The following is a 66,803-nucleotide window of genomic DNA, read 5'->3' as shown; positions in this document are numbered from 1 at the left end:
AACAAAGTTCTTGCAGGGGCAGGCACATAGCCCAGGACCGCGGTATCTGGTCCTGGCTACTGCCTTCCCAACGGAGTTGGCTGCCCCTGGGTTGTCATGGTGATGAGCCCGCAGGTGCTGCGCGGAAGAACTCTACTCTTGGCTATGGACAGGTAGAAGCATATTCTCTCCCGAAGTTGACATGGGACTAGCTGAAAAACACTTGAGATGAATGGGAAGGGGAGGGTTCCTTCATTCTGTACAGAAAAGGATTGAATTTCCAGTACTTGACCTGGACTCTCAGAAGAAGAAATGTTACCTCTTGATAGCGATAATTAGGAATAAAAAAATTCTTGGGTTATTTTGTGGACAATCCATTTTTTCATCATGGCTAAGTGAGCAAGCAAATCCTACCTCTGCCACATGTTAGTCATGTGATCTTGGGCGAATATTCGAGAGCAAGTCTTTAAAGTTTGAAAGTGCCCTCTGCATTTTTAAAGGAGTTTTTTCATCCGTGAATTTCCTATAGCAATAAAATTATGGGTCCAATCTATACCCCTATTTATCTCCTCTATCACTGTAGCTTTCACATTTCACCAGTTCTTCCACCCTGTTCTTTATCTCTATTCCTTATTATTATTATTATTTTTTGCTGAGGCAATTGGGGTTAAGTGACTTCACTACTAGAAAGTATTAAGCATCTGAGGTCAAATTTAAACTCAGGTTCTCCTGATTCTAGGGTCAGTGCTCACCCACTCTGCTATCTAGCTGCCACATCTCTTCCTTACTGAAGGAAAACATGGTAATGTAAGAGGACACTAAATTGGGAGTCTAGGATCCTGTGTTTGGATCCCAGCTTTGTCACTTGTGTGAAGCTGGCACTTAACTAATCTCTTTGGGTCTCAAATTCTTTTTAAAATGCATTTATTTATTTAAAACTTAAATACAAAATAGAAAAAGAAAGAAAAACATCATCATGTGCATAGCAGAACATAAGCGAGGATTCAAAATATGTAGCACTAAATTTCCATTTTAAAAAAAATGATAACTTTTTATTGACAGAACCCATGCTTGGGTAATTTTTTTTACAACATTATCCCTCGCACTCACTTCTGTTCCAACTTTTCCCCTCCCTCCTTCCCTCTACCCCTCTCCCCTATATGGCAAGCAGTCCTATACATGTTAAATACATCATAGTATATCCTAGATACAATATATGTGTGCAGAACCGAACAGTTCTCTTGTTGCACAGGAAGAATTAGATTCAGAAGGTAAAAATAACCCAGGAAGAAAAACAAAAATGCAAACAGTTTACATTCATTTCCCAGTGTTCTTTCTTTGGGTGTAGCCGCTTCTGTCCATCCTCGGTCAATTGAAACTGAGTTAGATCTTCTCTTTGTTGAAGAAATCCATTTCCATCAGATCCTCACACAGCATCGTTGTTGAAGTATATAATGATCTGATTCTGCTCATTTCACTTAACATCAGTTCATGTAAGTCTCTCCACCAAATTTCCATTTCAAGAAAGCGTATATAATAATAGAAGACATAGTATTCAGAAGTGTCCATCATCTTTTCTTTGTTTTCTTGTAGGTTTTTAAAAAAATATTTCATTTTTCCAAATTCATGCAAAAATAGTTTTCAACAGTCATCTTAGCAAAACCTTGTGTTGCAAAGTTTTCTCCCTCCCTTCATTACCTCCTCCCTCTCCATGACAGCAAGCAATTCAATGTAGATTAAACATGTATAGTTCTTCTAAACATATTTCCATATTCATCAGGTTGTGCAAAAAAAATCAGATCAAATGAGAAAAAAAATGACGAGAAAGAAAAAAGTAAACAAACAACAAAAAGGTAAAAATACAATGCTTTGATCCACATTCAGTCTCTATAGTTCTCTTTCTCTGGATGTGGATGGCATTTTCTATCCCAATTCTATTGAAATTGCCTTGAATCACCTCGTTGTTGAAAAGAGCTAAATCCATCACAGTTGACCATCCCATAATTCGGTTGCCGTGTACAATGTTTTCTTGGTTCTACTTGCTTCACTTAGCAAAGACTGCAAGTCTTTCCAGGCTTTTCTGAAATTACCCTGCTCATCATTTCTTATAGAACAATAATATTCCATTACATTCATATACCATAACTTAATTTCCCAACTGATGAGCATCCACTCAAATTCCAGTACTTGCCGCTACAAAAAAGGGCTGCTACATTTTAGCACAAGTTGGTTCTTTTCCCTCTTTTATGATCTCTTTAGGATACACTGTGTTTCAAATTCTACATCTAAATAATTATGGGGTTGGACTGGGTGAACTTTAAGTTTCAATGCCAGTTCTGTATCTCTTGACCAATTAATTTCTTTCTCTTCCATCATTTCATTGATATTATCCCCCTTTTTCCTCCTTGTGTTTTCATATCTCCATTTTTCTTTATATTTTTCTTTTCTTTTCCTGTTCTTCTTTAATCCTGCAGTCTATACTTCATTCTGTCTTCTTGGTCTGAATTTTTGACATTTTTCTGTATTTCCTGCTCCTCCACTGCCACATTCTCCTTATATGTTTTTTACCTCTTAAATAATTTCTCCCTCCCCCATTTTCTTTTCTTTCCTGTTCTCCCTTGTGTCATCAGCACCTGTGGCTCCCTTAATTGCTGCCCATCCTTTTGGCAGACATCCTTTTGCAGGAGGAGCCAGCACACCCAATACATTTCACCCAGTGAACTGGGCACACCTGTCTCCATTAAGAATCTTCTTTGCATTTCTGTAGGATTAAGTCACAGCTTTAGGTATGTCAAGGATGGCTAGCCCCAGAAGGGAGTATCAGAAGCCATCTTTAGGACACCTCACCTACTTGTCAGGGAAACTGGAAACCTTGCTTTGACTCCAAAGGGCTGATTCCTCAATAATTTTTTGACTTTAGCCAAGTCACCCAAATTTTATTGTTACTAATCAGACTTGAATACACTAATTTGTATATTTCTCAGTGAAGAAATTCCACTTTATCAATGCAGACTAGCATTAGTAGATGTCTACACTTTATGATTTTAACAGAGTTGTCTGGTATACTGAAAAGTTAAGTAACTTTTGAGATTTTCACAGCTAGTAGTGCCAGATGCAAAATTTGTGTCCATATTCCTTACTCCAATTAAGATCTTGAACCACAATGCCATGCTGTCTTTTATTTATTTATAGTATAACAATAATATCCTTTTTGTTGTGTTGTCTTAATCATGACCCACTCTTCATGTTCCCATTTGGAGTTTTCTTGGCAAAGGTACTGGAATGGTTTGCCATTTCCTTCTCCAGCTCATTTTACAAATGAGGAATTGAGGCAAACAGGATTAAGTGACTTATTCATGGTCACACAGTAAGTGTCTGAGGCCAGATTTGATCTCACAAAGATTAGTCCTCTTGATTCCAAGCCCAATGCTCTAGCCAATGCCCCACTTAGGATCCCAATAATTCTATATTTTATGTAATGCTTTTCAAAGTTCTCAAACATTTGTCATTTCTTGTAAGTCTTAAAATTACTGGTAGTCCTTCCTGCTTCCAGGCTATCCCATCTTTAATGGATCTTCCATACTATATCACTCTTTTACTCAAAAATCTTCACCCATTACCCACCAAATAAATTTTAAATACCCTTCATAATCTGACTCCAGCCTGCCTGACCAATCTTAACCCACACTATCCGTCTAGAAGACATTCTTCAGTCCTGCACACTCAGACTATTCTATCTTCTGTTTTCATTTTGCTGGCTTCCAGGTTCATGCCTTTGCATTCTATCCCACAAAGCTTTGACTCGTCTCTTCATCACAACTCACTGAAATTGCCTTCTTCCTTAAAGGACAAATCAGGAGTACTAAAGCCATCAACTCTCACCATTTCTCCTTCCCCTCAAGTAAATGTGATCATTCTCTCCTCAGATTTCAAACATTGTGCATTTTTATAACTATGTCAAGAATTAAAAAAAAAAAAACATGAACAAGTGGATTAGGACTTGCTTTATCAGAATTTAAAATGTACTAAACATAATTAGAACTGTATGATTATAAGAAATACTAGAAAAAGAGGAAATAACTCAATAAAATGAAAATTTGAAGTCAGCATTTCACAAACTCATGTCAAAAAAACTGTGGATAATGGGATTACTATTTTAAAAATATGAAATGGTAAAATTATCTGAATGGCCCAAAAATGTGTTTAGAACTTTATAAATTATGACAAATTTTACTTTCAACTCATGACTAAATTATTTTTTAAAAAGTAACTAAATTAATTTTAAAAATCAGAAGAAAATTAAAAGAAAAAAGAATACTCTGGGTTTGATTTTTTTTCAGTTATGAGAAGACAAGTTTTTAATAGATCATGACACCATATCTCCCATCTTTATACCTTTGTTATTTCATATAACTGAAACAAACTCTCTCCTTCCTGTTGTCTTCCTTCAAGAGGAAGTTCAAGCATCATTTTCTGCATTTCCTGGTTTCTCTACTACTCATGCCTTTCCTCACAAATGCTTATATTTAATTACTTTGAATATTTATATGTATGTATTTTATATTTACATTGTGTATGTATGTATACTGTAATTAATATGTGTATTCATTGTATCCCCCAATAGAATGTAAGCTCTTTATGAGAGGGGTTTGTCTCATTCATTGTACTTGTATCTCTAGCCTTTAGCATAGTGTCTTGCACATAGTATTTAATAAGTATTTATGAATTGAGCAATTGAGGGGATTTATTGGAGACAAAATCAATGGGTTTGATCATATATGATAAAAAGACTTTGACAACAAAATGTGATATTTCTAAAATAAAAAAGAAACCAACTGGGAAAGAATATTTGTAGTAAATACATCAGAAAAAGGTCAGCTATCCAGAATTTATAAGGAATGGACATATAGCTATACAAGAAATGCATACTTCACAGTGACACTATAATCAAAGTATGCAAACAATTTTTAGAAGGAAGAAATATGAGTATTTGATAATTATATGAAAAGAAGCTAAAATTCCTTTATGATCAGAGAAATATAATCATGAAATATTTGATGTCACTTTACCCTTACTAAATTGTCAAAATTAACAAAGAAATTATAATATTGGCAGACTTTTGGGGACATAGGTACTTTGCTTTATTGTTCAAAAGGGACTAAAGAAAAAAAAAGGGACTAAAGATAGATTCAAAACTTTTTAGAAAACAATTGAGCAATATGCAATCAGTTACAAAAATTAAATATATTTTAACCCAAAAATTCCATTGCTAAGATTGTATATTAATGATATCATGAAAGGTGAGGACAAGAAAGTGTTAGTACAAAAATATTCATAGCTGCTTTATTTACAATAAGAAAAAATTTTAACTTCTATGTTAAATAACTGAAAGTGACTGAATCTGGTATCTGAAGATGGCTTTTGTAATAACATCTATTGGAGATATGGAGAGAGAGAAAGTATATGAAAAATAGTTCAGTATCTTGTCTGAATCAGAAAAAGATACTCACAATAGAGAAATGGTTTCATCCAGTTTTGTTTTGGGGTCTGTTTTTTTGGCATTGATCTAAGTGACCATAGTGATGTTAAAAACCCATCAAGTTGGGGCAGCTAGGTGTCGCAGTGGATAGAGCACCAGCCCTAAAGTCAGGAGGACCTGAATTAAAATCTAGTTTCAGACTTGACACTTCTTAGCTGTGTGACCTTGGGCAAGTCACTTAATCCCAATTGCCTCAGTTTTTAAAAAATCAAGTTAGCTTTCTTCAAGGTCCTTAGGAATCACTTTTTAAAAAATTCCAGGACATGTTTTCACCATCATTTGTTATTTGATTCAATTCTCCTGTCATACTTATAGAATGCAGTGATCACTTCTTTCTTTGTATTCTGTGTGAAATCCTCTGGTACATGGCTAACAAGGATCTTCTGCTCCCTCAGAGACATTGAGATAGTTTAGGGGATAGAGTGCTAAACTCACACATTTACTAGCTGTGTAATCTTGGGCAAGTGACTTAAGCCTCTGTCTGACTCAGTTTCCTCAAATATAATTTGTTGGAATCCTTACAAAGTGTTAAATCATTAGAATTGATAGAGACGATAGTTATCTAATTTAGCAGGGTTCAGTATGATTGATCTGATCCTACAAGGAGATGTTTTGGGCCAGAACTTAAAACAAGGTATTAAGTGGAATTGAGGAGATAATGTTTAAATCTGGTTTAGAATTGATTTAATCCTACAACAAATAATGGTTTCCCAGTGATATAATGATTGGTGTGTACTCAGTGTACAGCATATAAGCAAGAAACTCTCAGGGCCAGAGATAGGAACACAAAAGCTCACACAGACACAGAAGCCCAGACAGAGACACAGAAGCTCACTCTCAGAGTCAGAGACAGATTCATTCCATATTCTACCTTTGTGCTGGCTGGAGACATTCGGAGGGAGGTAGGGGCTGAAGCTCAAGACTTTGAAGGACACAATAAAGGACTGGATTTTAACTCTTGGTTGCATTTGAAGTGATTATTACTTGGAACTGAAACTAAGGCTGCCTCCAGAAATCTCCCCAAGAAACCTGCTCACAGAGAACCATCATATATTATATTATACAAAAGAGAACACCACAGTAATTTTTATAATAGCTTTTTATTTTTCAAAATACATGCAAAGATAGTTTTCAACATTCACCTTGCAAAACCTTGTCTTCCACATTTTTCTTCCTCCCTCCTTATCTTCCCCTCCCCTAAACAGCAAATAATCCAATATAGATTAAACATGTGCAATTCTTCTAAACGTATTTCCACATTTATCAAGCTGCACAAGAAAAATCAGATCAAAAAGGGAAAAAAACAAACAAGCAAACAATAATAGAAAAGATGAACATATTATGTTATGATCCACATTCAGTCCCCATAGTCCTTTCTCTGGATGCAGATGTCTCTTTCCATCATAAGTTTTGCAAATGTAAATTGAAGATAATAATAGCTCCTATTTCCCAGTATCATTTTAAGAATCAAGTGAGGTAATAATAATATTTGGAAAGTACCTGGTACTTGAGAAATGCTTTTTTCCTTCCTCCCATTCAACCCAAATATACCTATCTAGAATCCCCCAAGCCAACTCTTCTCAATCAAATGCCTAGTATTAGTCAAAGTTTCTCCCTATGCTAATTCTATCCAACCCAGAAGGCATAAGAAATCAATAGCCCCTCTGGTTTCATCTGACCCTGGCTGTACTTCAGAAGTTTCAGTTTTGAGGCAGCACATCCTACATGAGTTTTGGACATGTGAAGTCCAATAAATTTTCATAAGTTCAGCAGGGGATTCATCAGATGGACTGGAAGTTAGCCTTATTTTCTCCTGACATAACAAAAATACCAGTAGAACCCTGGACTGTCATTCTATAGCTTAAACACATTACAAGTCCTTTTATTCTTATCATACAATTCCTCAATAACATCATTACTCCTATTTTCAAGAGTTCCTCATTGATTTCATATTGCAACCTATATCTTTCACCCATTAAAAAGACCTCTCCATTGTCCTTTGTGTGACATTTCTACCCAATCTAAAATCACATCAAGGACAATGATGTTAGGAGCTAAGTATGATGTTTGATGGAGAAAACAATGTTATAAATAATTTTGACATATCTATTCCATTTTCTTTTGTTGTCCTATTTTCATCTTTAAATGACTCTAAAATGACTTTGCTTTGCTGAGTGCCTTATCAACATTTCTTTAATTTTATTATTATTATTATTATTTTTTTTTTGCTTTTCTTCTACTAAATTGTTTTTCACTTCTGTGTATTTACACTCCCAACCTATTGTTCTCTCTTTTGTTTCTTTGGTGAGACTTGCCATTGCAGATTTATTATTTTTTCTACACAGGACATAAATTCTACTTTAATTCTCATTTCTTTTTTAAACCACTCAGGAAGAATATGTTCAAATTCCTCAGGATTTTCTGATTCATCAAATGTTAGATCAGTTTCCTTGTTTATTCACAGATATCTCAACTTATTTGCCAGATCTGGAGGCCATATTTTCTTCTGTTGTTATTGTTTTTCCTGTTGACTTATCAGCTTATGTATTTAAGTTTTCTCCTCCTCCTCCTCCTCCTCCTCCTCCTCCTCCTCCTCTTCCTCCTCCTCCTCCTCCTCTTCCTCCTCCTCCTCCTCCTCCTTCTTCTCTTCCTCCTCTTCCTCCTCCTCTTCCTCCTTCTCTTTCTCCTCTTCTTTCTCCTTCTCTTTCTCCTCCTCTTTCTCCTTTTCCTTCTTCTTCTTCTTCTTCTTCTTCTTCTTCTTCTTCTTCTTCTTCTTCTTCTTCTTCTTCTTCTTCTTCTCCTCTTCCTCTTCCTCCTCCTTCTTTTTCTTCTTCTTCTTCTCCTCCTTTTCCTCCTCCTCCGCCTTCTTCTTTTTCTTTTCTTCTCCTCCTCCTCCTCCTTCTCCTTCTTTTCCTTCTTCTTCTCTTCCTTTTCCTCCTCCTCCTTCTTCTTCTTCTTCTTCTTCTTCTTCTTCTTCTTCTTCTTCTTCTTCTATTTCTTCTTCTTCTTTTTTTCTTCTCCTCCTTTTCCTTCTTCTTCTTCTTCTCCTTCTCCTCCCTCTCCTTTTCTCCTCCTCTTTCTTCTTCTCCTCCTCATCTCCTCTAAGGAGATTTTCTTTATTACTCACTTCTTGACTTCTCTGCTCTGAATGTGGATTCCTTGGAGGCTGGATTTCAAAATATATTTGCCTTCTCCTATATTTGGCAATTAATGGTTCACTAGCTTAGGTCTCTGCCTCAACTGACTTTTGGCTTAGTAGAGTTCTACATAGTTTCCCTGTCCTAGTAAATTGTTCTGTTCCATCTTCATTGGCACTGATAGTCCAGAGTCTGTATTCCTCTGCATCAGCTGTTAGAATTTTGTAGCACTGGTGTTTTCTGGGTTGCGGCCTAGCAAGTTTTTGCTCCTGAAGGGCTATGTTCAAACTATCTGTCAGAGTCTGAACAATCTGCAGAGCTGGAACCATAGTTCCCACAGCTCTGAAAAAGGGAAAGGGAGAATGAAGTATAGGAATATGTTTTGATATAAGCCTATGTGGGATACTTAGGTCTGCTAGCACAACCTTGCTACCAGTAGCATGAGAATTGGAAGAGGGGTAATGAAAAAGCTCAGGGTCAGTGAACATCAATTCCTGGGATTAGGGTTTTTTAAAATCCTTTTTTTTTTTTTTTTTTGGATTCTAGGTGTTTTGAACCATGGAGATAGCTGAAGTTGCTTAATCTTTGGCACATTATTTTTGTTCTGAAGAAATCTGAGAGGTCATGGAGATAAAAAAAAATATCTAGACCATGATCTTGTCACTCACATGACCAAGGCAAAGCTTTCTTTAAGGTGGTTTTATTTCTACTGTTTCTGCTTTAATGGATGACAGTACTCATAAAGAGAACTAGGAAATGGGCAAGAGAGCCAAAGGAGAAAGCATTGGGCTCCCTTAGGTCTGACCAAGATGCCAGAAAGTCTACCTCAGTCTGGTACACATCCACAATTATCAGGCCTGGGCTAGAATCAGAGGCCTGTGAAATGGAAAGTGAACTCACCTATTTGTTTATTTGGCTCCATGATGGATTTTAGGGATAATATTAAGAAGTCAATCCCTAATTTACAATTGATCCAAAGATCAAAAGAACTGCAGATTATTAACAACTAAATGAAAGATGTTTTAAATTGCTAATGATAAAAGAAATTCACATAAAAAACCTGATCTTTCTCTTCCTCCCTTTCCTTTTCCTCTTTTTCTCTCTCTTCTATCTCTCTGTCTCCTTCCTCTCCCTCTCTTTATTTCCTCAATCTTATCGCTCTTTCTCTCCCCCTTCTCTCTCATTCCTTTTTTCTCCTTTCCTTTATTTCTCTTGTTGTTTTCTTCCCTTCCCTCCTTCTATTCATGGAATGAATATGAATTAGAACATGGTAGAAATATACATTAAATTCAATATATGCATGCATATTTGTACAATTATCATGTCATACAAGAAAAATCAAATCTAACCAGTTTAAAAGAGAGAGAGAGAAGCAAAATAAAATGCAAGCAAACAACAAATAGAGTGAAAATGCTATATTATGAACCACACTCAGTTCCCACAGTCCTCTCACTGGGTGCAGATGGCTCTTTTCATCACGAAAGAATTGGAACTTGTTTGAATCATCTCATTGTTGAAGAGAGCCTCGTCCATCAGAATTGTTTTTGCTGTGTATAATGATCTCCTGATTCTGCTCATTTCACTTAGCATCAGTTCATGGAAGTCTCTCCAAGCCTCTCTGAAATCATTCTGCTGGTTATTTCTTATATAACAATAACATTCCATAGCATTCATATACCATAACTTATTCAACCATTCTCCAATTGATGGGCATCCATTCAGTTTCCAGTTTCTAGCCACTACAAAAAGGGCTGCCACAAACATTTTTGCATATGTGAGTCCCTTTCCCTCCTTTAAGATCTCTTTGGGATATAAACCCAATAGAAACATTGCTGGATCAAAGGGTATGTGCAGTTTGATAAATTTTTGAATGTAGTTCCAAATTGCTCTCCAGAATGGTTGGATCCATCCATAATTTTACTAATAACGTATCAGTGTCCCAGTTTTCCATAATTCCTCCAATATTCGTCATTATCTTTTCCTGTAATCTTAAGTCCATCTTTTCTAACATTAGTCCATCCTCGTCAGAAGAGCTTCTCCTCTGCTGGACTCCTCCTTTCTGCCTCCTGGCTTCCTTCAAATTCCAGATAAAATCCTATTTACTTCAGGAAGCTTTTCCTGATCCCCCTTAATTCTTGAGCCTTCCTGCTATTGGCTATCTCCAACCCTGCTTATGTGAATATAGTTGTTTATATGTTGCCTCTCATTAGATTGTAAATTCCTTGAGATTAGGAACTAACTTTCTCTGTGTTCCTAGCATTTAATCCATTGCCTGATATATAGCAGACATTTAAACTATTGATCAACTTTATGCTAGTCTGCAAAAGAGAGCCAAAAAAAATGTCATTGCTTTTTTATTTGTTCTCTGTTGTTGTTTTGTCCTTCCTTCTTAAAGAGGACCATGACATCAGGGAGGTGAATTGAATTTCAGTGAAGGAGGACTGTGCAAGGTCACCTGCCTCACTTTCCCCTCCAAAGTCATCTGGGTCCAGTGACCAGATATAGATCAGGATGCCTGGAAATGGTCCTGAATTCTATGAGAGATAGTCTTTTAAGCTAAGGTCTTCAACAGGTCTCAGTTTGACTAAGGCTACACCCAACCAGTGATGAATGTAAAACTGGCTCCCCAAATTCCAGGTAATTCTCAGGTTACTGAGACTTCTCTATGGGTTTGGGAGGCCTGAAATCACAGTATTGTAGAGGAAAAAAGGTTATGAAGCCAAAAAATAGCATTTTTATAACAAGAATACTAGCCCTCCTATCCACTAAACAGGCCCAGGGATGCATGTCCCTTCAAGTTCTATATATATTTTGAAATGATTTAGCTTTTGGAAGACAGAGCAGAACATAGAAGAGCACAGTTGGGTTGGAGAGTGGAAAACTATATATATTTCCAGTCCTTCTTCTTCTCTCCCCCTCTCCCTCACTGTCAAGAGCTAACTTAGAAGAGAAACACATGGGAGTTACTTACACTCACCCCCAGTTTTCTCACTACTTCAGGCTAGAAGAATTCTGATAATGAATTTCCCCACTCTAACAATAATATAGAACTGAGAATTTGCAAAGAAACATGACAAAGGTAGATGTGTCTGCCTGTAAGGCAAAAGAGGAGAGTTTTTAGATGATGTTCTCAAAACCCTATCTCACAGGTGAAAGGAGAACTTTTCTTAGTGGCTTGATCCCAGAATCTGGCCTTCTAGCAGAAAAGGAAGATTTTGGTGGGTAGTTCCAGCCTTGGAAGTTATTCAAAAGTTCAGAGACTCAACATTTCCTGAACATTTTGCCTCTTGAAGATAGGAGATTGTTCATATGGACCTTAAAGCAAGAGGAATATTGAGGGAATGAAAGCTGTGATTTTGTGGAGTCCCTGCAAATTTCTATTACAATGACATTTTCAGACTCCATAAGGAGCAGTTAGTACAGGACAAGGTCTGGAGTCAGGAAAACTCATCTTCCTGAATTCAAATCCAGCCTTAGACACTTACTAGGCAAGGCACTTAACTCTATTTGTCTGTTTCCTTAGCTGAAAAATGAGCTGGAGAAGAAAATGTCATATCACTCCAGTACCAAATCACTCATCAAAGTGATTTGGAATGATTGAACAACAAAATTCAGTTTGCACAATCCCACAGATGGGATAGAAAGCTGTCTATCAGCCCCAAAATCTGTTTTCCTTGCAGAGCAAATAAAAGGCACAGGGGTACTATGAGTCTAGAAGGGACTCTTTTCTGTGGAAAAGAGATTTCTCCTAGTTGGACTTGATATTCCTCTAATGTTTACCATGGAGTTTGTTTCCCTTCTGAGGAATTTATGCCTTCTTGTGAATATTTTCTACGTTTTCTTTACTTGTTTGTGGGCTCCTAGGGACTTTTTATATTTTCCCACTTTAAAATAAAAGTTGTCCTCTATGTATTTGTTCCCTTCAGAGTTTGTAGAGTACTGGAGACCTGCCACATTTCTGAAAACATGGACATAAGATATGCAGGAGTAATAAAGATCTCCCTGGGAAAAAAGATAAGTAGAGGCATGAAAGCCAAAGAAAAATGAACTTTTAGAGTCATTCATAGAGAATAATTTCAATAGTATTTTATTTTTCCAAATGCCTGTAAAGATAGTTTTCAACATTCATTTTTGTAAGATTTTGTGTTTCAATTTTTTCTTTCTCTCTTCCTTACCTCCTTCCTCCCCAAGACAGCAAGCAATTTAATATAGGTTAAGTATATACAATTCTTGTGAACATATTTTCATTTTGTCATGTAGTGCAAAAAAAAATCAGACCAAAAACCTATCAGCCAGAGAATATACCCAGTTCATATAAACCAAAATTTCGGGACTAGGATCTGGGTTACAGGTAATATATGAATAAGCAAACATACCTCTTATTTCCACATTTTGCATGTGTGTAGATCTTGCTATGATTAAGTAATCCAAATTAATATTATATTTTTGTCATTAAATGTATTATTAATGAACATTAATAGTATAACTACTCTTTGAGGTGGAGAAGGTGATTCATTATTTTTTTTTGATGTAAAAAGGAGTCATCATACTAAAAGAATATTGGGTAACTGCTGATCTATTCCACTGGTGAAGGCAGGTTCCTTTAAAAGCAGGGATGGTACATGGAAGGTCAAATATAAAGGAGGGGGGGAGGTGAATCATTTTCAAGAGAAAAAGCCTCTTGCAACATTCATATTTTATCAGATTGAAGTGATGCTGATTAATGTTGCTAAACTGCTTTCCCCTTTTTATTCTTTGTTTTGGGGATGTTTCTCTGTGTAAGAAAGGGGGAAAGTATAATGTTATCTATCTATCTGTGGCAGCTAGATAGTGTAGTGGATAGAGCACTGGGCTGGGAATCAGGAAGGTTGATGTTCAAGTCATTTAACCATGTCTGCCTCAGTTTCTTCTTCTGCAAAATAAGCTGGAAAAGGAAATGGTAAACCATTCCAAGAAAATTCTAAATAGGATCATAAAGAGTCTGACATGACTAAAGAATTGATTCAATAATAAAATCTATCTTATCTATGGCAACAAAGATAATATTTAAAAACAAACAGAAGAGAAAATTTCTTGCATTTATTTTCAGTGATACTCTCTGAAGATGGGGAGTAATGTTTAAAGAAGATTATTGTCCTTTCCACAAACACATCTCAAAATGGTTGGTCTTATCTGGCTGATAGAAGTCATAAACAGACAAGAATTCTAAGTGCCCCACCACAATGGCAGAAAACTTTGTATTTATGCAAACCAAGCTTCCCATCCTCCTGCTGTACTATCAATAATAAATAATAGCCAACATTTATATAGTGCTTCAAGGTCTGCAAAGTGCTCTTCAGTATTATTTCATTTGTTCCTTACAACAGTCCTGGGAAGTCAGTGCTATTTTACAGATAAAGAAAATGATACTGAGAGATTCAATGACTTGCCTGGAATTATATAGTTTGATAGTATTTGAGGCAGGATTTGAATTCATGTCTTCTTGAAGGGGGGGATACAGGCAGAACTATAATTATGAATTCTTGCAGTCAGGAAAAAAATCAGTTGGGATGAAAATTGGATTTGCAAACCAAATACCACCTGGTCCCAGTCTCCAATAGAGGGTGTTACAATTTGACTCTCAATAGCACACTATTTAATCCTCCTGTCAAATGATGGAAAGGAGATCCTCAGTGCCTAGAGGATGATTTATAAAATTTCCAGTTAATGGGAATATGAACCAACTTCTCAAATAAGCAACAACAAAAAAAAAGCAAAAAAAAAAAATGGTGCACTTCACTCCACCCTTCTTAAATCAACTTGAAGAAGTACAACCCCAGAAGTCAGGGCCCTGGAGCAAAGCCCTGGTCACTCCACCCTAGTTGTAGCTGTAGATGTGGCAATATTTGTTAGCTAGCCCCAATGATTTCTTAATAGTTTCCAGAATTGGACCTGTGGAAAATTAAGAAGTAGGAAGCTTATCTCCTGGTGCTACCACCTCTTAAGTTTTTTGTTCCCCCAGTCACTATGACACCTCACCTGGCCCTGCTTTCTTATATCATCTTATAGTTAACTAGCAATAACAAGTCACATTTATGTAGGGTTTAAAAGTTTACAATTCTGTGAGGGAGTGTCAGTATTGTCATCTCCACTTTATGAATGAAGAAACCTAAGAGAAATTAAATCTTCTGCCTAGGACCAAATGGCTAGAAAGTAATGGAGGTAGGATAAAAACCTTATCCTCAGATCAGGTGAATAACAACAACAACAACAACAACAACAACAACAACAACAACAACAACAACAACAACAACAACAACATTTACCTCCCAGGGTTGTTACAGGGATCAAATACTATAATTTTGTAAAGCATTTATCACAGTGGTTGGCAAATAGTAGATACTATATAAATGTTAACTATTATTATTACTAATTGTCTTTCCAGTACACTAAATATAATACATACGTCTATATATTCCAGTACACTCTTAATTAATCTGCTAGATTACTTCCTTTTCCATATTGCTATGTTATAGATTTGCATTAAATGTCATTCTAAAAAAGGAATTCCAATATCAGGCATAATAACCATTTATATGGTAACCCTCAAAGCATACTGACCTTTCTTTCACTCTATCTTGGAAGGGCCAAGATACTATTACAGGATTTTTCTTTTTTTAACTTTTATTTCTGTATTTTGTTTTTGATTTAAGAAATAAATCCGAGAGCTATTCCATATAACAATCTTAAAAAAGTTTCCCTCTTTTCAGCAGAACTAACAAATATATTGAAAAAGTGTGACATTATATGCAGTTTTCCACACCATAATCTCTCACATTTACAAAGAAGCATCTTCCTTTTCCTCTTCCTTTATTATATTTACTTTGTAATTTTCTCTGGCTCTTTCAAATTTGATGCAGGGCAGTGTTGCCAAGAAGGGCCACGAGATGTTACAGTAAGTAATGGTAAGCCTGGAGTCAAAAAGACTCCTTTTCCTGAGTTCAAATCTGATCTCAGACATTCACTAGCTGTGTGATCCTGGCAACTCACGTAATCCTATTTGCCTCGGTTTCCTCAGGTGTAAAATTACCAGGAGAAGGAAGGACTCTAATTCAGTATCTTTGCCAAAAAACCACAGAGGGGCTTATAAAGAGTCAGACACAATTGAAAATCATTAATTAAGTGTTGAAAAGAAATATGTTTTCTGATAGAGCAGGCTGGGTTTTATCGGCATTTGATATAGAGGAAAGGAACTTTCTGGGATGTCTATTCAAATCAGACTCATTTCTTAGCAGAGTAAAGTAGCTGAGAGCGAGTACTTCAGTCATATCTCACTTTAGGGCTCCATCTGCTTCAGCATCAGGCAGAAGTAAGGACTAGACATCTCCTGGTTTGCTATAATCTAAAGGTAACCAAACTGTTAAGTTTGACCCGGAATTCTGCTCCTTATTCCTCCTAAGAAAGAGGTTCCCTTTTCTCATTGGAGTTGTGGCTACATAGCAGTTCCTCTGAAAAAGATCTGAGGATCTTGGTGGATTGCCCACTCAATATAAGTCAGTGACGTAAAATGGCAACCAAAAAGCTACCAGAAGTCACAGTTCTAGTGTATTCTATCCTGGTTACTCACATGTCTAGTATTGTGATCAGTATTTGAGGGAAAACATCTTATTTTAAGAAAGACCTAGACAAGCTAAAACATATCCAGTAAAAGGTGACCAAGTTGGTTAGAGATTGGGAGAACATATACTTTACAAGGATCAGTTGGAAGAAATGAGAAAGTTTAACCTATTGAAGATAAAACATATAACATATATTGGATTACCTGCCATTTAGGAGAGGGGATGGGAGGAAGGAGGGAAATTGGAACACAAGTTTTTGCAAGGATCAATGATGAAAAATTATCCTTGAATATGTTTTGAAAATAAAAAGTTTCAATTAAAAAAACCTATTAAAAAAGAAGATAAAATACAGAAGAGACAGAATTGTAACCTTTAAGTATTTGAAGGGTTTCCATGTAGAAGAACAAGATTTGTTCCAAAAGGCACAACTAGAGTAGGATCATTGATAGATGTTGCATGGAGGTAGTTTTTTACACAATATAAGAAAAAAAACTTCCTAATAGAGCTATTTCAAATTGGAATGGGCTAAGTTGAGAGGGAGTAAAGCAATTGGATGATACTTTGTTGAAAATTCATTGAGAGGATTCTTGACCAGACACAAGATTGAAACAATTTAAGAAAAAAAGTTCCTAATAGAGCTATCTCAAAATGGAATGGGCTACCTTGGGAGGGAGTAGGTTCCTCATCAGAAGCAATTGGATGATACTTTGTTGACAATTCACTGAGAGGATTCTTGGTCAAATACAAGATGGTAGTCAATGAGGGTTTGAGCTCTTGGATCCTCTGATCCTTTTCTTTGTTATCCTACTGCAATCACCTTTCTACCTGTCACCAATGTTGAATACACCTTCTGAGAAATAGTAGTATTGTTTAATATCTATCAAAGGCCCACATGGTACTGAGTACTGGCTGCCCATTGGTCTTTACACTTTCTGGTAAGCCAAGCAATCCTGCCAAGAAAAACCTGAGGTGAACTGAGAAAACCAGTTGTGATCTGCCCTGTAAACAGGAGGCAGCCTCCCTGAGAGCCCCACCTCCAGCACCTTCTAGAGCTGATTGAATGGAAGGGGAGGTCAAAATTCCAGACACAGGTTCCCTGAAGCTCCAGTTCATCCAGCTGTTGTGCAGGCAACAGAACAGAGAGAAAGGCATCAGCCATGGAACAAGGTAGGAAAGGACTCACACATACATAAATAAAACAATAACAGAGAGAACAGAGAAGGGAGAGAGAAAATGGGAATGTGGAGGGAAGAGAGATGTGAATGGAGAAAGCCAACCCAGGCTCAGAGAGCAGGTGTGGAACTCTGAAAAGAAAACTTGGGCCAAACCTGATTGTCTACTGATCACACCGAGGAGGCGGAAGGTTAAGGGTTGATAGGAGCATCAGACATTTGGAAGTCAGATGTAGAAAGTAAGAGCCAGAATCAGAGTTCAGGAGGTTAGCATGACCTCTGGCAGAACAGTTGGAAACTGGACATGGATTTAAAGCTAGAGGGGACTTTGAAGATGATTCATTTTACAGATGGGGAAACTGAGGCTCAGGAAGGTGATTTGTACACAGTCACACAGCTATCCTTTGCATCTAGAGCTACCAGGCTCTTTCCACTACTCTGTGCTGTCTCTTAGGAGATCTGATTTCTAATTCTGGATTTATCATTAAATTTCTGTGTGGCTTGGGACATACCACCTCTCTGAAGTTTTCTCCTCCCTTGATCAGAAAGGACTAATGAAGCTTGCCCTACCTGCCTCACAGGGTTGTTGTAAAGAAAACACTTTGGAATTCATAAAGTCCTATCTAAAATGAGAGCTTTGGAGCTTCTTACATTTTTTCTTGACTTCAGGGATCTCTATGTGTACCAGTTCTCCATTTCATCCTACATCTTGATCCTCTATGAATCCTTTTTCTGTTTTCTATAATTCTGTAAATCCTCTTTCCCTTTTTCTTTGTTATTAACCTTATTAACCTTATATAACCATCACCAAACTACTCTTGGAGAAAAGCACACCAACCCCGTCCTACCAATGTAAAATATAAACCTATAAGTTTTAGAAAACAAAAGCATAAAGATGTATTTAGGAGATAATAACTGAAAAGAGAATGTTTTAAGAGGGTTAGTTACAATGAGAGATATTTGTTGTGTAGTTAACTAGTCATGTGTGACTCTTCATGACCCTATTTGGGTCTTCTTGGCAAAGATACTGGAGAAATTTGCCATTTCCTTCTCCAGCTCATTTGATAGATAAGGAAACTGAGGCAAAAATGAGTTAAGTGACATGCCTAGGAATACACAGCTAGTAAGTATATGAGGTAGAATTTGAATTCAGAGCCTCCTGATTCCAGGGCTGGAGCTCTAGATTCACTATGCCACTAACTGTCCCTTATAATGAGAGATATTCAGCAGTTAAAATGATTACAAAGTGATACATGTTTATTTTTCCTATACTCATGAGCCATTGTTTTTCTGCTGTTAGACAAAGAAGTACTAGTCAGTGCAAAATATTTGATTTTTAACTCAATTTTATTTTTTAATTGACCAAAATCCACCTTTTCCTCTCACTCCTCTCCTAAATGAAAAAGAAAAAAAAGCCCTTGTAACAAATATGCATAGTCAAGCAAAACAAATTACCTTATTGTTCTATATGTCTCTACAGAGTCCATCTCTTCCATAAGAAGGTGGGCAGCTGGTGCCATGACTCTCTAGAATTGTGGATGATCAATGCACTGATCAAAGTTCTTAAGGCTTTCAAAATTTTTACAGTATTGTTGCTATTGTATAAAATATTCTCCTGGCCCTTCTCAGTGTCACTAACTAGCCCTTTGTATGTATATGTTACTGTCCCAGATTAAAGTGGGCAAAAAAGTGTGTGAAAGGTTAGAAAATAAATGGGATACAGTGGAGAGAATGTGGCATCTGGATTTAAGGCTCCCCCCCCCATTTTAATAGTATTTTATTTTTCCAATTACGTGTAAAAATAGTTCTCAAGATTCACTTTTGTAAGATTTTGATTCTGATTTTTTCTTCTTCCTCTCTTCTTTATACACCCCTTCCCAAGACAGCAAGCAATCTGATATAGAGTATACATGCACAATCATTTTAAACATATTTCCATGTTAGTCATGCGGTGAAAGAAAATTAAAACAAAAGGAAAAAACCATGAGAAAGAGAAAACAAAACAAAATGAAAATACTATGCTTTGATCCATATTCAGTCTCAAAGTTCTTTCTTTGGATGTAGATGACTTTTTCAATCCCAAGTCTATGGATATTGTCATAAATTACTGTATTGCTGATATGAACTAAAATCATAGTTGATCATCACATAGTCTTGTTGCTACTGTGTACAATGTTCTCCTGGTTCTACTCACTTCCCTTAGCATCAGTCCATGTAAGTCTTTCCAGGCTTTTCTGAATTCAGCCTGCTCCTCATTTTGGGAATAAATTTTTACTGCTAACTTGGGAACCTTTGGCAAATCAATTCACCTCTCTGGGTTTCTTTATCTGTAAAATGAGAGGGTGGCTCATGTTATTATAACCAAGATATAATAATCTAGAAAAGAGTTGAAAAACATGCCTCTTTCCCTTCTTTGCAGAAGTGGGTGGTTATGAATATGGATTTTTAAATGTACTGTTAGATTCAATTGATATGCTATTTGATTTTGCTGAATTTTTTTTCTCTCTCATTAAAAAAAATTTCTTTGCTACAAGGGATGGTTTACTGGGTAGGATAGGAAAGGACATATTTAGTAATAAAGGTTACAGAAAAACTATATATATCGCTAATTTTTTTTTCAAATGCAATGGTTCTACTGGGAGTCCTCTAAAATTCCTTCCTGCTCTAATTTGGATATTCCTATCACAATTAATAGGAAAATAAGTCAAAATCTATTCCCCACTAGAAGAATGTAAATAAGAAATTTTTTTATGTGAAAAACCTAGATGCTGTGAAGAGATACTGAGGACAGATTACTATGCCCTCAAGGAATCTAAAGTCTATTAGGAAACAATAGAGAAATACATACATTATCAGAATATATACTAAAAAATGATATACAAATGTCAGCATACCATTACAGATATCTGCAGAAAGTTCTGAGAAAGTGGAGAGATTAGAAGTGGACTGATATCAGTCAACAGAGATTTCACAGAGGAGATAAATTAAGCAATGTTCTAGAGGAGATAAATGGTTTGGGAGGAGATATGCCACTTATGGAAGCAGAGTTAGAGTTAGGAGGTAAAAAATCATAGAATGTAGATTTTCTTGACTAGTACAGAGAATCAAAGCTGGAATGGTAAGAGGAGGGGAAAAAAAACTATCCAAGGTCATCATGTGAAAGAGAGATTACACATATTTTGTTTGATTCCAAAGGGAAGCACTTATGTCAGTGAGTGGGAGATAAATTTTGCATCTAAAAGTAAAGAATTCTTAATAATGAAGGATGTTTAAAAGTGGAAGATTTGCCTTGATAGGTAGTGAGCACTCCATCACACTGGAGGTCTTCAAGTGAGACCTGATTGGGATATTGTAGAGGGAGTTCCCTTTCAATCAGAGGTTGACTTATATAATTTCTGATGTTCCTTCTAACTCTGAGATTCTAAAACTCCATGATATGTTAGATCATAGTGCATATTAAGAGGGTGTTCATCTCTTAACCACCCTGTCTTCCTCCAAATCTCAGTGCAAATGTGGCCTCGTTGTTAATGTTGTGGTTGTTGTAGAGTAGTCTCAGTCATGTCTGACTCTTTGTGACTCCATTTGAGGTTTTCTTAGAAGTAGTTTGCCTTTTTCTTCTCCACCTCATTTTACAGATATGGAAACTGAGGTAAACAGAGTTAATCAACTTACCCAGTGTCCCAGAGTCAGATTTGAACTCATGAATATGATTCTTCCTCATTCTAAGCCTGGTGTTCTATTCATATTGCCACCTTGCTGTCCTTATGGCTTACTACATAAGGTTTTTTTTTTTTTTTCTGATGACCTTATAGTAACTACTGTTTCTCTCCCTAAAATGACTTCATACTGACTACATATATATATATATATATATATATATATATATATATATATATATATTATATATATATATATATATATATAATGTAAACTTATGTATGTCCATAGTGTTTGTCCTCTGATAGAATGTTAGCGCCTTGAAGGCAGATCCTATTTCATTTTTGGTTTTGTATCCCCTCTCTAGCAAAGTGCTTGATAAGAACACAGTAGTCACTTAATAAATGCTTAGGGAATTATTGATCCAGGCAAGGGAGCTTAAATGCATATGTTAACTAGCACACCTATCAGTTAATGTCCTGTCTGTGCATGTTGATGTCTTTATTTAAATGTTTGGCATTTGTATGTCTAGCACTATAATGGACACAAAAGGTGTTATATGTAATGTCACGTGTAGCTCCCATCCTCGGTTAGACAATTTAGTTGGAGAGTCAAAACACACACATATAAAACTACTAAATAATGATATACAATAGTATGATTTCCATAATGATCTATTGTTGTATATATTTAACATATGTGCTAAATGAGAGGATAGCCTGAATGGTAAAGGCATGCACTATAGGGCTGACTGAAAGATCTGGGGAAACTTAGCCCAGAGAAAGATAGATTTAATGTAGACTTTGGGTATTTGAAGGCAAGTCATGAGGAAGAAAATCATTTGAAATAGGGCTGCAGTTAGGTGGCACAGTGAATAGAGTATTAGCCCAGGAGTCAGAAGGACCTGAGTTCAAATCCATCCTCAGGTGCTTGACATTTCTTAGTTGTGTGACAATGGACAAGTTACTTAATCCTAATTGCCTTCAAAATTATTTATTTAATTAATTAAGATTGTTGTTCTGTTTCTCTGAGGGCAATGAGGGGAAGTTCAAAAATATATTTAAGTTTGATGGGAAGGAAAATATCCTAACAATTAGTTATTTCAAAATGGAAAAGGAAAATTATTTTGAGGTTATTCTTTCCAGTTAAGTTGTAGTATCATTTTGTAAATTTCCTGGTTCTGCTTACTTCATTTTATATCAGTTCATATAATAATAATAATAACAACAATAGCTAGAAATTATATAACGTATGTTTGTAGGGCACTTCAAAATATTATTTCATTTTATTTATAATAATCATTGAAGGTAGGAGCTATTTTTCCCATTTAACATATGAAGAAACTGAGATAATCAGAGATTAAGTGACTTTGTTTCTCTGTATTCATCAATCAGATATCATTATTATGACCAGACAGTGGGAATAATAATAAGAAGAATAGCAACAACAACAATAACTAGCATTTGTTGTGCTAGGTACTTTTAAAATATTATATCATTTAATCCTCACAATGCTGGGAAGTATTTATCATTGTTGTCGGGTCATTTTGGCTGTGTCCAACTATTTGTGATCTCATTTGGGATTTTCTTGGCAAAGATAGTGGAATGATTTGCCATTTCCTTCTTCAACCCATTTTTCAGATGATGAAACTGAGGTAAATGTTGTTAAGTGACTTGCCCAGTTTCACATAGCTAGTAAGTGTCTGAGACCAGACTTTCACTGGGCAAAATAAGTCTTCCTGACTTCAGGCCTGGCACTCTACTGTACAATTCTGGGAAGTAGGTGCTATTATTATCATCCCCATTTTACAATCCAAGAAACTTAGACAAACATTTTGAATGACTTGCTAGTAAGTATCTGAAGTAATTTCCTAACTTCCTAACTCTAAGTCCAATATTCTATCTACTCTGCCATGGGGATTATTGGTTAGGTGAAGCTGGAAGGTCTCTTTCAATTTTACTTTTTTTTTACATGATAATAAATATGATAGAGATTTAGGAGATGGTGGGGGTACGTGTATTTGAGAAGGCTTCCTGGAAGAAGTAAGATCTAAAATGGCCCTTTAAGAATAGAAAATATGGAGAAGATGGACAAGAATATTCAGAAAGGTTTTTGGGGGGTTTCACATTAACAACTGTGAAGAAGCAGAAATGTGCAAGCAGTGGTCAGAGGATGGTGAGGAGACAGGATTGGATGCAATGAGAGTGTTCATATCAAGGAGTAATGTCAGATGAAGTTGGAGAAGTATCTGCCTCCCATCTGGGTCCAAATCAGGCAAAATCTTAAATGCCAAATTAAGAAATATAGACTTTATTCCACAAGCAATGGGAAGCTATTAAAGTTTTTTAAACTACAGAATGACAGAATCAAAGCTGTTTTTGAGGCAGATTAATCAGGCATTAAAATGTAGGATAGACTAGAAACAGTGAAGGGACGAGAGATAAGGGAAAACCAGTTAGTATAGGAATTCTTAACTTGTTGTCCATGTAGAGATTTCAGGGGGGTCTATGAACTTGGATGGAAAAAATTATAGATTTTTTAAATGTATGGAATAAAAAAACATTCCATAACATAGTATAATTAAAAAAGATGATTGTACATAAAATTGCAAATCTACTGTGTACATGATATTCTTTTTAAATGTACAACAAATTCATCATATAAATTTTTCTTTTCTTTCTTCCCTCCCATTCTAGAGATGGCTATCATTAGATATAAATATACATATATATTTTGTATGTATATGTATATATATGTATATGTATCCACATACACATATATGTGTATATATATATAATATATATAAGATTATTCTATGCATTCTTTTATTTATCAGTTCTTTTTCCAGATGCAGATAACATCTTTCTAGGTTCTTTATGGTTAACTGTGGTACTTATAATAGGCAAAATAACTTATTTATTCAAAGTCATTCTAAAAAAATATTGCTTTTACTGCAAAAAAAATTACATTTTATTTTTGGTTTCCTTTTTAGCTATGTATTTTATTTTATGTATTTAAAAACACAACTCTGTGAAATCACCAGACTACCAAAGGGTCCCTGATACAAAATAGTTCAAGATTCTTTATTAAGATTGTTTATAAAAACCCAAGTGAGATAACATCATTGGGAAGATGTTCCATTCTAGATTTGACTCTCACCAACAAGAAAGAATCAGTGCTTGTCCATTGATTCTTTCTTGTTGGTGAAAGTCAAATCTAGAATGGAAGAATCTGAATTACATTTTATTGAGTGAATACTGAATACTATAAAGCCTCCATAAGGATACTATGTGTATATGAAGGGGGTAGCAGTTTGAGATTTTCCTCTCAACAAATCAACCTCTCCCTCCAGCTCCATGTGATTGTATCATTACTGGCTACACCAATTTGATATTTCCTTGGTTGTCCCCCCTTAAAAAAAAAAGCTGGTAGACTTATCCTCCCAAGGAGGTCTCTGCACATCCCTATTCTTTGCAAACAGTAGTGGTTTTCATTTACATGAACTGATGCTACGTGAAATAAGCAGAACCAGGAGATCATTATACAAGGCAACAAAAAGACTATACGATGATCAATTCTGATGGACATGGCTCTCTTCAACAACTGAGTGTGGACCACAAATAGCATTTTCAGTCTTTCTGTTGTTGTTTGCTTGCATTTTTGTTTTCCTTCTCAGGTTTTTTTTTTCTTTCTAGATACAATTTTTCTAATGCAGCAAGACAACTGTATGGATATGTAGACATATATTGGATTTAACAAATATTTTAACATATTTAACATGTATTGGACTACCTGACATCTAGAGGAGGGGGTGGGGGAAAAGAGGGAAAAATTTGGAACAGAAGGTTTTGCAAGGGTCAGTTTTGAAAAGTTACCCATGCATATGTTTTATAAATAAAAAGCTGTAATAGGAAAAAAATGTTTTTTTAAAAAAAACAATAATGGCTCTCCACTGCCTATAGCATGAGAGGCAGATTCCTTAGTGAGGCATCTGAAGTCAATCTTCCCAGGCTTATCCTCTTTCAACAAACAGGCATGTGTGCCTGGAGTTGTACTGAGCTCTAGGGAAATATGTACAAAGAATTAAATAATTTTAAATTGCAAGGATAGCATATCCTAATGGAAAACAAGTATTTGTATAAATAGATTCAGCATAAATGGAAAAAATAATTAAATACAAGATACTTTGGAAGACAAGAGACTAGCAGATTGAGAAATCAGAAAAGACTTCTTTTGTATAAAATAGTGCTTAAGCTGTGTCTTAAAGGGAGAGAACTATGAATGCAAGAGGTGAGGAGAAAAGAATCCATTCCATGAATCCCAAAGGCAAAAGATGATGGGAGGAGCAGCTAGGTGGCTCAGTGGATAAAGTACCAGCCCTGAAGTCAGGACAACCTGATTTCAATCTAACCTCAATCACTTAAGACTTCCTAGCTATGTGACCCTGGACAAGTCACTTAACCCTGATTACCTCAGCAAAAAATAAAAAAGAAAAGAAAGATGATGGGAACTCTGGGGGAAATAACCATTTCACGTTAGAATTTGTGACAGCTATGAATAAACTATCATTTAGTTTTTTATAAGGCATAATTCACAAGGGCAGCTAGATGGTTCAGTGGATAGAGTGCTGGTCAGGAACATTTGAGTTCAAATCTGACCTCAGACACTTCCTGGCTCAGACCCTGGGCAAGTCATTTAACCCTGTTTGTCTCAGTTTCCTCACCTGTAAAATAAATTGGAGAAGGAAATGGTAATCGATTCCAGTGTCTACTAAGAAAAACCAAATAGGTTCACAATGAATCAGCCACAACTGAAATGACTGAACAACAAAATGGAAAAAAAAAAAAGGTTAACAACTACAATTATCCCAAAGTGGAATGGGTTCATTTGGGAAGTAGTGGTACCCCCCTCATTGGAGATAACTGTTTGTAGGTGAGTTGTAGAGGGGATTCTAGTTCAGGTACAGGTTGAGGTCCCTTTTAGGTCTAAGATTATGTGAAACTTTTAAATATTCAAAGGTAGACGCAAAGCCCCCTAAATCTTTTTTGATCCAAGTTTGTATAATCTTTTATTTCATTTCATACCTGAGGGGAAAGAATGGGGAGCCTTAGTTGCCCCAAATCAATTTCTTGTCAGGGTCTGTCCCCAAATGATATTCAAGAATCCTGCCACTCTAGCTTATGGAGCTCTGGACCATCTTCCTGGTGGTGGATTCTTCCCTTAATCCTGTCACAGGACATCTTCAATGGGAAGACAAACTGTAAGCAACTGCAACTTTGGTTTCCTAGTCCAAAAAACTGTGCTCCTCAGAAGAGTCTGACTAGGCTAAAAGTAATTCTGTATTATTCTCTGCCTGTTCACAGGGCTGGAGGTGTCTGTCTCTGATTTCCAGTACTTCCAGAACAATGTGCAGCATCACACAGAGGAGATCAGCTTCCAAAGGCTCATTGTGCGTCGGGGCCAGCCCTTCTCCATCACCTTGTACTTTAAGAGCAGGGGATTCCAGTCTGACATGGACAAAATCATCTTCATCACAGAGACTGGTGAGTCATTTCCCAGGAAGGAAACTGAAAGGTGGAGGGAAGTGAGGAAAGTAACTAGGAGAGACCAGGTACTCCCTTGGTCTCCTCACAAACCATGTTGGTCCTTAGGTCCAAAGCCTGACCTCTCCATGGGCACCAGAGCCGTATTCTCCATAGAAGAGCCAAGCTTCAAGAGCCCTTGGATCGCAGTGGTCAAATCCAATGGAGCCAACTTCTTGGAAGTCAGCCTGTGTGCTCCACCCATGGCAGCGATTGGGCAATACTATCTGAAAGTTCACATCGATTCCTTCCAAGGACCAGTCTCAGCTTATCACCTTGGAGAGTTCATCCTTCTCTTCAATCCTTGGTGTCCAGGTAACCCCTGCTGTCCCCGTTCTGTTGTTCAGTTGTGTCTGAGACTTTGTGATCCCATTTGGGGTTTTCTTGGTAAAGATACTGAAGTTTTCCATTTCCTTCTCCAGCTTATTTTACAAATGAGGAAATTGAGACAAATAGGGTTAAGTGACTTGTCCAGAGTCTCAGAACTAGTAAGCATCTGAGACTGAATCTGAATTCAGGTCTTCCTGAACCCTATCTATTTATCTACCTAACTACTCCCTCCCCTTTCTGCCTATCAGTGATTATGATGGAGTCTCCTTCAATCCTTCTCTCTCATCCCTAGCCCTTAGTTTCTATTCTCAGGCTCCCAATTCCAGGTATTAAGACTCTAGGGATTGAGAATCTTTAAAAATCATTTCATTGGGATAAAAAAATCCAACCACAGCAAAACTTGAAGACTATATATATATTTCCCCCCCTACTGGACCGTACTCTCTTTAATTTATCCACACCAGTGGGTAAATAGGTATATTTTAGGGAATTAGGAAAGATCTCTTAGGTTTGGGGCTTAGTCTTAAAGGAAGTCTAGGAAGTTAGCAGTCATAAGTGTGGAATGAGGGCAAATTACTTGTCCGGGGTCACTCAGCAAGGACCTGGTGGACAATGATAAGAATCCTCATTGCTACTACACCAGAGCTGTCCCTATGGTGGCACTATGCTATACCCACTGGATCATACCCTTTCTTTAGTTTGCCGACATTTCTGATTGAGATGGGTGATTATTAAGCACCTTTGTCCTTAATTGGGTCAGAGGGTGACTGCCAATGCACACTCAGGGACTTTGACTTCCCTCTCTGGTCCTTACATCTCAGGAGCTATTTTATATTATGCAATCCCAAGCATATCCAAGGTCACTAGACAAGTTTGATGATGTCCTTTCTAAAATGAAGCGCTCAAGACTGAAAACAATGCTCCAGACATGATCTGACTAAGACAGAGTGAACTACGACTGTCTCCTCCCTTGTTCCCAGACAATATGAATCTATTAATGTAGCCTTGGATTTCATTAGCTTTTGGGGATTCTATGTCAAACTGTTAGTTTATATTGAATTTCTGGTCCATTAAATCCCCTAAAATTGTTTGTTTTTTCGTGTGAACATAGCCTAGTTTCCCCAATTGAGGAATTGATTTTTGGAATAACAAATATCAAACTTTATTTTATTTTTTTGGACACAACATGAGAAATTTCACCATTATCTGGAATTTCTAGTGAGAAAACCCACTCTCTCAATGCAAGATCAGCACTTGCTCTTGTAACTGAGTAAGTTTCCTGGAGACACTGAGAGGTTAAGTGACTTACTCAGGTTCCCACAGCCTGGGTATGTTACAAATAGGACTTGAACCCAAGTCTTTAAAAAGAGCTCTCTAGCCATTATTCCAGGTTATCTCTCTTTGCTTCATCACTTAGCCTCATTATTCAGGCCCAGATATTTAATATTTGTGTGATCTTGAGCAAATCACTCTGCCTGCCTCAGTTTCCTCAATTATAAAATGGGGATAAATAATAGTATGTTGTTCATATAGTTATTATAAAGATCAGATCAGATACTATTATAAAATACCTCACTGTACCTGGCACATAGTAGGCACTTATTAAATGCTTGTTCCCTTCACTATTAAATTTAATCTTCTTAGAAAAGCCTCAATGTTCCAGCCTGTCAAGCTCTTTTTACATGTTGACTCAGTCTTCCACCTGATTAGTTATTCCTCCCAGCTTTGAGTCATAGAATTGTAGAATCCTGAAATGGGAAGGGACTTCAAGTCTAATCTGTTTTTAATAGTATGGTTATTTATTTATCTGGGCCATCTATATATGAGAACATCTATCTAGTTCTTGTTTTTAGTGAATATATTTATCAATAATGTGTTATGTGAATCATGGCCCTTGAACTGTCTAAAAACAAAGTTAGATTAAAGCAGAGAGTCAAACTGATCCAACTAGCTCAAAAATCACAAATCTTCTTTATGTCATCAACAAACGATCATCAACTTTCTTTTGAAAATTGCGAATGATAAAGAATTCATCTCCTTTATCTTTATCTACTGAATCAATTCCTACAGTTTTTTTCCTTCCATGTATCATGGAACTAGAGTTAGAAGGACCTTCAGAAGCTTATTTTACAGATGAGGAAACTGAGGTTTTATTTTACAGATAGGGAAACTGAAGCCCAGAAAGTTTAGTGACTTACCCACAGCCACACAGATAAGGTATATTAGAAGCAGTATTTTAGCCAAGGTATTCGTATTCCAGAGTCAGTACTCTTTCCTCTGCACATCACTTCCCCACCCACATTAGGTAATAGAATAAATTGTCCTTTCCAAAGCATGAGCACCATTGCAGGCATTTTTCCAGTTTGCCAGCATGCTTGGCAAGTCAAAATTGAGAAGTCTGCGTATTGTACAATTTGAGGAAACTCAGCTGGGCTCAAAGCTAGGGTTTGAGTGATCTCTTTTTTTAGAATATAATAGCTTTTTACTTATACAAATATAAAGATAGTTTTCAATATTCACCCTTATGTTCCAAATTTTTCTCCTTCCCTTCTCACTTATCCCTTCCCCTAGACAGCAAGTAATCCAATATCAGTTAAACTTGTGCAATCCTTTTAAACATATTTCTACATTTATCATGCTGTGCAAGAAAAATCAGATCAAAAAGAGGAAAAATGAGAAAGAAAAAACTACCAAACAAACAACAACAACAACAACAACAAAAGGTGAAAATAGTACACTTTGTCCATATTCAGACTTCATAGTTTCTCCCTCTGGATGGCTCTTTCCATCACAAGTCTATTGGAATTGCCTTGAATCACCTCATTGTCGAAAAGAGCCAAGTTCATCACATTATCTTGTTGCTGGCTTCAATGTTCTCTGGTTCTATTGAGTGATCTCTTGAAAAAAAATGCCAAATATGAAAAAAGAAAGTAAAAAAGAGACTTATAGTAGTACAGAAAGAACTTAAGTACTTAAAATCCAGTGTTTGAAAGAATGCCTGATGTAGTTGAGAAATAACTAGATTATAAATTCCTTGATTATGAGGGCCACACCTTTGACAACTTTTGAAACCCCTACTATACCTATTGTAATGCTATGCATAACAGGTATCTAAGTGATTGCCAGAATGGATGAATATTCATTTTTGTTTCAATGTGAACATTTTTAATGTTATCCAGAATTTTTTTTGCTAGATAATATAATTCAAGGATTTTTGTACCACCTGGTACATTATTGTTAGATACGTTTTTCAGAGAGCAAGAACCCGATGTTTTCATCTGCAAACAGCACAGATATCTACAATGTTAAATACAGATTGGCTGTTAAAATTTAAAAAATCCTTCAAATTCATTCCTCTGAAGAGTTACTCTGATAGAAGATAATAATTGAAATTTTATCAGATAGTTAGGCTGAAATTTGTCAATTCTAAAATGAGAGCATCTGTAAAAATATCCTTTAAACTTAAACCAATAACTCCTAGTTGCCAATTTACAATATATGTAAAGTGCTATATAATTTTTGTATATTCTCTTCTCTTCTTCCTCCTCCTCCTTCAGTGTGTCACTCTCTGTTATTCTTTCTCTGACTTTGTTAGTATATGTCTCTCTATCCCTATGTCTTTCTGTCTCCTTCCACATATGTCTCCTTTTCTCTTACTCTTCCTTAGGGAAATTGTTAGATGGTAATGTCTTCAGAATTGTTTGGAATCTTCATTTTTCCACACACACATTTATTAATAATAATAAATATTAATTAATTAATAAATCAGGCACCTCCAAAATGAGATAATATTGTTACTCTAGACCAAATATAAGCGTAGTCATCACCTGACCATCCAACAAATGCACACTGAGCACATAAATAGGAACTGGGAGTAAGTGGAGATTGTAAACAGTATGGAGATGGGAAAGTCTGTGACCCCTTCTCATGGCAACAGTCATTGGTAGCATGCCTCCCACTGCTGCCCATTTCAGTGTTCTGGCCCATTTCGGTTCTCAAAGTAATCCCAGAATAGAGGGCAAAGAATATTGGGGAAGGGATAGAGAAAACAATTGAAATCAAGAGTGGTAACAATAGTTGGTGCTGTCTCCATCATTTGTTGATGTCTCTTGGTCAGAAAATAGTATGGTGGAAAAGGGGTCATTATAAATAGGCACTGTGACTGTACTCCTTGACTTTGAGGAGGTCTGTCTAGTCATGGAACAGATCCCATGCATTCTGTCATTCTAACTCAACATCCAAATCAATAGGGCCATTCCACCTTCTATCAGAAGTCTTTCTTGGTTTCTTCCTTATTTCCCTCTCTCTTTCCCCTTCCCTCCTTGAACCTTGAGATTATTTCCTACTTGCTGTGTATCTATTTTATATATATGTATGTATGTATATATGTGTGTGTATATATTATATATATATATATTATATAATACACACACACATATATATATATGTAGTTGTTTGAATGTTATCTGTCTCCCTAATTAGAATGTAAGCTCCTTGAAGGCAGGGACCTTGTTTTTGTCCTTCTTATGTCCCCAGAGCTTAACACATTTTATTATTTAATCATGTTTGACAGTTTGTGAACTCACATGGGGTTTTCTTGGCAAAGATACTAGAAAGGCTTATCATTCCATTCTCCAGTGAATAAGGTAAAGTGACTTGCCAAGGATCAGACAGCACCTGAGGCCAGATTTGGACTCAGGTGCTCCTGACTCCAGGCCCAGGGCCCTGGCCACTGAGCCATCTAACTGCCAGTGCTTGATAAATACTTGTTGAATGACTCTAAAGGAGACTGTAAACAGTATCTGGGAAACTCCATTGGCCCAAAGAACAATACTCCAAACCATGATCCCTAACTTAAGGTTGAAGCAATCCCTGCTTCAGCTTGTAAATGTTGAGGGCAGAAACTCTCCAGGGTCCCCAAGGTCTAATGTCTGCAGGAATACAAACAGTCACAAGGCTATCACTTGGAAAGGCAACTGTCTGTATACCTCTATGGAAAAGGTATTACTGGACCAAAGGGTCTGGAGGATCTGGAGAAGCAGATAGGGACAGCATGTGAGATATGAGAATGGCATGGAAATGGCAGCTTGGGGCATCAGAAATAACACTGGCCTTGGAAATCAGAAGCCCCGGGTTTGAGTCCCATCTCTGACCTGGATAACTGATCACTGGTTGTGATCTTAAATAAGTCTCCAGTATCTCTGAACTTGTTTCATCTTCTGAAAAAAAGGGGGATTCTACTTATACCATCCACTTTGCAGGGTTGTTGTGAGAAAAGAATTTTTAAAAATCTGTTATAAATGTGAATTATTGTTATTAATTTCTCTGTAATATCTTCTGCTCTAATTTTTTAAAACTTATTTCTGAAATTTATTTATTTTTTCTGTTCTAATTTCTAAAGCTGATGAAGTCTATATGGAAAGTGAGCCTCAGAGACAGGAATACGTCATGAATGATCATGGCTTCATCTACCAGGGTAACAAGAACTGGATCCGTCCGTGTCCATGGAACTATGGACAAGTAAGTCCCATTCTGGGCTAAACATATAAGACCTTATCATGTGTCCCTGTGATCAATGATTCCTTTTCTAGATTTTCTACCTATGGCTGCTATTGTCCTGTTGTCAATCAATTCTGCCTACTCCCCCTGGAACTTTCAGTCATTTCTTCCAAGTTGATATTAATCTGGGTGGAAGAGGAGGTGGAACGTGGGTGATTGCCAAAGCAAGGCTTAAGTCTTGTGAAAAGGGTTTGGATATAATTTGTAAGTATTCCTCCCACATCAGCTCAGCCCATGAATACTGGACATTTGTATGAAGAAAAGGGTATCAGAAGTCTGTGAGAGTCTTCTGTGGAGTGAATGCATTAACCTAGAAGAGAACTTTGTGAGGTCAGTGCTTTACTTGATACCCCCCACCCCAAGATATTGGTATAGTAGAAAGAGAGTTGGATTTGGATACAGAGGACCTGAGTTCAAATTCTGACTGCCACTTTGTTATCTGGGTAATCACAGATAAGTTGCTTATACTCTTTGAGCCTATGTTCCGCAATTGCAAAATTAGGTGTTCTACTCAGTTCTTTTCTTCTGTCACTTAATCAGTCAACGGGTAATTATTAGTGGCTACCATGTTGAACTTCAGCATCTAGATGCGTGATAGTGCACAGAATACTAGATTTGAAATCAGGAAGATTCATCCTCATGAGTTCAAATCTGACCTCAGACACTTATTAGCTGTGTGACGCTAAGCAAGTCTCTACTCTGTTTCCTTCACTTTCCTCATCTGTAAAATGAACTGGAGAAGAAAATGCAAACCACTCTTTGCCCAAAAAAACTCCAAAATTAGTCAGAAGTTGGATATGACTGAAATGACTTAGAACAACAACAAAAATACCATGTATCAAGCACTATGCTAGGTGCTAGAGATGCAAGTAAAAGGAATGAAACAACCCTTCCTTTTGAAGAATTTGCATTCTAATGGGGGAGATAACAAATATATATGTATAGCACAAACATAAGGTGAGCACAAACATAAATACAGATAATATGCAAAATAATAAAATAGAAGAGAGGAAGGACATTAGCACTTGGAAGGATCATGGGTGACTTTCTTCATGAAATAATGTTTAAGCTTCATTTCAAAGGAAAGGAGGGATGTTCTGAGGTGAAGTTAGGGTGCTTTCCAGCTATATAAGCTGCCAGCCAGTACAAAGAGAGGGAGATGGAGACTCAAGAACAATTTGGATGGATCACTGAATTTGGGAAGGAAACTAACGGACAGTAAGGCCAGAAAGATAGATTGGGGACATTTCTAGCTTTAAAGTTATGATGTTTTGGTCCTGTGTACATTGTTTTGGAGTTACAAGTGCTATTGAATCACGTTTCCTGCTGTAGTCCGGTTGGATGTGACACCTTTTGTTTTGGCTTCTTAAAAGATTTTTATCAGTTGCCTCATTTTCCATGAGTACTTCTTGTCTTTATTAACACACATGAGGTAGCTCAGTGCCATTGTGGGGATCGCTGCTCCAGTAGCTCTTCCTCTTGCATTTAAAGTGCATGTTTGAGAAGCTACTACAATGTCAAAGTGAATAGAGTGTTGGGTTTGGAGTCAGGAAGACTTGAATCAAAATCTAGCCTTAAATACTTACTAGCTGTGTGACTTTGAGCAAGACACTTAAAATTCTATTTGCCTCAATTTCCTCAGTTCAATGAGAATAATGTGGGCTAAACATATAAGACCTTATCATGTGTCCCTGGTTTATTGTGAAGATAAAGTAAAATATTTGTAAAACACTTAACACAATTCTTGGAACATAGTAGGAATCCTGTGAAAGCTAGTTATGATTATTATCAATATCTTGTCCCTTCTCTCTCTGCTCCCCAAAATCCACACTTTAAAAGTTTTCCCCAAACTGAATCTTGAAATCTAGTCTGGGACTTCTGCAAGAGATCAGAACAAGACCAAGTCATTAGTCCTACATACTAATTCTCTAGACTGATTCCCAAAGTTGGGCAATAGTGAACAGTTTTAAGCTAAGCTGAGAGCATAGAGAGGGTCCTTATTCATTCCGATTTTATCTGGACCTGGATCCCTCCAGGACTTCTCTAATAGAATTCTAGAACTGCTTTTCTCCTTCATGACTTTCAAGTCCAGATTGGTTCAGCTATGAGCCAGAATACTATCATAGTCCTTCCTCAGCCCTAAACCAATTCTCTGAAAGTCCAAAGCTCCTCAGTAAAATAGCTCTCAATTAATCAAGAGACAGCAAGAAACCTTTAGGAGCAACTGACCCACTATTTGCTGGCCTAGTGTTTTAACTTGTATGTTTAACACTGTGGTTAAAAGAGAGTCAGGTATCATTTTTGTCCTAGGTCCCAAGTCTTTTTCCTTTTCCTCTTCTCTTCTTGGGAAATCCAGAGCAACTTCTCTCACTTCCACTGCTGGGAACTGAGTGTGAAGAGCATTTACTCTTGGTAGCATTTCCCCTCTTTAATATAATAACGTCTCCATTCCTGACATTAGATTGTTCTAATCAAAATGTTTTTATCATTTGTCCTAAACCCATGTTGGAGCAGCAAGGGACCTTTCTACTGATCTCTAAAGAGAAAGGAATGAAATTTTTCAATCAGGTTTTGTCAGGGGTGTGTTGGTAAATGTTCAACAATTGGCTCTCCAGGAAAAAAAAAAAACACACATAAACGACACTCGTTTAAGTTTACTATGCATGACTTACCTTATAGAAAATGTTACCTAATTCTCTAGACAGTAATAGCATTACCCTTTTCATTATACAAAAAAAAATCTACATTAGCAAATATAAACATTTTAAAGTGCTAATGCCATGATTTTTGAAGTTTGCATACAAGATGAATAATTTGAAAAAAATAGTTGTGAATTAATGTTTTCATGTTCGATGACTGCTTGTTGTATTATAATTGAAAATCATTTAATAAACAATTTCTTGTATTAATGATGTCTATTATACATTAATGAGTAGATAAATAATTCAAAATCAAGAATCCTAAGATTTTTGACATAGAATTAGAAAGAATTTCAAGAATGAGTTTGGGGATATTAACACAAATTATGACTCTCACTCATAACATCCTTATATTGACCTGAAATCTTGTTCTATGTAATTTCCACTAATTGTTCCAATTTTGGCCTTCTAGATCAAGTAAGCTAAGTCTAATCCTCTGTCCATATGATAAACTTTGAATATTTTAAGACCATGATGTCTCTAAAATATTTTATTTTTCCAGAATAAATATTTCCAAGTACTTTGTTAAAAAAAAAGTTTACTCTGCATTATTAACATTTTCTCCATCACTTTCTTAAGTTCAAACAATTGACCAAACATGAAATCAAGCATTAATTTGATGTGCTTGCTAATTTGCAGTATATAAATGATCCCTCAGAAAATCTGGCATGGTTAAGCCTGTTTGAGCTGTCTCCAGCAAATCCCTTAGGTTATATAGGAAGTCTATTGCATGTCTAGATGGAAAATACTCATAATGCTCATATATCAAGCAGAGTAACTTCCAGTCATTCCTCTGTGTGTGTGTGTGTGTATGTGTGAGTGTGTGTGTTTTGTTTGTTTTGCTGATAACTTTGAAAAGTTTAGCACAGTGAAAAGAACACAGGTTTTAGAGTCAAAAGACCCAATTTTATCTCCCAATTCTGCTCATTATTATCCTGCTCTGGCCGTGAGCAAGTCACTTTCTAACTTTGCTGAGCTTCAGTTTCCATATTTATAAAATAATGGTGTTGGACTAAATGACTTTGAATATCCCTTTTAGTTTTGGATCTAATGATTCCAAAATCACGTGAATGATAGGCACTGAGGTCCCTTCCAGTTCTAAAACTATGACCAAAAGCAATGGCTTATGATGAGTTGTTAGCAGGTAGCAGAAAGAGTGAAATTTTCAATTCAATTAAAAATATTTATCAAATACTTATTATAAGCAAGACACTGGGGATTCCTGTTATAATAAGAAATCAAATTTAGAGAGTGCTTTTTTAAAAGGCATACAAAACACTTTTCTCATTCAGTCCTATAAAGTTGGTGGTACAAGTATAATCACCATTTTATAGTTAAGAAAACCAAATCACCCATGGTCACACAGCTAGTAAAATGTCACAGACAAGATGATTAACAGGTCTTGTAGCTCTTCTCAGTGCTCTTTCCATTATACCTTTCATGCTGAAAAAGAATACAATGTCTGCCCTCAAAGAATGTGTGATCAAGAAATTGAAAGAAATTGTGCCTATGACATAGGTACCAAATGCTATTGGGTGCTAGGGATACAAAGAGTGACATTAATACACAGTCTCTGATCACCAGAAACTTAAATTATATGGGGGGAAGACAACATGTACATATATATATATATATATATATATATATATATATATATATATATATATATATATATATATATATATATATAAAGCACCATCACCCAAGGAGGATCAGGAAAGACCTTATATAGAAGGTGATGCTTGGATTTAGTCTTATAAGCGACTGGAAATTCTCAGAGGTGAAGGTAAGTCTGAGAGATTTATTGAGAGAGGGATGGATTCTAGCTGGAGTAGAGTGGGAATGGTGGTGGTATTATAACCAGGAAGAAAAAGATACTACTAGATAGAAGAGTCAGACATAACTGAAAAACCATAAGAAATGTGACAGGGTCCACTTCAGGCAAAAGGAAAGCCAGGCTAAGCTGAAAGAACAATTAAATTTGGTTGGAATATAGAATTACAAAAGGGAATGGGCAAGAAAAGACTTGGAGTCAGATTATAAAAGACCTTGAGTACTAAACTAAGGAATTAGTTATAGAAGGAAATGTTGATTGATCTAGAGATAACCCTGGATGCAATCTTAATAATATGAGCAAATAAATGTAGGGTTTTAAAATTGTCCAATCTGAGTTGAGTGCGGTTCACAACATAGTATTTTCACTCTTTTTGTTGTTGTTTGCTTGCATTTTATTTTGCTTCTCTTTTTTTTTTCTTGTGTGGCATGATAATTATATAAATATATATACATATATTGGATTTAACATATATTTCTACCATGTTTAAGATATATTGGACTACTTGCCATCTAGGGGAAGGGGTGGGGGAAGGGGGAAAATTGGAACACAGGGTTTTGTAAGGGCAAATGTCCACACATATGTTTTGAAAAATAAAAAGCTTTAATAAAAAAATGAATAAAATTATCCAATCTGCAAGAAAAAACACTAAGGCAGAGCTCTGAGTCAATGGCACTTTATTAAAGAGTCCCCTAATGAAGTCAGATCTTCCTTATGATCTAAAATGTCACATAAAATAAAAACATATTTTTATAAGGTTGATACCAGATTTAATACCTGAACATTCTAGAGGAGCTACACAAAATACAGAATCCCTTAGTTTATAGAACTTGTTTCAAAGGCCAAAAAAGACATCAGCCAAAAAGAGGGTTTGACAACTCTAGGGTCTCAGGGCAAACCATAGGACATCTATGACCGAGTCATGATAAGATGGTCACAGGATGGCCATTTACTCCTGGTGGACAAGAGAGAAAGGTCCAGAGGTACAAAAGTAAATTGGGGAACTTTCCATGTAATTGAGTCATCGCCACTATATTGGTCTTGGTCACCTTTTAACAAGGAAAAACAAGGGTGGAGGGCCTCTAGTTAGATTCCTTTGATGAAATAAGTGAACTTACACCCTTCAGTTCACAGCTCTGGGGCCCAATACATAAGACTTACAATCACTATCCCTCTAGAATCATGTCGAATTGATTAATGCTGATTGGAATAGAGTTGGGATTCAAAGGAATCATTTCTCAGATAAATCCCTTCCTAAGCCAAGCCTCTGTTCTGTGGCTCTGTGGTATAGATCCTTCTCTCAGCCCCACAATCCATGATTGCTCCTGCTAAGCCTCTGACTATCCTCCTGGACCTCTCAGGACAAGGAGATGGAGAAATGAATGAATAGATGGGAAGTGGACACCAAGCCTCAGAATTATTTTTTTCCACAATCAAGTGAACGGGAAAGAATGAGCTGTAAATCAAAAACAAGTCATTTGAGGCTCTTCACAATCGGATGCAGACCTTATCTCAGTCTGCTCCCCTTCACAGACTCTGCCCCGCCTCTCCCCCCACCCCCAGTGCAATGTTTTGCACATGATAGGGGTTTAATAAATGTTTTTTCATTGGATTGTCCCAATACATTATCCATCTTTACAGAAACAAAGATGACAAGTGTCATCCAAAGCCTCAGGAAATTATATAAAGGGAAACGAAGGGAAGGGAAAGAGAAAGCAAAGGAAGGGAAGGAAAAGGGAAAGGAAGGCAAGGGGAAGGGAATATAGACTAATATAAATACAAAATATATACAATAAAAAAGTATTTGGGGAAGAACGTACCAGGAAATCGAGGTTGATGGAAGAGAGGATTACATAGGGCTATATTCATATATGAACATATGTGACACAGACATGTCTTTCCCATGGCTTCCCAAATTAATCTCTAAATCCCTCCTATTGCAGTTTGAGGAAGATATCGTAGATATTTGCCTGAAGCTATTAGACAAGAGTTTGAATTTTCAAGTTGATCCAGCCATGGACTGTGCACTGCGGGGGAGCTCCGTATACATCAGCAGAGTCGTCAGTGCCATGGTGAGAGAAGTACCAAGTGCTAACCATATTCTATTTTAGAAATCTCTGGGGTAGGAGGCCAAGGGAAGATCAGTGCTTCCAGAAGGAGCCCTTTTAGCTAAGATTCAAGAGGGAGCGTATATAATAAATAGGTCTTTTCAACTAAAGAATTCCAGCTACAGAATCTTGGAAATAGACACTCATTCCTATTGATTCTGAATTTTATTTCTTGGAAAAGGTTAAGTTCAGAGAGTTAGGATATTGCCTTGTGATTTCTAAATTTCATTTGTATTGAAGTCTTAAAACAAACAAACAAACAAAAACAACCACAGTCAAATGTCAAACCTGCTAAGAGATGGGGGGAAAGAGGAGGAGAAAATAAGAGCAATTAATCATTAACAAAAAAACACTTAATATAATAAGGAAATCCTCCAGAAAAGACAAAGTCAAAACTTTTTCAGTTTCTGGCCAGGTTATAAGCCAGATCTCATTGAAGGGGAGAGTAATGCTTCTTAGAAGTTTGAATAATTGTAATGATCAGTTTAGCAGGGTAATAATGTAAGGACCAATCTTGGCCTAGAGAAGAGAGGGAGAAATGTGTCCCCCTGTTTCCTTGGAGAACTGGGAGACTATAGGTATAGAATGTGGCATAAAATGTCCAATGTGATGGCCTTATTAATTATCTTTGCCTAATTATTTTCCTTTATTACAAGGGAAAGTCTTCATTCTGTGCCTTATGGGAGTTGGGTACATACAGAAATAATTGAATCAAAACCAAAAAGTTCCAATAAGGAAAGAAATTAAAGTTTCTACCAAAAAATTGGAGACAAAATAATTTCCTTCCTCTCCATAGAGAACTGATACAGAACAAAGCTTACAGATACAGTGAACATGTCTGTTTAGGAAGGCATGTATAGAAAGCAATTGTTCTGAAAAGAATCTGGGGGTTTTAGTGGACTGCAATCCCAATACAAGTCATCATTGTGATAGGGCAGCCCAAAAGACTAATGAAATCTTGAACTGCATTAGGAGGGGGATAGATAGATAAATGGATAGATAGACAGATAAATGGATAAATGGATAGACAGATAGATATATATAGACATAGAGCTATCTCTATAGAGATATCAATATCTCTTTATCTATAGACATATCTATAGAGAGACAGAGACAACTCTACATAGATATATATCTCTACAGATAGATACAGATATAAACACATTTATATCTGTATGTGTGTATATATACATATATACACACACATGTACATACCCACATATATGGATAACAATCCCATTATATTCTTGCCCTTGTGAAATGTTATCTGGAGTACTACGTTCAGTTTTAGGCTCCATGGTTTAAGAAGTTAAGTGATAAACTGGAGATTTCCTAGAAAAGGGCAACCAGGATGTTGACAGACCCTGAATTCATGGCAAGATCTCTGAAGGGACTGGGTAGGTTTAGTCCAGAGAAGGCAGTAGGGAACATGATGGCTGTGTTCAAATATTCAAAGCGTTCTCATATGGAGGAGAGATTGGACAAATTTTATTTGACTCCTGAGGACAGACCCAGAAGGAGTGGAAGAGGATGTTGCAAAAGCAAATAAAATGAAAAATGTTCGTTGTCCTAATGTGGAATGGCTTATTTTGAGAGGTGGTAGCTTTTCTCTCATTGGAAGTCTTCAACCAGAGGCTAGATGCTACTTTTTGGGATAAAGTATAATGAGGATTCTTTCCAACTTTCTGATTCTATGATTGTTTTTACTTAACTATATTTCTTTGATATAAGGGCAGGTTTAGAAGTGGAATAGGGTAAGGAAGATTATTGGTAAATAACTGATATTTTAAATAGAAAAAAAGCATTAATAAAAGCTTAAAAAAATTGATATTTCAAAACTTGCCTTTTTAGATCAACAGCAATGATGACAATGGTGTTCTCAATGGGAAATGGAGTGAGGGCTATTTTGATGGAATTAGCCCTTCTGAATGGAACGGTAGTGTAGCCATCTTGAAGCAATGGTATGCCACAGGGGGCCAGCCTGTGAAATATGGACAGTGTTGGGTCTTTGCAGCTGTGATGTGTACAGGTAAGCAGTTTGGAGGTAGAGAAGATCTGGGTCATTAACTAATTAATGTTAATTAATACTTCAAAAGTTATTTTGAAAATATTATGAAGTATGATTATTTAAATAACTTCCAAATGATTTCTACTTAACTGCATTAATAGGATTTTGAGATTTAGAACTAGTTGGGGAAATTGAGTTTCAGAAAATTAAAATACTTATCTAGGGTCACATGAGTAGTAAGAAGCAAAGTCTAGATTTGGATCCTGATCCTCTGGCTCCAAATCCAATGTTTGATCCACTATCCTATACAGCATTCATATTAAACAATACCTAGAACAATATCTAAGGTGGAGTGATTGGGTCTTTATCTAGGGTGCTAAAATTTGAAAAGTGTTAAAAATCTTAATGACGATTTAAAGAGATTGAAGTTTAAAATTGTGTTACATTTGTTTGTTGACAGCTCAGGTATTCTTTCAGCATCATATTGATAATTAGAGTATTTATTAAATACTTATTGTGTTTCAGGAACATAGAAACAGCTAAGGTCATCATTTATTTAGCAAGAATATCTAGTTAAAATAAGAAGCTCCTCATTATTAATAATACTCATCTGCACCACATAATAATTAATTCCCCCTCCCAATCACTAAATTTATCTTCATTATTTTTGTATTATTTTTATATCATGAATTATAAAGAAGACAGCTTGTCCCAAACACCAAAAATGCTACTTACAGCTCTACAAACATCATCAGTTTTCATTGATCGAAATATTTACATCTGAAATGTTCCATCTCTATCCTTAGCCTTCAAATATCTGACCCAATTTCAGAAGTCACTTTTCAAAGGGAAACAGTGTTTAGCATGATGTACGGGGAAAAAATAGACCTAGATTCAAATCCTGACTCTGCAATTTATTACCTACATGATTCTTCAGCAAGTTAAATCATCTCTCTGGGTCTTAGTTTCTTTACCTGCAAATTAAGGGGGTTTGACTAGATAGGCTCTAATTTCCCTTCTAACTCTGAATCTAATAACCTATGATTTTTGAGGGTAATAGGGTGAGGGATCAATTTGATGGGTGAAACAGAAAGTACTCTAGGAAAAAATATTTACTAAGAAAAGGGGCAAAGACTTTTGTTATTGCTTCTTCTTTTTTTTTTTTTTTTTTTTGTTGTTGTTGTTGTTATTGCTCAGTTACAGCTCACTTCTCTTTGTGACCCCATTCGGAGTTTTCTTGATGAAGATAATGGAGAGGTTTGCCATCTCCTTTTCCAGCTCATTTTCTATACAAGGAAATTAAGATAAACAGGGTTAAGTAGCTTGCCTAAGATCACCCAGCTAACAAGATAGTAAGTGTCTAAGACCAAATTTTAACTCAAGAGGATGAATCTTCCTGATTTTAGGTCTAGTGTTCTATCTACTGTGAAGAAGGCAAAGAAGAAATGAGCTTGCGGAACATAAAAAGTAACAAAGTAACAAAGAAGTAGAAAAAAAGGAATTTGAACACAGTGAATCATACACACACACACACACACACATACAGAGAGAGAGAGAGAGAGAGAGAGAGAGAGAGAGAGAGAGAGAGAGCAAGTGCCAAAATTGGGACTAAAAAGCCCAAGTGTTTTGTACTCTTTCCATGACATAGTGCTAAGATGGAACAGAATCTTGAGGGAGGATGCAGAATGAAATAAATCATATGTTTCTTCTGTCTCTAAGACAGAAATTTTCCTACCTCACATTATTCCCAGTTACCTGTCTCCTGCTGCCTTTTTGCTGAGGTTAATAATGGGCAGTCTCAAGCCCACCGCTTAGGAGAAGAGACAGTCCCTAACCCCTTCAAAGTACCTTGGACTTGGAAAATATAAAGAGTGAGAAGCCTCAAAAGGGGAGATAAGAGAAATGGCAGCATTAATTCCCTAAATCATTGAGGTGAGGGTTTGATGAGCTGGTATGAACAGTATGACTCACACAGGGGATGACGGGTATGTTAAGGGGACTAGCCTGATCAGGATGGAGGCAGTTCATTTTACATCCAGGGGCAGACTAAAGGGAACCAACTTGGCTGGGTGTGGATATAAGTGACGGAGCCTGAGTGATGAGAGGTGGGTGGTGTCAGTAAGGGAAAATTATGCAAATTTTATAGTCCAATTAAAATGTTTATGAGGATAAACCTGGGAGGCAAAAGAATATTTTATCCTACATGACTGGCTCTGCTTATACTCTAATCAAATTCCAGCATTCCTTAATTGGATTGTCTGATTATATCCCTATCTACATGTATGTACATTTGTAAATGAGTGTGTATTATGTTTGTTACATATACTCCATATAGAAAACATCCATTAGATATATATATAGGGGAAAGAAAAAGAAAGAAAGACAGAGAGAAAGAGAGCAACAACATAATGTAAGAAATAGAGGTAGAAAGGCCCATGTCCAAATACAAATATGTCTCTGACACATATTGGCTAGGAAATTTCCAGCAAGCTATAATCTTTTAGTGACCTATGCAATTTTGAAGACTAAAAGTTGCAGAGAAAGTCCTGATCTGAATTGGTAAAGGAAATCCTAATTTTTAGCTCCCACACAGATAAAAGCAAATGTCTGGCTTAAAAATATATATTTTATTACAAAGGCTCAGAAAACAAGGAAGTGATGAAGCAGACTCAATTTTACCCCTTTGAAGGGGTAGAAGAGACCCTTACCTCTACTACTCAATACTGTTGAGTACAATCAGATTTAGAGCTGGAAGAATCCTTTAGAAGTCATCTAGTCTAGCACCCTTATATTTTTGGACTAGAAAGGTAATTTCATGCTTTGAGGAACTTCAGTCAGTCTGTCCATAAGCATATATTGTCCTACTATGGACCACTGTGCTAAGCAATTGGGATACAAAAGAAGGCAAAAAAACCCCAAAAAGTAATCAAACAAAACAAAAAACCAAAACTCCTCTGAAGGAGCTCATAATCTAATGGAGGAGACAAAAAGAAATTTAGGAACAAAGATATGTGCAGGATAAATGGCAGATCATCCATGGAGGGACGGAAGTAGTATCAAGGGGGACCAGGAAAGGCTTCTCGGTGATGTTTTGGCTGGGGCTGTTGTTGTAGTTGTGGCTCATTCTTCATTTTCAAAGAGGGCCAATGACATCATAGGTGATGTCTTAACTTCTGAGTGAATTGGAAGGAAGCCAGAGAGGCCGGGAGGCCTAGAGAGATGAGCAGCAAGATAATCCTAGACCTAGAGGATAACCATGGAGTGCCATGTGCAAAGAACAGAAAGAAGACCACTGAATCAAAGAATACCTTTGGAAGAGAGTTAAGAAGGAAAAGAAAAGTAAGAATTTATGAAGGACTGTGTATGCCAGAGGATTTTATATTTGATCCTGGAAAAGATTAGGAGACATTGGAGTTAGATGAATGGGGAACATGATCAGACTTTTCACTTTAGTATAAGGAAACTCTTTGCCACGTAAAACAGCAGTGATAAAACTAAAAATAGTTCCTGCCCTTGCAGAATGTAGCACCCTGGATGCTACAACTGATAGATAAATAGATAGATAGATAGATAGACAGATAGGGATGGATGGATGGATGATTAGATATAGATATAAATAGATATAGATATTGTTATTTTCAGTTCTTCATGGCCCCACTTGGAGTTTTCTTGGCCAATAGAGAAATTTCTCATTTCTTTCTCCAGTTCATTTTACAGATGAGGAAATATAGCTATTAAGTGTCTGAGGTTGGATTCGAACTCAGGAAAATGAGTCTCCCTGGCTCCAATTCTGGCACTGTGTGCACTATGGCGCCCCCTAGCTGCCCTACAGCCTATACCCAGAGAAGTAAATACAAGACGATCTGAGGAAGTCTAGAGTTGTACCTAACAGCTGGAGGATCAGGGAAAGGTTCCCATAGCAGGCAGCCATTCTTGAGATAATTCTTGAAGAAAACCAAGGCTTCTAAAAGGCAGAGGTGAGAAGGGGAGAACAGCCGAAGGCTTCACCCGTGTGTCGGGCACTAGGCTGGTCCGGCTTTTGACTGGAAGCTCTTTCCTTCTCTGGTTGCCCTCAGTTTTCCTGGACATTTCATGGATTTGGAGCTGAAAAGCAGGAACTTTTTTTTTTCTTTTTTTTTTTGCTGAGGCATTGGGGTTCGGTGACTAGCCCAGGGTCACACAGCTAGGAAGTGTTAACTGTCTGAGATCAGATTTGAACTCAGGTCCAGTCCGGGCTGGTGCTCTATCCACTGCGCCACCTAGCTGCCCCGGAGGAACTTTTAATGTCATATAGCACAACTTATTTTACATATACGGTAATCATGCAGTGAGTTTAAATACTTGCAGATCACAAGGTGATTGTTGAGATTCAACTTGGATCCTCACACTTAAAATCTTGAGTTCTTTCCGCTATCTGGACCCAACCTGTTCATGAGAGATGGAAGGAAAGGGAACCAAGCATTTATTAAGCACCTGCTGTATGCCAGCCACTATGCTACTCCCTTTGCAAATATTATCTCATTTGAATCTTTGCTACAAGTCAGGGTCCGATGAGTCCGGGGGACAAGTATACATTCTCCCATGTTTTATGAATTGACCTTGACTTTTTTACATTTTTATTGTTGTTGTTTTGCCTTTGAGAAGGACCAATGACATCACAGGGCGATGTCCTGACTCGCTAGGGAATTGTATTTAAATGAGACAGAGTTGCACGAAGTCATCAGCCTCACTCTCTCTTCCAGAGGTCAGGTGCAAAATAAAAGTCAAGATGATTTTTTTTATACTTTTGGAATAAAGAGGAGGTAGAACCAAGATGCTGGAGTAAAGGCAGAAATAAAGAAAAGATGGTAGTATCAATGGTTTTTCATGCTTCTGAAAACTGTTCCCGGTAGCCATATAATCAGAATTTATCCAGACTGTTTTGTGGAAAGAGAATCTGCTCTTACATATAATTCATTCAAGTTACTTTGTTCTCAAATCTCTTGAACTCAGTATTATTTAAAGTTTCACTAATTTTCCATATTTCAACTTTACTATGCAGTTAACTCACCAGGAGGGCATACTGACCAGGTCTTTTGCTGGCATTTACATTTTTTGGCTTCCAAAACATCCTGCCCAAGCTTTCCTTCACAGCAAACTCGTGGCCAAAGCGCTGACTTTAATCTACTAAGTCATGTCCCCTAGACTGACTTGGATTTCTTCCTGATTTTTATATTCCTAATGCAAAGTTTCTTGAAATATAAGTCCTACCCCTAGGTAGGGTCACATAACTGAATATGGGGAAAATAAATGATGATTTGTTATCAGTAGATATTTGCTCTGTATACTTATTTCATACTTGTTTGTATACTTTACATACCCGAGGTGGTGTAAAAATTTCTCTGGATCACAAGAAAAAGTTTAGGAAGCCCTGCCCTAATATACCAGAAACTTCTTATGGGATTTTAAGATTTGAAGGGAATATTTAGAGATCCTTGGATCTTGGGATTTTAGCCCTAAAGATCAGCTAGTCAATTTTCCTCCTCTTACAGACAGGAGCATTGAGGTCTGGAGAGATTAAGTGATTTGTCATTCTTTGATCTTAGGGATTCAAACCCAACATTCTTTTTACAATGCCATGCTGTCTCCCAGTAAGTAACTAGTTCAACTTCCCACCCATAGCAGGAATTTCCTCTAATATATACTCCTTATGTGACTTGGTTAAACAACTTTTTCCCTCTGGGCTTTAGTTCCCTTGTCTGTAAAATGAGAGTTGCATTTTAAAGTCCCTTGCAACTCTAAGTTCTATGAACAATCCTAATAAATCGTTATCTACTTTCTGCTTGAACATTTTTAGTGACAGAGTAGCATTACATCATGATGTAACCTATTCTACTTATAGACATCTCTATTTGAGAGGAGGGGCCGCTAGATGGGGCCATAGTGCACAGAGTAGCAGAGCTCGAGTCAAGAAGTCTCATCTCCTCGAGTTCAAATCTGAGCTCAGGTACTTACTAGCGGTGTGACTCTGGGCAAATCACTTAATCCTGTTTACCTGTTTTCTCATCTGTGAAATGAGCTGGAGAAAGAAATGGCAAATCACGGCAGTATCTGCCAAGAAAACTCCAAATGGGGCTACCAAGTGTTAGACATGATTGAAATGAGCAAATAAGAACAAATTTGAAAGGAAATTTTCTCTTCCTTCCTTCCTTCCTTCCTTCCTTCCTTCCTTCCTTCCTTCCTTCCTTCCTTCCTTCCTTCCTTCTTCCTTCCTTCCTTCCTTCCTTCCTTCCTTCCTTCCTTCCTTCTTCCCTCCCTCCCTCCCTCCCTTCCTTCCTTCCTTCCTTCCTTCCTTCCTCCCTCTCTCCCTCCCTCCCTTCCTTCCTTCCTTCCTTCCTTCCGTCCTTCCTTCCTTCCTCCCTCCCTCCCTCCCTCCTTCCCTTCCTCCCTCCTTCTCTCTCTCTTTCTTTCTTTTTCTTTCTTTCTCTCTTTTTCTCTCTATCTTTCTTTCTGAAATCATCTTGCTGATTATTTCTTATAGAACAATAATAATCCATATCATTCATATACCATAACTTATTCAGCCATTCCCCAAATGATGAACATCCACTCAGTAGGTAATTCTTTCCTATAGCAAAACAAATTCTATCTCATTGTAACTTTTAGAATAATAGAATTTGGAGAGACCTCACGGCAGAAATCCCTTTTGTAACAAACCTTATAATGGTTATGCTATCTGTGCTACAAATTACAAAGTGATAGGGAATTCACAATCCCCGTAAAGAAGCCTAGTGTGTTTTTGCTAATTGCTGGAAGTTTCCTCAAATTGAATGAAATCTCCCTTCCAATAACTTCCTTAATAAAATTCCAGTTCTTTCCTTAAAGAGCAAATAATATATTTTTCTATAAATGTAAAACAATTAAAGGAATCACATTAGTTAATTATTTCCTATAAAATATGGATAATTATGATAATAATTTACATTTGTAAATCCTTAGGGGTTTAATCAAGAATTTCACATATATCATTTCATTTGATTCTCAAAACAACTTTCTAGAGGTAAGTAGTAGAAATACTGATTTTATTGATAAGGAAATGAGATTTTAAATGTCAGCTGTGGTCCATTACTCCATATCTAAGGTGTAGTTTATTTAGGGTTGGTGATGTGTTTAAATTTGAATCATTTGGGAGCCATAGTATATTCTTGATCACAGAAGTGACACAATGAAAAAAAGATATAGCAATAAAAGCATCATATTTAACATCAGAAAACCTGGGTTCAAATTCTGCCCTATTACTTACTACCTGTGTGAAGTCAGGCAGGTCACTTTATGTGCTTCAGTTTTACCATCTGTAAACTCAGTGAGTTAATCTTAAAGTCCCTTCCAGCTTGGACCCAATGTTAAGAATAGGATCAGAAATGATTAGCATGGACAGTATCCACTAACATTTATATAACTTTCCTTCTTTATGGCATAGTATAACTATCATTATCTCCACTAAACAGATGAAGAAAAATGAAGCTCAGAGAAATAATGTACAAGATAAGCCATGTAGTGCAAAGCTTTTGAAACTGTAGGTCATGACCTCACATAAGGTCACATAACTATGTAGAGGGCATAAAATTATAATTAATTATCAGCAAATGTTTAATTTGTATCCTATTTTATATGCCTATATACCCGGAGTTGCATAAAAGTTTCTGGAGCAAAAAAGGGGTTGCAAAAGGAAAAAGTTTAAGAAGCCCTGGTATAGTAAATGGGGTGCTGGGCCTGGAATCAGGAAGGCCTGAGTTCAAATCCTGACTCAGACACTTAATACCTTTGTGACCCTGAGCATGTAATTTAACTTCTATCTCAGTTTTCTCATCTATAAAATGGGGGATAATCATAGCACCTACCTTTTAGGGTTATTATGAGGATGAAATAAAATCATATTTATAAAGTACTTTGTAAACCTTAAAATGTCCCATAAATACTGGCTTATAATCTCTGATTCCAAATCCGACCATCTTCCCATGACAACTATTTCTCTTTTTTCCCCACAACATCTATTTGCCCTGACAACACAAAAACCTCCCCTATGGCCTATAGAGATTATATCCACTAAGCATTAATTAGGTACTGATACCATCATTGTTACTTTAAGCAATCATTCATAAATTAGAGGGAAGAATTCCTGAGAATTCCTCCTTCCTCTTTCCCCAGAAATATGCCTGAAGCAACAGGAATAGTCACCTGGGCATAGCAGGTTGGACCAATGTTCCTCACCCACTTTTCCATATCTGGCACATTTTCTAGGAGGTGAATGTCTCGTGCATCCCTCTGACTTTACCTTTCCCGAACATCCCCCAGCTCTGTACTGGGAAGCCGCCCTCCTCTTGCCAGAATCCGTAGTTTGACTTTCTCCAGCCCTTGGCGCCGCCCTGCATCTCCTATCCTGCCTATACGCATCTATGCTGGGATGACTCTCCCCCATCCATCTTGTTTCTTTGGTTCTGCCCCAACTTGCCATAATAATTGTTTCTCTTTTGTTCCCATGTTTCCTCTTATTCCAAGTTGGATCCAGGGGCAGAGGATTGATATGGAGACGGATAATTTGACTACTACCTCAGGCTAGCCACGTTCCGCCCTGCCAACCCCACCAAGAATTGCACCATGTGCAATTCTTCTAAATGTATTACTATATTCGTTATGCTTCCCGCAAAAAATCAGATCAAAAGGAAAAAAAAGAAAAAAAAATCAAGCAAACAAACAACAACAGCAACAAAAGATGAAAAGACAATGCTTTGATCCATATTCAGTCTCCATAGCTCTCTCTCTGGATGCCGATGGCTGTTTCCATTGCCTTCCAATTCTAAGTCTATGATCTACCACTATGTTCAAGGAGAGATTATGGGTATTCAGAGAGAATTAGCACCTGTGGCATGAGGGTTTGCAGAGCATTTTTCAGGTCTGTTCATCCACCTCTGGCATCTACCTGCCACACAACTTTCACCTGTGGCTCCAAGAAGCTGTAGCATATGTGGCCACAGCCCAGTAAAAACCATCTTGGCAGATGGTAACTGACAGGCGTCAGAGCCTTTGGTGAGTTAGGAGGATGTCAGTCCCAAAAATGTGAGACTTCTGGCAGAATGGGCAGATGAGAACAATTTGTTCTAATACCCATGAAGATGGCTGAACTCTCAGAGCTTGGTCAGACATGGAAGATGCAAAGTTTTCAATTTCTCTGGGACTCAGTTTCCTTATTTGAAAAATGACAATGCTTTGTTTTGGTTTGGTTTTTTTGAGATTGGGTATTCTTATCTTGCCTAGGCTGGAAGTGCTGGAGCCACTCGTAGGTCATTCCACCTAATGATCAGCATCGTTTCTGAAACAGTGCTTTTTGTTCCTCAGGCAGCCTTGGAAAGATGGAGGAAGAGAGGAACAGATGGAGCAAGAAAGTAAGGGAGGGAAGAAGAAAGAAAAAAGGAGGAAAAAAGAGAAAAAGAAAGAGGGATGAAGAAAGGAAGAAAAGGAAGGAAGGAAGGAAGGAAGGAAGGAAGGAAGGAAGGAAGGAAGGAAGAAGGAAGGAGGGAAGGAAGAAAAGAGGGAAGGAGGGAAGAAAGGAAGGAGGGAAGGAAGAGGAGAGAGAAAAAATGGATAAAGCAAGGGAAGAAGGGATGGAGGAAAGAAGGAAGAAAGGAAGGAAAGAAGGAAGGAAAGGAGGGAGGAAGAATCCTCTCTACATTAAAATAACAAACAAAAAGTGCTTTTTGTGATTCTAAGCTTTCCTCAACTCATTCTGAGCTTTTGCACTCTGAATATTCTTTTTTTCATATGCCATGCTTCTTCCATTTTGTGAATATAAAATCTAGTTTGAAGTCTGGTTAAATTATAAATTGATTGGAGAGGTTCTTGAACAGCCTTATCACTCTTTTCAGAAAACTTTCTTTCTCATAATCAAAATTGTTTCTCTTCATGTCTTCAGAAATTCATTTTTAAGAGTTTCTCATCCCTCTGGGCTGAGTTCTCACCTTTAACATCCTAAAGGAGTTTAGTCCATTGAATCCTATCAATCCCTTCTCCATACTTTTGAAATCTATTTTCCCAAAATCTAGGCCACGTGCCCATCGATGACCAATTCTCCTCTCTCCTCAGAGAGCAACAATTTTGTCACTCTGGCTAAAGCCTCAATAATTGCATCACAGCTTTCAATTTAGGGGGAGGGGAAGAAAAAAGCATTTATATAGCACCAACTGTGTGCCAGGCACTGTGCTAAGACTTTGACATGTGTCCTAGAGAAAGGGGTATAAAAATACAGCACAAAGTAAGACTTTTTCAGAGTCCTGGTCCTGAGCTGTGTCACATCATTTCAGAGCCTTGAGACAAGCATAGAAAGCATTTCTATAGTGCCTATTACATGCCAGGCTCTGTATTAAGTGCTTTACAAATACAATACATTTGACCTCAAATTTTACAGTGGAGAAAACTGAAGCAAACAGGATTAAGTGACTTGCTCAGAGTCACGTGGCTAGTAAATGTTTGAGAGTGGATTTGAACTCAGGTCTTTCTATCAAACCAATTCTCTCTACTGCACTACATTCCTGATTTCCCCTGTTGATAAGAATTCCTTCTCATACTTTATAAAACAACTTGTTTTGTAGCTCTCTAACACATTTATTCTATAATATTGTATATTACAGTTATCTATATTAGTATCTTGACCCCTTGGTGCCTGTAAGCTCCATGAAGGTATACTGTGCTTTATCCAAACTCTGGGTCTCCCCCAAGCCCTTGTTGTTTGTCCTTCATTCTTGAAAAGGACCATGACATCAGGAAGGTGCTGCCATGACATGCAAGTGAATTGGATTTAAGTGAGCAAGGTCACCTGCCTCGTTTCTCCTCCTGAGCCCTCTGGTCCAGTGGCCAGAAACAGATTAGAATGACTGGAGACAGCCCTGGATGCAGTGGGAAACCTTGGCCTTTTTTTAAGTTAAGGTCTTCAACAGGTCTCAGTTTGACTGAGGCAACACCCATTCAAATGATTAAGGCTAGGTAGCCATTGAGGCAAAAAATGGCTTCTTTCACCTAGTCCAAAAAATAAATAAATAAATAAATAAAAATAAATAAATCTGGGAAGGAAAGACCCTTAGGCTTTCTGGCCAAAAGAGAAATGAATGCTATTTACATTTAGTCTGAGTCAATCAGTACCCAAATTATGACCACTTGGGACTTGGCCTGGGACTTATTGTTGGCCAATAAATGAAGGTCAGAGTGATTTTGCATGGTCCTTAAGAAAGAAATCTAAGCCAGCAAACTCCAAACTCTAACATTATACTTTACATACAGTAGTCACTTAACAAATGTTGCTTTAATTTGCTTGTTGATTTTTACTATCCCTTCTACAGTGATGAGGTGTCTGGGGATCCCCACTCGTGTTATTACCAATTTTGATTCTGGGCATGACACAGATGGAAATTTGATAATTGATGCCTATTATGACCACACTGGCAGGATCCTGGAGAATAAGAAGAAGGACACTGTATGGTGAGAATGTCACTTAAATTCTATGGAAGATCTTCCTTTAGTTTTCTGCAGCTTTTTTGTATTTAGGAATGAATGTATTTATGATCCTCCAGACTCCCCATACCTTTATTTGTGGAAGTAACTGGAAACTTAGGTGCCTCATTCATTAAAATCTTTTTTGCCTCTGGTCAGATTTTGCAATCTCTCAAATCCCTCTATTAAAACATTCTAACTATGATAGGGGCCCCAGCATCCTCAGGGTTTGAAGCCCTACTTCTGGCCAAGAATATCAGGAAAGAATCTCTCTAGTAGAAACTTTTGGACCAAGAAACAAAGAGCCTTTATTGAAAGACTAAAGATGCTAGAAAACTCCATGTTCCTAGTTACTATTGTAAATTTCCCAGAGAAAACTTTTTTCTAGTTTATGAGTGGTGATTTTCTCTAAGGAACTAATTTCATTTTTTTCTTTTTGTGAAGTAACTGGAGTTAAATTACTTGCTAGTAATGTCAAGTATTTGAAGCTTGATTCCACTCAGGTCCTCCTGACTCCAGGGTGAGTGCTCTATTCACTGCATTCCCTAGTTATCTCTAAGAAACAAATTTCATCACTACTAAAACTAATGTTAGGAATTACAGGAAAACAATAATAACATAAATAACAATTAGCATTTTTATTCTGAATGTTTGTGAAACACTTTATAAATATCTCATTTTTATCCTTACAACAACCTTGTGATCAGGTCCTCATTTTATAGATAAGAAAAACTAAGAGATAAGTGTCTTGCCTAGGGTCATACAGCTAAAGTCTTCAAGGTAGGACCTGAATTCAGTTCTTCTGATTCCACATCCAGTGTCCAATCTACTTGGGCCCATGCCTCAGAAGGTTTGGGCCATCTTAATTTAATAATGACCTTCCCTGGCTTCTCTCAGGAATTTTCATGTGTGGAATGAATGTTGGATGGCACGGAAAGATCTTCCCCCAGAATATGGAGGTTGGCAGTTGCTGGATGCTACTCCTCAAGAGACAAGCAATGGTAATGTTTTCTAGTGGCAAGTTATTTATGAGCAATCAATAAACTTTTCTGCCCGGCTTTGTTTGTTGTCTTTTAAAAAAAGTTTTAATGCATTTTGATTTTTATAATACATTTACTTCCCAATAGTTCCACTATATTCCCTTCCTTTTTAATAGGAAAAAAAGTTAAGCAAAACCAACTAGTCCAGTAACTAATGAAGTATTTAGTATTCCCCCTTTGATCCTTCACTTAATTATCAAGAGGAAGGTAGCATGTTTTTATTGTTGTTATCCAGTCTTTTCAGTCATGTTCAATTCTTCATGACTCCATTTGGGGTTTTCTTGGCAAAGATTTACCATTTCTTCCTCCAGCTCATTTTACAGATGGGAAAACTAAGATAAATGAGGTAAATTTCTTGCCCAAGATCTAAGTATCTAAGGCCAGATTTGAACCCACTTCCCTAATCCTGGCCGAACAATCTATCCTATATCTGTCCTTGCCACCTAGTATGTCTTAGCATCAGTCCTTGGGCACCCTGACTGGAATTTTGTTGTGTTTTTCACGTCGTCGATATTCTTGTAGGCATTGTGTGTGTGCTCAGCTTTATTCCTCCCACTAACCAGAAATGGTTCCTTGTAGCGGTTTGCCTCCTACCTTCTCTAGGTGTCTACTGCTGTGGTCCTGCCTCAGTCAAAGCCATCAAGGAAGGGGAGGTGGAGCTGAACTACGACACTGCTTTTGCCTTCTCCATGGTGAATGCTGACTGTGTGTCCTGGCTTGTTTATGGAGGGAAGGAACAGAGACTTCACCGAGATACCAATCTGGTGGGCAACCTTATCAGTACCAAGAGCATCCAGAGCGATGAGAGGGACGACGTAACTGAGAACTACAAGTACCAAGAAGGTACAGCCCAAACACAAAGTCGCTTAAACTAAAGCACTCGGATTAGGACAGGGAGAATAAGTCCTCGCTTCTCACAGAAATGGAAAAGCCAAAGGCAATGCTGTGTATTAGAGATGGCTTAGGGAAACAACTGAATGAGCATCATTGGCTCGGTCAGTTCCACTAATATACTGAAAAGAGCCAGGAAATGAGAAATCAGCTAGCATTTGTTGGATTAAACCCTCCCGTGTAAGGTGATACACAGCTCCCCCTTCCACATCATGGGGGTTAAAGGCACGGTGCCCCACATTCTGGAAAATCCACACAAATTTTTAGTCCTCCCTTTGTATCGTAACTTATAGCAAAATGTGGGTTGAGTATTTGGCCATAGGTTGTATATCATCTGCTGGCCTTCCCATATTGTACACAGTCTCCACCAAACTCCCTTAACATTTACAGCTTACCTCTGAAGCACTGAGCCTCGGGATGGGGAAAGTTGCAAAGAGGAAGGGATAACCGTTCAAGAATATGTGGGAGGACTTTGTGCAGGGGAAGGTTGAGGAGGGAGGCACAGTGTAAATGGGGTGTCTGCCATGGATCCTGGGGCTCTCTTTCCCATATCTTTTGTAGCATGTGAAGGTGGTTTACATCACAGTATCTCAGAGCTGGGAGGGACTTCAGAGACCATCTAATCTAATACACACCTGAATAATGCTCAAACCTGAGCATTCTGTGTTGGTCCAGGCTCACGGGATTTCAGAATTGGAAGGACCTTGGCTACTACCTTCTCAAATGCCAAGGTCAGAAAGGCCATTCTTTGCCTCATTTGCTACCTAGCTTTAATCACTGAATAGGTGTGCCCTTAGTCAAACTGAGACCTGTTAAAGACCTTAGCTTAAAAAGGCCAAGGTCTCCCTTGCATCCAGGACCATTTCCAGTCATTCTATCTATATTTGATGACTGGACCCAGATGGCTCTGGAGGACATAGCGAGGCAGGTGAACTCACACAGCCTTCCCTCACTTAAATCCAATTAATTTACTTGCATGTCATGGCACTTACCTCCCTGATGTCATGGTGGTCTTCCAGAACAAGAGACAAACAACAACTTTGAATCCATACATAACTATACACAGATAACTGTGGATACACACATGTATATAGACTCACATAAATTTATGTATGCACATATATATGTATTTATTTATATATCAATATACACACACATATACACATATATGTATGTTGGTGAGTAGATAGATAAATTGTAGAGGCAGTTAGGTAGAAGACTGAATCTGGTGTCAGGAAGATCTAAGTTCAATTCTGGCCTCAGATACTAGATGTATAATCCTGAGAAATTCATTTAACCACTGCCTGCCTCAGTTTCCTCCTCTGAAAAACAAGCATAGTCATAGCACCTACCTGCTAGGAGGATCAAATGAGATGCTATTTATAGAGCCCCTAGCACAATGTCTAGCACACAAAGATACTTAATAAATGCCTGTTTCCTTCTCTCCCCCATTTACCCATGACATCTTCCAGACGTGCTTTTTTAGCCTTTGCTTTAAGACTTGTAATGGAGGCAACACAGTGAAATGGGAAGTTTGTTGAATCAGAGAGCTAGTGTTCAATTTTTTTTTTTGCTCTGCCATTTGCAATTTCTGTGACTTTGGGTAAGTAATTTAAATTCTGTGAGCCTCAATTTTCTTAACTCTAAAATGTAGGAGCTGGGCTAGATGACCTTCAAGGTATCACTTGATTCTAAAGTTAATGATTGATTCAATAACAAGAATAGTCCATTGCTTACTGATGCAGCCTATTATTTCCCATCATTTCTGCCATCGGCAGCCAAGCAGATTCGGTTTAATCTTTTTTCTTTTGACAGCTTCTCAAACACTTGAAGGCCGCTCTCATGTCCCCCTGAATGTTCTCACCTTCAGCCTAAACTTTTCCATCTCCTTCAGGCATAGGCTCCTCAAATGGCAGAGATTCAAGGCGCAGGCTTCCAAGTCAGTCCACAATGTTCCTTAAATTGATTAGGGCCAGAGTTATAATAAGATCCAATACAGAGCTGGCTCTGAATTGTGCCATTTCCAAGTTTCTGTCACCTGGAAAGGGTGAATATAGTGAGCATCCTGTCTGTCAAATGGAAAGGCTATCCCATCAATATCATTTCACTTCCTTTTCATATATCTCATGTCCCAGACAAGAAAGACTCTATAGGGGTTGAGGAGGAGGTCTGCTGTTATACATGATCAATAGCAGCTGGAGGTTTCCGCATCAGACAATCAACAATCAATACTTACTACATCCCAAGCACTATGAATGCTTAAAAAAAAAAAAGCAAAAACAAACAAACAAACAAACAATACACAGTCCTGGCTCTTGAGGAGCACAGCAGCTAATGAAAGGGAAAGATAGAGCCTTACAGTTAAAGTTAGGTCATGGTCTCTATCTTATGAAGTTCATGAAATCAAAGCTGGAAGGAACCTCAGAGAATATGCACTCTCATCTTACAGAGAAGGAAACTGAGTCCCAAGGAAGGTCAAGTGACATGCCCAATGTCCTAATAAATGTCAGAGATGGTATTGAACCCAAATCCTTTAATCTTTCCATTGTTTCATGCTGCTTCCCTCTCTAAACATCTATCCCTTCACTACCACTTCCATTCTGAAATAGAGCTCAGGTATTTGGCCACGAGTATATGAAGTAGGTATCTTAGGTGATAAATGACAAACAACTAAATGATTTATTTTTATTCTTCCCTGTCACTGGGCACCTTGGAAATATCTGGAAGGTCACAGCAGACAGGTAGCCACTCAGATTTCTACTGCTCTTCTAAATGTCCAAAAATCCATTCAGAGAAACTCTTCCATCTGGACAGGAAGGAGCCACTCTAGTAGGTGCCATTAATATATTAAGGTCATTTCACTTCTTGGCCTCCAACAAAACTTTAAGAAACATAGTGCTGATCTGAGAGGCTGCCTTATTCCATGTTGGATCTCAGGGTTCTGTCCGGTCTATGTCCCTCCAGGACCACCCTAAACTTGTTGCTATTGCTCAGTTCTGCCTGATTCTTCGCGACCCCTATTTGGAGTTTTCTTGGCAAAAAGTGGTTTGCCATTTCCTTCTCCAGCTCATTTCACAGATGAAGTAACTGAAGCAAAGAGGGTGAAGTGACTTGTCCAGAATTCCACAGTTATAAGTGTCTGAGGTCAGATTTAAACTCAGGAAGATGAGTCTTTCTGGTTCTCTTTCCACTGCACCACTGTCCTATATCTAACCTAATTAATACATATTAATTTTTGCAGTGTTCATTTCCATGGATCTTCCAAGGAAGGTTAAGTGTCTTGCCCAATATCATAGTAGAGGGGATTGAACCCAGGTCCTTTGATTTTTCTCTTGTTTCATGCTACCTACCTCTCTAAGCATCCACCCCCTCACTGCTGCTTCCATTCCAAAATACAGCTCAGCCATTTAGCCTCTCTTTAATAATCTCTACTTCAATAACTTCAGCTGAAATTTTTCTGGTATTGGGAGAGGGAAGGGCCTAATTCCCCTCCCAATAATATCAGTATTATTTCCCCCCAGACCAACTCAATCTAAATCTCTGGGCCCTGTTTTAACCTAGGTTCACCCCTGGAGCGAAAGGTGTTTCTGAAGGCTCTTCAGAAAGTGCAGTATAAAGGACTTCCAGGGAATCCTGAAGGATATTCCCAGCCTCTACCAGAAACAGAAGTGGGAAATCCAGACTCGATTTCTTCCACTGGGCCAAAGGAAGTGAGCCTGAAATTCAAGCTGGTTGAGCCTGCCTACATGGGCCTAGACATAAATCTTGTTCTACAGACTATCAACTTGGTTCTAAAATCCAAGGAGCTTAAGGTGAACCTGAGTGCCCAGTCCATCCTCCATGAAGGCAATCCCCTGCCTGTGTTCTGGCAAGACACAGCATTCATCACTCTAATGCCTGGTGAAGGTATGTGTATACAAGGCCAAATAATCAATTTTACTCAACAAGGATTTATCAAACAGCCTAAAGCATGGTGCTAAACAGATTGTGAGGACTTCCAAGGAGTTGTGAGACAGTGGAAGGATTACCAAATTTGAAGAAACCAAAGTTTGATTTAGATACTTATTCCCTTCGTTACCTGGGACAAGTTCCTTAATATCATTGAGCCTCAGTTTCCCTCATCAATAAAATGAGAAAAAAGCCTGGGCATGATGGCATAACCATCTTGGCTATCCTAGAAACCAAGGCTGGTAAATCTATTAAATTTGGGAAGTTTGATGGGGGCAGGGGAGTCATATTGAGAAGTAATTGTTAAATTTTCAGCACTTACACCTCAGGAATTGGCAAGCACGACATATTAGATCTTGGTTTATTGTTTTGTTGGTTGTCTAGATTTTAAAAAGTGATGGGAAAATGCTAATTGTGAAGATTAAACTTTAAAATGTGTCCAGTATACATTTTATATACTTTGGGGGGGGGTCAAATGTTTACACGTCTGGCTGAACCAATATCTGCACTAAGTCCATCATCAACATAGTAAGCTCCCCAGAATAGGCTGCCTCAAGAGGGACAACCCAATCAAAACTGGAAATGATATAAGCCAAATATTAGTGGAATTGGACCATGGGGGATCACTGCACTTCTAGTTTTGGCATGATAAGGAGACCCAGTCTTGAAAATTTTAAATTTAAGTTATTTTATGTTATAATATTTAATTTAATAACATATAACAACATAACAAAAGATAACATAACAAAGTAATATAATTTAACAAATGTAGCATAACAGACTATGTAGAGTACAATTATAATTGATATAATATGTAGAATAAAATAAAGAAGTTAGGCTAGTTGACCCTTAAGGTTTCTTTTAGCTCTACATCTATGATTCACAAACCCAGCTGAGCAAATTTTAATTATGCCATAGCATTTGACAAGATTTTTAAGGTGGCAGAAGGCCAATACTATTTGGTTCACATCTTTAGTAAAATGTTATCCTCACAAATTGTCAGGCCTGATTGATTTCTTTAAAAAATTTTTTTCTAGTTTTTAACATTTACTTTTATAAGATTTTTATTTTTATTTTTTTCTCCCTCCCTCCCCTCTCCTCTTCCCAGAATAGCAAACAATTTGATATAACCTATATAAGTACAATCATATTAAATATATTTCTATATGAGTTATACTGTGAAGAAAAGAATCAGAACAAAAGGAAAAAATCATAAGACAGAAAAAAAGTAAAAATAATATGCTCTGATTTGCATTCAAACTCCATAGTTCTTTCTCTAGAAGTAGACAGCATTTTCTATCATGAGTCTTTCGGATTTGGATTGATTAACTTCTGCAGGTTTTGATCCTACTTCTGTGAGATGCCGTAGCACCTTATCATCAGGAGGAACATTATCCAAGCCAGGCAGACATTGAGTTAAAAAAGACATCTATTAGAATTTTAGCTAAGGGAACTCCCAAACCCAGAGATTTCATTACCCCATTCCTTTTAGAAATTACCTAAATATGGAAAGTAAACCCCCAGAAAAGAAACTCACTGGAAAGTATGACTTAGTCCCCTGAGACAGCCCATTCTTGGCCCCAAAAAGGCCCTAAGATGCTCTCATTATTCCTGTCTTTTCTCTCTTTAGCAAAGGCGTATCCCTGCACAATTCCCTATTCCAAGTACAGCCAGTTTCTGTCACCAGACAAAATTATCCGGATCAGCGCCCTGGGAGAAGAGAAGAACAGTTTAAAGAAGCTCTTGGTTGACAAGATCATCACCTTGGAACTCCCGAATATCTTGATTACTGTAGGGAAAGGCTTGACAAAAATGCCTGCATATTGGGAGAGAGACATAAAGCCTACCCAACTTTGAACACATATATTATTGCTTAATTGGGGAATCTTTGGCTATCCCACTGCCCCTAACTACAATCAACTAATTAATTCACCTCCAAACCACAGAGTAGGCTGGGGATACAAAGACAAAAACAAATCAGCCCTTGCTTTCAAAAAGTTTACTTTCTATTAAAAAATGTAGTCTGGGCACAAACAACAGAGGTGTCCAGAGCCAGTTCTAACTATCAAGAGCTGATTGTTAAATTTTCAGTATGAGCATTTACGTCTCAGAAATGAACAAATGCCATATATCAGGGCTTGATTTATTGATTGTTTTGTTGTTTAAACTCTTCATGACCCCATTTTTGGGTTTTCTTGTCAAAGAAAGTGGACTGGGTTGTCATTTCCTTCTCCAGCTCATTTTCCAGATGAGGAAATTGGGAGCAAACAGGGTTAAGTGACTTGTCCAGGGTCACACAGCTAATAAGTGTCTGAAGCCAGATTTAAACTCAGAAAAATGAGTCTTTCTGACTCTAGATCTGTCACTCTCTGCACTATGGTACCACCTCATTCACCTGAAGAAATAAATGCTAATTCTCTATAGTTTCTTTGCCAAAAAACCTCTCAAATAGGGTCATATGACTGAGCAACAAAAATATGAATTGGAAGTGAAAGAAAGAAAAGAAGGAAGGAAGGAAAGAAGGAAGGAAGAGAGAAAGGAAAGAAGGAAGAGAGAAAGAAAGAAAGAAAGAAAGAAAGAAAGAAAGAAAGAAAGAGAAAGGGAAGGAGGGAGAGAGGGAGGGAAGGAAGGGAGGAAGGAAGGAAGGAAATAAAAACTAGAGAGCCAGTCTGATATAATGGGTAGGGAATTGGCTTTGGAATTAGGAAGATCTGAGGGATTCAGCTCCTATTTCTTGCTATATGAGGAAGTCATTTAACCTTTTGGTACCCCTAAGCCATTCTAAAGCCTAAAATTAGAGAGGAATTTCTGGTCTTTATTAGTGGAGAAAGTTCCCTATATCATCACAAGTCCAACAAAAAACAAGACAAAAGTTCAACTTGAAAATTGCCAACCATTCAAATTATATATTAACAATCTTGTGGCCCTCTGAACAATTCCTCACCTGGATCTGGCCCTAGCTGGAGAAAGCTTAGTGAAGCCCTCTGACTTGGGAATTTTTTCCTGTACCCTGAAACTATGTAACCATGAATCTCATCTCTTCAGGAAATAAGCTTGATAGAGAGGTCTTCAGATATATTTATTCTCTTTCATAACCTCCCCTACAATCCACATTTTGGTTTCTCTGTTCAGGTTCTGGGAGAAGCCATTGTGGGCCAGACACTTACCATACAAGTGATATTTGAAAATCCTCTCTTGGAGGAGGTAGGGGACTGCGTGCTGACTGTGGAAGGCAGTGGCCTGTTCAAGAAACAGCAGAAGATCATGTAAGTGAGGGGAATCCCCAACTCCCCCACTCTAGAGGAGGTATTTCCAACACTGTTGGGAGCTTAGTACTGTGAGGGAGACTCTAGTTCTCAGGGTAATAGCTCCGAGTGCCCTGTAAAAATCTGATCAGAGAGCAGAGTGAGAAAGGGCTTGGATGCTTCAGAACTCTGATCAATGAAGTGGCCCATGGAGACTTTAAAGAACCAAAGATGATGGTGAGCAGTATTTGGGTGGAAATCAGAAGGGACACAGTATGGATGATCAATATGATCTGGATCAAAATGAACTGGAGACAAGATGCTTCAAACACACGAATTGTGGGCCATATTGAAACCCACCATATTCCTGTGTGTGAGCACAAAATAAATAAAAATACAATAGAAAATTTAAAACAAGAATAAAAGGAACTAATGATGAAGCATGCCTTCCCCCTGTAGGCAGAAAGTGTGAACTAGAGTAGCTGAATGAGGAACACATTTTCAGACAGGATCAAGGTATTGCTTAATTTTGCTAGATTGCACTTTTTTTTTTTTTTTAAGAGGGAATTCTTGTTTATAGGAGGGAACTTGTGTTTGTGGGAATCCTTAAGACATGGCAGTGATTTGTGCTGCTGGATTTTTTTTTTTTAAGTAGGATCAATAAAACACAAAAGAAGGGGTTGTGGGGACTCAGAATGAAGAGTCTTTTACTGACATTTCCATTCTTTGCTTTAGTCTTGGAAACCTCAAGCCCCAAAGTAAGGCCAGCATCACTATTAAAACCGTCCCTTTCAAGAGCGGCCAGCGGCAGATCCAAGCCAATCTGAAGAGCGACAAGTTTAAGGATATCAAAGGATACAGCAACGTACTTGTTGCCCCTGCATCATAAAGCCATTGTGGGGGAGCAGTCCATCTCAAGATGCTGCTGAATTTCAATAACTGACCTCCAGCTTTTCCTAACAGATACTCGGGATTCTTCCAAGCAGCCAGAGCGGGATTCAGACTCTGGATATCTTACTTTTATACCGTTCACACTCTCATCAAAAGGCTCTCAGTGTCTGTGTCACAAACCATCCAAGTGGGTGCTGCAGAGCAGGAACAGACGTGGGAGAAGGAAGACCAGCCGGGACTTCATTGTGATTCAGCTCCCTGGTGGCCAGGTAGAAATAAAAGGACCTGAGCAGTTTTGCCTTTTGTAATTGACACTCCCCTACCAATAAATCTTACTATTATTGTGTATATTCTTTTTTTTTTCTTTTTGCAAGGCTTAAAATGACTTGCCCAGGATAGCTAGGATAGCTAGTTAGGTCAATTTGAACTCAGATTCTTCTGATTCCAGAACCAAGGTTCTATCCACTATTCTATCTAGGTGCCCCAGTTATATTTTTTAGTGTTCTCTACCCCATCCATTCACAGTTCATCTTCTTCTTCCTTTGTAATTGTTTTCCAGGTAGCATCTTTTATGCAAAGTATCCCAAAAGTCTTAGCACATTAAAAACTTTCCAGGGTTATCTTCCTGATTTTCCTCTCTGAACACAAGGTAGAAAATAGAAAATTAAGGAAATGCCACTAAATTGAAATAAAAATGTTAGCCACAAATTGGTCTTAGGACTCACCTGGATTCTTGAGTAGATATAGTGAGACACCCAGCAGAGGAACGCATCTGCAGACTACCCTACTTGGCACTAATTGTTGAGAGGCAAGCAAAACACAGCAAGAAATTTCTTTCCAGGAGAAAAAAGAGAAATAGGAGAGGCTGTGATGTAAAAAAAAAAAATAAGGTTTTGGGAAAGATGATGGGAGGAGCAGCCCTTCCCCCCCAAAACAAAACAAAACAAAACAAAATAATGAACATTTAAAATATCATCTGGCATTTTGGAACTATGTCCAAAAAGTTATCACACTGTGCATATCCTTTGACCCAGCAGTGTTTCTACTGGGCTTATATCCCAAAGAGATCTTAGAGGAGGGAAAGGGACCTGTATATGCAAGAATGTTTGTGGCAGCCCTGTTTGTAGTGGCTAGAAACTGGAACCTGAGTGGATGCCCATCAATTGGAGAATGGCTGAATAAATTGTGATGTATGAATATTATGGAATATTATTGTTCTGTAAGAAATGATCAGCAGATGATTGCAGAAAAGCTTGGAAGGACTTATATGAACTCATGCTCTATTGTGATGGACTTGGCCCTTTTCAACAATAAAGTGATTCAAGGCAAGTGTCATCCTCATCCAGAGATGAACTCATGTTAAGTGAAGTGAGCAATACCAGGAGAACATTGTACACCATAATAACAAGATTATTTAATGCTTAGTTGTGATGGACTTGGCTCAACAATAAAGTGATTCAAAGCAATTCCAATAAACTTGGGATGGAAAGTGCCATCCTCATCCAGAGAAAGAACTGTGAAGACTGAATGTGGTAGAAACATATTGTTTTAACCTTTTTGTTGTTTGCTTGCTTGGTTTTCCTTCTTTTATTTTTTGTGGGTTTTTTCCCCTTTTGATCTAATTTTTCTTACACAAAATGACAGATGTGGAAATAAGTTAAATATAAGTTACATATTTAACTTATATCAGATTGCTTGCTGTCTTGAGGAGGGGGTAGGTAGGGGAGAGAGGAAAGAAGAAAAATTTGGAAAACAAAAGTTTTACAAAAGTGAATGTTGAAAGTTATCCTTACATGTATCTGGAAAAATGAAATAATGTTAAAAATAGTCACCTAGTCATTTATTTGTTAATGTAGCATTTGCTGAGTTTCTCCTATTACAAGACAATGTGTTGATCCACTCAGCTGAAGCTCATCTTTATAATTAATCTTAAAGATAATCTATCATCTCAAGGGACAGTGTGCTGTTTTTTATACTACTGTGGTTTTTTTCCCCTTTTGGTCTAATTTTTCCTGTACAACATGACTAATATGGAAATATGCTTAAAAGGACTGTACACATATAATATGTATCAGATTACTTGCTACCTTGAGTAGAGGGGAAGTAAGGAAGGGACGGAGAAAAACATGGAACATAAAATCTTACAAAAATAAATGTTGAAAACTATATTTGGAAAAATAAAATATTATTAAAAACATTTTCCACTACACACACACACACACACACACACACACACACATATGCATATATATATATATATATATATATATATATAATATTTTAAATAATTTTAGATGATTAGATTTTAAATTCAGGAATGGGATACTTCTTATTCTCAAGACTACCTTTTAGATAATCCTTGTTTTGGGGAAATTTGGCATCATATTAAGCCAAACTCTGCCTTCCTAAATAATTTTCCACTTCTATCCTATACAGAAAGGATTTTTTTGGCTGAGGCAATTAGGGTTAAGTAACTTGCCCAGAGTCACACAGCTAGGAAGTGTTAAGTGTTTGAAGCCAGATTGGAACTCAGGTCCTCCTGACTTCAGGGCCAGTACTCTATCCACTGCACCATCTAGCTGCCCCTTGAAAGGATTCTTAACATCCATGAATTTGGTTTTTAAAAATATAATTCTATAACTTTTAATATAATTGATTTCTTTTGCAATCCTATTTTATTCATTTAAAAATGTTAATCTAAGAAGAGCTTCACCATTCTGCCAAAGGGGTCCGTGACATAAATAAGGTAAAGAATCCTCACTCTAGAACCAAGCAGAATGAATATATCCCCCTTTCCCCATGACAACAATTTAAGTGTTTAATGATAAGTTCCATGATACATTAGCCCAAGAAGAGTTGATGGAGAATTAAAGGCATGTCACTAAGCTGAAATAAGTATTTCACTATCCCAGAGGTATAGACTAAATTTGACAGAAAGTCAAACCACAAACTTGATGTGTGAGTTGTGTACAGAGAGTATGATCAAAGGAGGCTGGTAGAGACAAAGATGCAATGTGAGAGTAGTGTGTGTTATCACAGATAGTATCTTGACTTGTGAACTGGATGTTTCATCAGCCTCATTGTCTGTTGTAGAGTCGATAGTCAAAAAAAAAAAACAAAAAAAAAAAACAAAAACTGGTGATGATCTCTAGGATGCAGTGGATGACCTTGATGTGGTGTAGCTCCTAGGGGCCATGTGGCCTTGGGAGTGATGTAGTGGGAAATGATACATTTCTTCCCTTAGGCTATCCTGCCCCAGTTTGCTCTATATGACCAGGTACTAAGACCACAAATATTGTTGGCTGTCAGACAACAGCTTGTTGGTCAGTGACAACAGGGGTTCTGAGACTAATAAGCAACAACAATGAGGTGCTTAAAGTTAATGCAAGTGTAGGACAAAATTGAGTGTCTACCACTTGACCTATTGACATTTCAAGCCTAAAATCACCCCTCCAAAGCTCTGTCCAGAAAATTATGCATGCTGCATCTGCCCACAAAGCAGACCACTGCCCAAGTCCAACTCTAAGCCATGAAATTAGCCTATCAGTGACATGAAGCACCTGGTTTCTCTAACTTTTCCTTGTAAATTTATCTTCTTGCTCCTGATTCTTTGCTAACTTCTTTTGAAACTTAGCCTGCTTTAATTGGCGTTACAATTATAATAAATTTTGCTCTTGACTTGGAAATGGGTCTGAGCTTTCAAAGTCTTTTGTGATATCTCGCAATACTAGTCTGGAACCCCAACAATTTGGGGGTTCCTCTTAAGCCCCACAACTTTGGCATCTTTCATGTATGATCAAGTTCCCCAGTTCCTGCTTCAGCCATCTTCCTGGCCATTGGAACAAATTGTTCTCATTCACCATTGTCTCCGCGCATGCTTGGGTAGACAATCTCCTAACTCACCAATGGGTTTAACACCTGCCAGTTACCAAACCAGGTCACAATCTGAGCACTTCACTTAACCTCTCTCAGCTTGTTTCCCATCTTTAAAATAGGGATAATAAAAGCATCAACCATAAAAAGTTGATGTGAGGATCAAGCAAGATCACATATATAATACACTTTG

At 37.4% G+C, this 66,803-nt stretch overlaps 1 protein-coding gene across 1 annotated transcript; it reads left to right on the top strand.

The window, feature by feature from the left end:
- Positions 1 to 26,438: 26,438 nt before the first annotated feature.
- Positions 26,439 to 64,251, top strand: TGM5 (transglutaminase 5; the record flags this gene model as incomplete). The annotated part of the gene is made up of 12 exons (XM_051973656.1): positions 26,439 to 26,625; positions 26,734 to 26,979; positions 32,396 to 32,514; positions 39,030 to 39,158; positions 41,046 to 41,223; positions 52,572 to 52,710; positions 53,620 to 53,723; positions 54,366 to 54,605; positions 58,215 to 58,559; positions 60,232 to 60,392; positions 61,734 to 61,867; positions 62,582 to 64,251. Coding segments are annotated over 12 exons (2,136 nt in total), but the record flags the coding sequence as incomplete, so codon positions are not given.
- Positions 64,252 to 66,803: the final 2,552 nt, after the last annotated feature.

This window comes from Antechinus flavipes, chromosome 2 (assembly GCF_016432865.1).
Source record: "Antechinus flavipes isolate AdamAnt ecotype Samford, QLD, Australia chromosome 2, AdamAnt_v2, whole genome shotgun sequence".
In the NCBI taxonomy this organism is placed as follows: Eukaryota; Metazoa; Chordata; class Mammalia; order Dasyuromorphia; family Dasyuridae; genus Antechinus; species Antechinus flavipes.
This window is presented reverse-complemented; position numbering and strand designations above follow the sequence as displayed.